Source organism: Chrysemys picta, chromosome 9 (genome assembly GCF_011386835.1).
Source record: "Chrysemys picta bellii isolate R12L10 chromosome 9, ASM1138683v2, whole genome shotgun sequence".
NCBI classification, from domain to species: domain Eukaryota; kingdom Metazoa; phylum Chordata; order Testudines; family Emydidae; genus Chrysemys; species Chrysemys picta.
In genome coordinates this window covers 8,016,800-8,084,448 of record NC_088799.1, presented here as the reverse complement: position 1 = coordinate 8,084,448, position 67,649 = coordinate 8,016,800, and the positions used below count along the sequence as shown (strand labels likewise).

Genomic DNA, 67,649 nt, shown 5'->3' with positions numbered 1-67,649 from the left:
TGGGGGCAGCAGCACTTGCAGCGAGGGCATGTTCCCAGGCTGCAGCTGTCATGGTGATTTGAGCTCGTTAGTCAATCAGCAGTAGGGTGAAGCCGAGACCCAGCAGCTCACCTGGCGCCCCTGCCATGGGCTGGGCTGGGCTGGCAGAGACAGGGACAGGTACCCAGGGATGGAGGGCAGACAGACAGGGACAGGGGTATGAGGGGACAGCATGGCAGAGAGATGGGGATAGGGATACGTGGGGCTCAACTGGCAGAGAGTTGGGGGTGGGGGTACCCAAGGCTGGAGTGGCAGAGACTAGGATGGGGAACCCAGGGACAGATTGGCAGAGAGACAAGGCTGGGGACTTCCCTGGCTCACAAGTTCTGTTCTGCCTTTGCCCTCAAGGCAGCGGGTCTGAGCCCCAGCAGGGCCTGGGGCTGAGACTGGAGCCCCTCCCTGCCGGGGCACCAGCCAGAATTTGGAGCAGGGTGACGATCGAGGGCGAGGGGGGCGGTTGGCCACTGAGGCAGTCAAAGACCAGGAGATTGGCTTAGAAATCCTGAGCTTTTAACCACAAACCTCCGGGCCGTGGGGGTCACATTTTCATGCTTTTTCTTGGCGGCCCCCAAGGGCCAGAATCCGCCCGACGTGTAAGGTGAAAGCTGCGAGTCTCCCCTGATCCCGTGACTCCGGGCGCTGGGGCTTCCTGGGAAACACCAAATGTGGGGAGAGATGGTGATGGCGGGATGGTGGCAGGTGGGGGTGGTGGGTGCTGGGGACTCTCCTACGCTCCTGGCACAACCCTGTCCGACTCCCTACGCTGTCCACCGTGCCCATCTCCCTGCGGGCACCCTGGACCCTACGGCTCTGTAGCCACCACCCAGAGCCAGCAGGGAGTCAGTGAACACCCCAGGGCAGGGGCCCACACTCCCACCAGGCAGGGCTGTGTCACACTCCGCTGTGGGGCTTTGTGCCAGGCCTGTGAGGCTGAGGGGGGCATGGGGCCAGCTCACATGCTGCCCCCCCGACCCTGCTGGTGGCCTCAGGCAGCTTTGCCCCCCTGCAACTGTGAGGAGGGTCACTGGGGGCCCCATTAGCCATGGGCCTAGTTTGGGGGGATGGGGGGCCGTTGGCCTGACATCAAACTATGCCTTTGCCATTAACAAGGCTCAGGACTGAATGATGGGGGCATGGGAGGGGCTGGGCTAAGGTCCTCTGTCCTGTGGGGCCATTGCCCCTCCTGAGGTGGCAGGGGCTATGCTCTGGCAACCCCGGATGTGCCTGGGGTGCCATGGCCCTGGGCCCCGTGACTGGACTGAACTTGTTAGCATCTAACCGCGGGGCTGGGCTCACACTCCCCCCTCACTTTGTTGTGTTTCCCAGCCAGCAGATCCAGGGAGCAGCGGGCACCGGAGCCAGCCCTGCGTTAGCTGAAGGACGGGACATGCCCGCTGCTCAGCACAGGGAGCGGGGCCCTGACACGGGCGTGGAGGGCAGCACCACAGCAGGGAGTACACTGGCACCACTAGGCCATCCTGCCCCCTTCGTGGAGTGTGCCTGCACCGCACACCCCAGCTTTACCCCAGGGCGACGGTGCTGGGCATCGAGGCCCAGCGAGTGGCTAGTGGCAGCTCCCTCCGCGCTTGCCCTGGCAGCCCAGGGCCTCCTGCCCGCACTGTCTATCCGAGTGGAGCCAAGGCTGTACTGTCTCTCCCCCGCCAGCTCCTAGGGCAGGGAGGCCCCAACTTCTACTGCTCTGGAGGGGCTGGGCCGAGCCGGGCCGGGCCAGGCCAGGAGAGGGGAGGAGGGATAGCTCAGTGGTTTGAGCATTGGCCTGCTAAACCCAGGGTTGTGAGTTCAATCCTTGAGGGGGTCATTTAGGGATCTGGGGCAAAAATCTGTCTGGAGATTGGTCCTGCTTTGAGCAGGGGGTTGGTCTAGATGACCTCCTGAGGTCCCTTCCAACCCTGATATTCTATGAGGGAGCTAGAGATGGGCAGGCAGGTCTGGGGGCTGCCCTGGGGGGAGCCTGGCGTGGGGGTGCAGGGGATGACAGGTGTGCCCATGGGGATGAGTAGCATGGGGGATGCGGCTGAGCAGACCCCATTGGGGAGCGGGGAGCTGTGAGTGGCACTGGGGCACATACCCCCGGTGAGGTTCTGACCCTGTCACTCCCCCGCCTGATGCAGCCCTGGTGAGGGCCCTGCTTTGTGGGGGGTGCAGCACCCCCAGCAGGATCCTTGCCCCCTCCCCAAGGGAAGCCCCAGCTCCAGGCCCTGCAGTGCCCATTTCCCACTAGAGGGACCATTCTTGGTGCAATGCTGCCACCTGCTGGGGAGGTTCAGAGCAACCGGATCCCACAAGCTGCAAGGGCCCCAGACTCAGACCTGGGACAAGAAAGGGAGACACCTCCCCTCACTGCCCGGGGATGCAGGGGCTCAGACCCCCTCTCCTGTGAGACCTGGAGCAGGCCCTCAGCAGCAGAAAGGTATGGGAGAAGCACCCCACCCCCATGTTCATCAACTCTCTGCACTGACCCCGAAACCCTGCGCCCAATTTATCCCCCATCCCTACACTGCAGCTCCAGCACATGCACCCCATCCCCTGCACTGCCCCCATGCACCCCTTCAACCTTCACAGCCCCTATGCACCCCCATCCCCATGAACCCCTTCACCCTGCACTATCCCCATGCACCCCCATCCCCTGCACTTCCCCCATGCACCCCTTCACCCTGCACTGCCCCATGCGCCCCCATCCCCCTTCACCCTGCACTGTCCCCATGCACCCCTTCAGCCTTCACAGCCCCTATGCACCCCCATCCCCTGCACTGTCACCATGCACCCCATCCCCATGAACCCCTTCAACCTGCACTGCCCCCATCATGCACCCCATCCCCTGCACTGCCCCAGTTCACCCCATCCCCTGCACTGTCCCCATGCCCCCCCATCCCCTGCACTGCCCCCATCATGCACCCCATCCCCTGCACTGCCCCCATGCACTCCTGTTCCCCCACTGCCTTTCCCCTGCACTCATTTCCCCTTGCCATGGTTGCTAGCCTAGAAGCCATCAGCCCTGGCCCTTGGTCGTGTCCCATCGCTCCCCCGGGGCTTGGCTCCTCCCCACCTATGCCCCCCTCTTTACCCATTGCAGGGTCATGGGCTCTGAGTTCACTCGGCGAACGAAGCGCCTGCTGCTCCCCCACCCCATGGGACCCCCCCCCACTGACATCAATGGCAACTTCCCCCTTAGATGCAGCCTGTGCTGCAGGGCTGGGGAAGGCGGGGACAAGGGGGAGCTGGCTCTGGGCATGGCCTCGGCTGCCACCTGTTCCCCGGGGTACCCAGCTGAATGAAACTGCGTCTGCCGAGGGGGACGGGGACGCTGATGAGGACGGACGGGGCCTTCCTGGGGGCGACAGGGAGCGGCCACGGCTCATCTCAGAAGGGGCCCTGGGGAAGCCCATGACCTCTTAGCTCCTGCCCAGAGACACCGCCAGGGTGAACCAGCGGACACGGCTCCGCTCCCCTCCCCCACCGTGCTCATCTCTAGCCATCTCCAGGCTGCACAGAGCGCCCGTTGCTGCAGCACCTAGTGTCCCGGGCACAGGAGAGGGCATGGGCATGGGCAGGTGCCCTCTCCACCTGGCAAACAGCCTCCAACAGCTCCCCCTTGTATGACTCACACAGGGCGCCCTCCGAGCCCGATGGGGTTGGGGGGGATTTGTGCCAGGAGAGAAGGGGTAATGCAGTACCTGGCATCTCCACCCCCCTCCCCAATTCACACCTGATCCAGCCCCGCATCTCCTGGCATTGCAAAGCACAGGACTCACTGCAGAGCGCCCACCTCTGGGGAGGAGGCCGGGAGCCAGGCCCACAGCATGCCGCCAGGGCACTGTAAGGAAAGGGGCGTCTCTGCCCCACAAGGGGCTTCCCGCCCCCATGGCCAGGCACTCCAGTGACCAGAGCCAGCTGGGCTCAGGGTAGTTGGGTTTACTGCCAGTTTGGGGCGAAGGAAACTCATCTGGGGTCTGCGAACCGGGCCGAGGGAAGCAAAGTTGCAGCCATGTGGGCCAAAGGCCCTGTCCTGTCGAAGCGCCCGGCCCTGCCAGCCAAGTGAGACTGGAGTCGCTCCCAACCATGGAGTGGGCCACGGCCATGGCCAGATAGAGCATCCAGGCTGGAAAGTAGCATGCCCAGGCTGGGAGGGAGCCGGGCACTGGGCCGGGAGGGAGCCGGCAGGGAGCCGGCAGGGAGCCGGGCACTGGGCCGGGAAGGAGCCGGGCACTGGGCCAGGAGGGAGCTGGGCAGGGGGCCGGGAGGGAGCCGGGCAGGGGGCCGGGCACTGGGCCGGGAGGGAGCCGGGCACTGGGCCGGGAGGGAGCCGGGCACTGGCCCAGGTTGGGATGTCGCTCTGCACTGTGCGGACGGAAGCAGCCTCTGGAAGCCGGCAGAGAGAGCAGAGCGCATTTGCGGGGGACACGGTTTTGGTTTTGGAGTCCTGTCAGCCACCTGCACGACGGGACACAGGGGGTCACACAGACTCTGCCCACAACCCACAGCCCCTGGGCTAAGCATGGCCCATAACACCCCCAGGAAGCAGGTGGGAGCTCAGCCCTGACAGAGCCAGGCATCTTCCCCTCCTGACCACTCCCCCTTTCCCTAGGGGCTCGCTGCCCTCAGTCTGCTCCGGGCAGGCGCTGGCAGTAGCCCGGTCCCTGGCCCCACCAGAGGGGGCCTGTGGGGGCAAAGGAGGAGGGAAAGGGCTTGGCTGGGGGAGGGGGGGCGGAAGGACAGGAAGGGGCTGGTCTAACCACCGAGATGGTGATTGAAACGAACGGAAAGTGCAGTTTACGTCCAAATGAATTAAGCGCGAGTGGATGGGAGCTGGGCTGAGCCGTCCCTGCGTTCGGCAGCCGAGCCGCAGGGTGACCCCGCTGTGAACCTAACTCCTTAACTCCTGCACGCTGGGAATCCTCCCATGCCACCCGGCCGGCTTCCAGCGCCGGACACCGATCTGCCCCCTGCGTGGGACGCCCCGGCTTCCAGCGCCAGACACCGATCTGCCCCCAAGGTGGGACGCCCCGGCTTCCAGCGCCGGACACCGATCTGCCCCCAAAGTGGGGCGCCCTGGCTTCCAGCGCCAGACACCGATCTGCCCCCCACGTGGGACGCCCCGGCTTCCAGCGCCAGACACCGATCTGCCCCCTGCATGGGACGCCCCGGCTTCCAGCGCCAGACACCAATCTGCCCCTCGTGTGGGACGCCCCGGCTCCTGGCCCTTGCCCGGTTCCCTCCGCTCCCCGCGTGGGACGCCCCAGCTCCCAGCGCCACACACCGATCCGCCTGCGTGGGACATCCCGGCTCCCGGCGCCGGACACCGATCCGCCGCCCGCGTGGGACGTCCCGGCTCTCAGCGCCGGACACCAATCCGCCCACGTGGGACGTCCCGGCTCTCGGCACCAGACACTGATCCCCCCGCGTGGGACGGTAGACAGACTGCAGAGGTGCCTTGGATGCACCATCCATTTGCGAAGAGGAGTCCTGCAGCAGGCCCCGACTCACCTACATCACTGCGCTCTTAGCTCATCTCTGCCCCTCGGGAGGCACATTAGCCACAGCCATTGGCGAATCTCTGAACTCCCGCATTGGCATCTCCAGCTCAGATGCACCAGCACGGGGGGAGCGAGGCCGGTTTGCCCTGGAATCCAGGCTGCTCCCGCCCCTGCACCTCTGGCTCTGCCCCCTGTGCCCCCATCACCGCACCGGGGCTACTGTGCCCAGGCAGACCCCAGATCCCTGACCCACTGGCCCCCAGCAGTCACCCAGGCTCCCTGCCATGAAGGCATCAAGCCACCTGCGTGAGGCTCAGGAGGGAGCCCCTGCCCCTTCCTGCCCCAGGGCCAGGAGTCGAGGGGCTAGCCACGCAGCGCCCCCTATCCCAGCAGAGCAGCACGTTCATCCTGCACTTCCCTGCCCTCACAAGGGAGCCGGTTCCCTGGCTGGGTGGGGAGCTCCTCCGGCCCCTTCTCTGATCCCTCCAGGTGCAGCTCTCAGCCCTGCAGGCCGGGCTGGCAGGATCCGGGGTTGCTGGGCGCGGGGGCTCCGCTGTGCCAGCCGGGGAAGAACGGGTTAAACCGACTCATGCTCCTTTTGGGAATTAAGGGGGGGGGAGGAGCAAGTGCCACAGCTGAACTTTTGACCCCCCCCCCGACCAGATGCCAAGTGCTCGGGCGCCTGCAGCACTGCCACTAGGCCCCGATCTGTGCACGTAACCCCCAGTCAGCCGCCCCCCGCCCGCTCAGCCACCCTTCCGGTTCACTGCCTGGCCACCGGGTGAGCCGACATGGCACTTGCTTCACGCCCCCCGCCCGCCATCAGGGCTATTTTTAGCAACTGCTCGGGTTGGATGCCAGGTCAGAGTCTCAGTCGAGGGTGAGCGGCAGGGCACGGGGAGGGGCATGGCAGACGGGAGAGCAGCCCCCTGGCTGGGGTTAACCTTTGTGCAGCTGGCTGCTTCGCCTCCCCTCCCCCTCACTCTCCCTGCCTCCTCCCGTGCCCCCCACCGCCACAGTGCACCTGGGCCCATCTGCCCAGCTCCCCCCACCCCCACTGTCCAGGACGGGGGCTGCAGGCACAGGGCACGTACATCAGCAAAGCACCCGCTCCGTGCTGCCGTGGGCTGGGCAGGGCTGCCTGACAGCCGCCCTACTCCCTAGGTAGGGGCCCATCCCCACGGTATCTGGCCCCAGAGACAGCCACACTCCTTTGGTGAGTCACAGGAAGGACCCATGAGCGCCTAGCTGGCCTGGTCTGGACCCCAGCATCCAGGGGCAAGGGGGAAGATCAGCTCCCAGCCAGCTTCCTCTTGGGAGCAGGGGCCTCCAAGGGACACCACCTGCGCCAGGAGCCCTGGAACCTCCAGCCGGGGCTGCCCCAGGCCTGACGCGGGAGGCAGCAGCCGCTGGGGGAGCTGGCCAGCCCTGGGGCCAGACTGTTGTGGGAGATTCATGGAGCAAGAGATTAGGGGTGAAGATCAGGGGGAAGGCGGGAGGGGAGCAGGGGCTGGCTTTGCGGCTGGAGTTGCAGTCAAATTCCTCTCCCCCTGCTGCCAGGCAGCCCCTCCTCCCTTGGGGGGGCAGCGCTGTGGGGAGAGGAGGGAGCAGCCCACCCCACAACACACTGTGCTCTGGGGAAGGAGAGAAAGTCACTTGTTCATGTGGGGCTGGGGGGGAATCTTCAAAGAGCCCTGTCAAGCTTCCTCACTCCCAATCCTGCCCTATCCCAGCCCTGGGCTTCCCCCCCCAGCTCTGCTGATACCCTTCAATCCTGCCCCACAGCCCCCTGCTATCCCAGCCCTGGGTTCCCAGCTCTCCTGCAGCCCCCCTGCTAGTCCATCCATCTGTTAGCAGCTGCCTCTGCCCCATGCCCATGGCGACGTAACTCAATGGCTGGGCGTGGCAGGCGCCAGGATCCTGGGCTACAGAAATGCGAGACACTTATGGGGCCCAGACCCCAGCTGAGACCCATAAACTCACATCACTTGTGTCTAAACCCCTGTGAGCTCACAGCAGGATTGCCCCAGAGGGACAGGACCGGCCTGGGCTGCTTAACCCTTCCCATGCCTCTGGGCTGAGCCGGAAACACCTCCCTCTGAGCTGCATCAACAAACAGGAGTAAAACTGGGCCCCCACCAGCCCCAGTCACCAAGTGTGGGGACCACAGCCGTGACACGCATTGGGGAGGAGAGACCCCAACCCAGGGGCAGACAGACACAGCCGGGGGGGACTGGCCACAGCGCCCCAGGGACAGACAGACCCAGCATGGGGGGGAACTGGTCACAGCACCCCAGGGACAGACAGACCCAGCGTGAGGGGGGCGGGGGGGGACTGGCCACAGCACCCCAGGGAAAGACAGACACAGCGTGGGGGGGCAGGGGGGAACTGGTCACAGCGCCCCACGGACAGACAGACCCAGGGGGAGGGGGGGACTGGTCCCAGCGCCCCAGTAAATGAAAATGGACCAGTGCACACTCTTGTCCCTTCTGCCCCCAGCACTGCCCCGGGACCCACTGCTGGCGCTCACGGACGGCACTTGGATGCCACAAGTCGAGAAGACTGTCACATGGGAGTCGCGCACGCACAGCTCCAGCTGCCTGGTTCCAAAGCCACTCCAATACGGCCCGGCCGCCCCTCTGCCTGGCAGGCCGCGGGGCAGCTGGCCAAGTCTGAACAGCATTCCGAGCCCGTGGCCAGCTCAGCTTGCCAATCCGGCAGCGGCTCTATGCAAAGCAAAGTGCCAGAGCGCCACTCCCTGGCCTGGTTGCAATACAGGAGTCAAGGCGCCCTGTGCTGATGTAATACAGGCCAGGCCATTTTTTATTTCAATCAGGGATGTCCCTTAGAAAATGGGACGGTTGGCAACTCTTAGTGCCCAGCGCCCACCTGCCAGTGCGAAGCACAGGGACGCCTCTCCCTGGCAGAGTCAGCTGTGTCCGGGAGCTGGTCCTCCCTCCAGTGCCACGCTGCCCGGGCCCTTCCCAGCACAAGGGCAGGTGCTCCTCTCACACCAGTCCGGATCACTACTGCCGGGCCCAGCCACACAGAGCAGCACTTACCCGGCCCTCCCAGCACCCCTGCTCCTTCAACGACGGACTCCAGCCCCCCGCCCTCAACCCCTCCCCCCCAAATACCCCCATCCCCCAGCTCAAAACACCCCGCCCTGCCCCTGGTATGCACCCCACGCCTGCTAGCCTCAGCCAACCCAGCCCCTCCCTGCTCCTTCAACGACGGACTCCAGCCCCCCGCCTTCAACCCCTCCCAGCTCAGACCTCCCCCCTGAAATACCCCCATCCCCCAGCTCAGAACACCCCGCCCTGCCCCTGGTATGCACCCCACGCCTGCTAGCCTCAGCCAACCCAGCCCCTCCCTGCTCCTTCCCCCTCCTGCTGCTCGGTCTGGGAAGGCAGGAGCTGCGCAGCAGGGAGTGCGCACACAGCCCTACTTTCTGCCTCCATGGGGCTGGCCCCACTGCAACCCCCCTCCCCCCACTGCCTCCTGGGCTAGAAGTCCCCTAGTGGCAGCTAGGGTTGCCAGTTTTGGCTGGACGCATTCCTGGAGATTTAACCACACGACAATCTTCCATTCCTGGAGACTCCAGGCCCATCCTGGAAGGTTGGCAACTCTAGCGGCAGCCAGGTACTGCAGCTTCCAGAGAGGGGAGCCCCCTGTGGTGGCAGGCGGTACTGCAGCAGTCCCGTTACCAGCTCTGAGCTCTCTGCCAGCTGGTGGGGCTTGGCCCCTCCTGGCCAGGGCGCTGGCAGAGAATGAGAGAGGAGTTGGTGGGCGGTGGGTATTATTAGTGCTGCTGATGGCCCCCTCTGGTCCAGCCTGGCAGTGCCTGTGCCCATGTGGTGCCCATGGGATGGCACAGGTCTCTCAGACTCTCCCCCAGTGCAGCAATGCCCTGAGCCCCCTGCCTGGCAGGATGAATCTGCCCATCAGCCTCCGCCCCTCGCCCGGGTTTAGTCTTTCTTCACACACACGTTACAGAGACGGGGAGAGCCCTGCCCAGCCCCTGCCCCCAGCAGGCCTGGAGTGAGGGGGGCCGGGCCGCCCTTGCCCTGAGCCTGCGGGAAGAGGCCAGCAGTTTTGTGGCTCTTCCACCTGGGCTGGCGGCCCCCTGCCTTCTCCAGCGAGGAGCACCCAGCCACACACCCACCCCAATACCAGGCCCACAACTCAGCCCCCCGCCCCCAGCAAGGTGGTATCAACACCACTCTGTGTCTAGGAGAGATCCAGCCTCCCGCCCCCTCAGCAGGCCAGGAGCACCCCCACCCCCCAGGACTTCACCTCTCCCCTTGCTCCTCTGTCCAGAGAGACAGCAGCCACCTGGAGCATAGCAGGGCACAGGGGTGGGAAAGGAAGGCTGGTCAATCTGGGGGCAGCAGGCCAGCAGCACAGGAAGGCCAGTCCTTGGGGGGAGGGGCAGGGCAAGGGCCAGCCCAGGGTGGTGGGGAGTGCCCAGGAGGGGAAGGATGGATGGCTGTGGAAGGAGTGCCAATGCAGCACGGCAGGGGTGTGGGCTCGTCCACTGACAGCCCTGTGTGCTGAACACTGTCCCGTGCAAGGCTGTGAGCTCAGGTCCCACTCCCCATGGCCCTGCCCAGAATGGGGGCAGCCAGATGGTGACAGGCTGTGTCGCATGAGCCCTCGGTGCCAGCCAGGGCAATACCTGCATGGGAGAGAAGTGGGGAGAGTGTCAGGGGACTGCGCCCTCCCACACACCCGGAGATCCTGAGTGCTCTGAGGGGGGGCCTGCAGAATGCCTCCCAGCACGAGGCAGACGCCAGGCTGGACAGGGCCCAGGGGGGCATTTACTAGTGACGTTGTCCAGGCTCGCAGGGGAGCGGTGTGCAGAAGGGAAGATGGTCACTCACGGGGAGTGGGGCCTGTATACGAAGCATAAAGGCAAACATAGGACTTGCCAGGCTGGGGCAGACCCAAGGTCCAGCATCCTGTCTACACCAGCTGCTCCAGAGGTAGGTGGAAGAGCGCTGCAGTAGGAGATACGGGATAACCTGCCCCACACAGTGACTGAATTAATCCCCACTGCCCAGCTACCACCACCATCCAGCCCTCTAATACTCTCTGTTAGTATAACTAGATTCTTGGGGTCCCTACAAGCATCTTGCTAAACGCTGGGTCTCACCAACTTCCTGTGGCAGGGCATTCCACAGGCTCATCCAGCCACGTTATAGCCTTTCGTCACAGCCCCTTTTCGAAGGTAACAATCCCCCTGTTTCCATTCTCCTCCCCCGCACCGCTCACTCTCCTTTCTGGGATGGGGTGACCAGCACTGCAGCCAGGAGCCAGATGAAGCCAGACCCCTCATCTCTATACCACTCTATTCTCCGGGTTATTCACTAGCCCGTTCCTTACGCAGCCTAGTAGCGGGATTGCTTTTTTCACCACAGCTGCACGTTGAGCAGTGCTCGCCTTTGAGCTGGCCACGGCGCTGCCCAGGACCCGTACCCGAGTCAATGCAGTTAAGCGGGAACTGGCTGGGTAGCTGAGTTTTCCCCCTCCAGCGCACAGTCCTTTGTATTGATCGTTCAGCCCCTCAGGTGGCCCTTTCGTCGGGCTGGGTTAGGACTCCCTGAAGTTCTGCACACTCGGCTCTGGCCGTGACTAACCTAAATACACGTGTGGCCGCTGCAAGTCTCACCACCTCCCACCCCGCCCCTTTGCGGGTGGTTAATGAATAGACCAACCACCACGGCACTAATACAGAGCGCGGAGGCACCCTACTATGCACCTCGACCTAGATTCTCACACGTATTTAGGCTCCTAACTCCCACTGGTTTCAAGGGAAGCCTAAGCGCCTTTGAGGACCTGGGCCCTTCTGCCGTGATGAAAATTCCCTGTTTATTCCTGTTCTTTCAGCTCTCTCACTGAGCCTGTTTTTGATCCATAACAGTACCTGGTCATGCACCTTCTGAGGTTTAGCTTTTATCATAGCCTTGTGTGCGGGGCCTCATCAAAGGTCTTTTGGAAGTCTAAATATATCATGTTAGCCGCTTCGCCTTCAGTCGCTATTTTACTGCCACATACAAAGAATTCTAATGGATTACGGAGCCAACCCTTTCCGCCACAGGATCGGTGCGGGCTACACCCTCTCAGATCACGATCTTCCAGCGGGTTTATTCTTCTACCTTTAAATTATTGTTGAAACCATGTTCCCAAAGGCCATAATTCTTCAGACCACCTCTAGAGCCTTTTCTAAATATAGGAACAATATACGCTGCCCTCCAGCCCTCTGTAACAGCAGCTGGTTTTAATGAGCGGGCAGGTTTTAGTTAGCAGCTCGGCCGCTTCTTCTCAGAGCTCCTTCAGCAATGGTGGATATACGCACCAGGATGCGAAGGGGCTTGGAAAGGGAAGGGGAGCTGGAGTAGTGGCTGGGGCTCATGGCTAGTGGCTGGGTGGTTTGCAGGTTAACGACATGGGTCCCAGTGGAAGTGGGGACAAGGTGTAGAGGATGGGTATCTCAGGGACAGAGATACAGGATGGACGGTGGAGGGCAGAGTTAAGGGTGTTTGGGGCAAGTGCAGCTACATTGCATGAAGGTATTTACTAAAAAGAACCAGCTCCTCAAACCATCACACTGACTTTTTTATTGGGGAATTTCCTTCGTTTCCCCCCATATTTTTGCCACCAAGAGATTTTTGACACGACATGTGACACCCTGGGAAGGTGTTTGTTTCCTACTGTACAAACTGACAAGAGCCCAGGCCGGGAGGGTCAAATGCTCTCCTGCAGGTTCCCCGGTACCTCGCTGTGGCTCTGCAGACCTCCGAGGGTCAAACCGTTCTCTGTAAAATGTCTTCCCCCATAAAACAGCCTGTGCAGATTCCCCGGCAGTTAAACAGCTCCGAGCGCCCCCCAGCACCAAGCAGCAGGACTGCACAGCCCCTCAGGCAGGAACTGCTGGCCTCACCCAGGCATCTCGGTGCACTTGACCCAGGACTGTTTGGCCACCGGGGCAGAGGAGGCACCCTGAGCCCAGGGGCTCTGATGCTCTCACCTTGGTGGCTTTAACCCGTGCAATGCCTCTGGGTGCGCGGAGGAGGGGTGGGAGGTCACGAGTGCCGCTCCTCCGGGGACGGTCCCGGCACGTAGCTCCTGGGCGGCTCCACCAGGTAAGAGTACGAGAGCCCAACCATGACCTATGGGAGCAGAAGAGCCATCAGCATGCGGCCCGCGGGGCTGGAGCCCTGGCTCCCCCAGGGGCAGGATGGGGAGGGGCAGGCGACCGTCCCCGGGGTGCTCACCATCAGCAGGCCCAGCAGGCCCATCATCACCCCCAGCATGATGTAGAGGTTTTCGGTCAGGCCTCCAGCCCACAGGGGCCCCAGAATGGTGGCGATTCCCCCCACTGACCGTCGCAGGCCCTGGCTGAAACCTACAGCACAGGAAGAACACAAAGGGTTAACGCTGCCTGCCGTCCCCAGCTCCTACCACCAGGGGGCACCACGCCACCGAGGGCACTGGCCGGCCTGGGGTGTGACCGGAGGCAGCCATGCTCCATTCCCGCTGGCAGCCTCTCCGCGGGTGGGGGTAGGGTGACCGGATAGCAAGTGTGAAAAATCAGGACAGGAGGTGGGGGGTAATAGGTGCTTATGTAAGAAAAAGCTCCAAAAATCAGGACTGTCCCTATAAAATCAGGACATCTGGTCACCCTAGGTGGGGGCCTTGCCTTTCTCTTGGTGGGGAAGCCTGAGCGATCGCGTGGCACTACACAAGCAGATAATGGCCATCTGGGAGCCAACGAGACTGCCTCAGTGTTGGGCCGTATCCCCCCCCAACCAAAGGAGCGAGGCCGCGGGACTGGTGGGCCATCCCAGCACAGAGAAAGACAGGATGGGAGAGGGGAGGTCGGCGACAGAGAGAGAAGCAGCGCCCCCCACCCCCCGTCCCCAAAAAGAAAGTCCCACGGGACGTGGGGCCCACACACTTTTCTGCACTGGCCCGAGAAGCAGAGCGGTGGTCTCTGTACTGCGTCCTTGCCTTCCCGTCCCGCTGGATCAGAGCGCCGGTCTGCCAACGGTACCAGCTGCTTTGAAGACCGTTCCATCCCTAAGCTCCGCCCAGTCCCCCTCCTCCCCACTGCTCACACCACGGGGTGGCGGAAAATACTCCACCAAAACTCTCAGACGGCCCTGGGAGTCGAGGCCTCGGTTCCGGGTCAAATCCAGGGTGGGGTGGGGCCGGAGAGAAACGGTTTAGAGAACATGACTGATGAGGGAAGGTTATAAAACTAGGCATGTTTAGTCTAGAGAAAAAGGGGGGACCTGATAACAGACTTCAAATGTGTTCAGGGCTGGTACAAAGAGGACGAAGACCAACCGTTCCCCATGTCCACCGGAGGTCGGACAAGAAGTAATGCGGGTGATCGGCAGCAAGGGAGATTTAGGTTAGAATCAGGAAAGGGTAGTTAAGCTCTGAGCCGGGCGAACAAGAGAGGCTGTGGGGTCCCCATCGTGTTTTAACCGGTGGTCTAGGTATATCTGGCCCTGCCTCAGGCTTGAACTCGATGAGCTCTCGAGGTCCCGTCCAGCTCTACATTTCTGCCAGGCCGGGAAGGTCGGTGGCCCCCGGTCACAGCAGTAGGCAGAGCCACGCTGGGTTCCCTGGCTGCTTCGCCCTCCCACCTGTGCCACCCCAGCTCTTCCACCCTCCCCTGTAAATTCATTCAGCCCAGTCATTCAGGGAGGCCTGCCAAGGAGAAGGGTGTCCCCATTCAACTCTTTGAAATGGGCTACCCTCATTACCACTACAAAAGTGATTTCTCCTCCCTTGGTATCCTACTGTTAATTCAATTGTCTCGTTAGCACTCACCCCCACTTGGTAAGGCAACTCCCATCTTTTCACGTGCTGTATGTTTATACCTGCTACTGTATTTTCCACTCCATGCATCTGATGAAGTAGGTTACAGCCCACGAAAGCTTATGCCCAAATACATTTGTTAGTCTCTAAGGTGCCACAAGGACTCCTCGTTGTTTTTGCTGATCCAGACTAACACGGCTACCCCTCTGAAACCCATTCATCGGGGGCAGGAGTGGCTCAGATCACCCCGGCAAACCAGTCACTGAGCTGAGAGGGACCCAGCCAGCTCCGTCAACACAGAGCGGATGCAGGACTCAGCAGCTGGAGTGGGATCGAAATTGGACCCTGGGAATCGGTGTTTGATCAGAAACCCAACACAGCCATGCGAAATGGAAACCCGTCTTGGAAAGGGGGCCCGGTGCCACGGTTTAACAGCCCCCTCCTGGGACAGAGCTATCTGCTCGGACACCAAGATCCCGACAGACGGGCCAGACTCAGCCCCGGGGGAACTCAGCTCCGCCAGGGCCAGGGAGGAGACAGGCCCAGCTTGTGTGGGGGGAAGCGAATGGTTCCATGCTCTTAAGAGCAGCTGCCCCGAGCTGCTGCCCTGGTGTCCCTACAAGGCGGGAGGGGTGGGAGAGGCTGACCGCACAGAGGTCATGTGTGTGTTTTAGGACACCCATCTCTAGGGTGACCTTCATTGTGGTATCTGGGCTTGGAGCGAGGAGGGGCAGGCAGGCATCTGCATTTGGGGCATGGCTCAGCTGGTCCCAGGGCAGACTGTGCTCTGAAGGGGAGTTTGGGGCTCTGAGTGCCGCTGATCTCTCTCAGGGCAGGTAGGAAGTGGGCGCCAGGCCCCAGCCCGGGCACCGACCCCTCCCTGAGGCTCACCTTGTGTTCTCTCTGCTGTGACCTTGGAGAAGAGCGAGACCTGGGAGACAGCCACGAAGGGGAGCCCCAGCACCTGCAGGAACACGCCGACCACCAGCTCAGACAGCAGGACGGGAAAGCTTCCTGTGGGCAGCAAAGCAGACATGGCAGGGGGGTGGATGGGCCCGGCGTGCAAAGAGCCCCAGACACTGGCAGACTCGACTCAGGGCCTATGCTTGTTCTTGCCCGGTAGATGGGCAAGCCCCTGGCATGCTCTGCCCGGCCCCAGTATGCTCCAGGCTAAGTTGCTAGCATTCCGAATCAGCAGAGGCCCAGATGTTCATGACTCTGGGCGCGCATGAGAGCGCCCCCTGCTCCCTTCCCCGGGCACTGAGCAGGGAGAGGGGCCGGGGAACTGCAGCGCCAGCCCATGCTGCCTACAGCGGCTGAGCATCGCCACCACTCATCCAGGCAAGGGGTCTCCTCTCCACCACACAGCCCCTGCTGGGCCACCACAGGGCACTGCTGGGCCAGCCTGCGCCATGCAAGGTGCCACGCAGCCCAGGGGAGCACTCCAGAGCCATGCCAGGGTCCTGTCCCCCAATCATCCCTAGCCAGCGAACCCAACCCCCTGCCAAGCGATTCCCCAGGGAGAGAGGAACCGGAGAGCCCAGAAGGGGAGGGGGCAGTCAGTTACCTTGGGGCCTTGCCAGGAAGAGCAGGCACCAGACACAAGCCACGTTGCAGATGACCAGCCCGAGCACCAGGATCACGCGGTCGGGGAGGCGGCTGCTGAGGCAACGCACCAGGAAGAAGCCGCAGATCACCTGTGGGGGGTGGGGGAGACGAGTTATTCCACAACCCCCGGGCCGGGTGCAAAGACCAGTCAGAAGTGGGGCCCTTCTGCTGCTGGGGGGAGCCAATCAGAGTCGGGGGGGCGGGGTGACCCAGGGTGGGGGCCTGAAGGGAAGGAGGGCAGAGCAAGCCCCGCATAGGGCCTCTTGCAGGCTAGCAGCGCCTGAGAGCCAGCCAGCACCAGGCCCCCAGCGCTGGGCACACGAGCACATGCTCTGTATTCCCTTATCAGAGGAGTCACTGCTTGCCAGCGCCCTGCCTTCCCCCCTCACGGCCTCAGCACCACCGCTCGCCCTTCCCCTGGCTAACAGGCCGGCCATGCCCGGGCACAGGTGCCAGCCAGCACAGCCAGGCTCCAGGAAACGGCCTGCGCCATGCAGGTTGGCAGGGCCAGGCCATAGGCTCTCTGCCAGCAGGGCACGAGGTTTCCCCAGCCTGCAGCCCACCCTGCCCTAGCTGCAAACGGAGACCACTGGCAAGGACGCCCCGCTCCGCACGCTGCCGGAGCAAGGGCAGAGGAGAGGTCCCACACCAGTTCTGTCTGGCACTCTCCCCTCCCTGCACTCACACCGGGCCAGCCCCACCCGTGGGAACAGCGAGAGAGCCGGGGTAGCCGGGCAAAGACATTTCATCCCCGTCCATGCCGGTGAAGGAGCATGAGACCCTGTCTGCACCAACGCTCCCAGAGGGGCTGGAACAGGGCCACAGCTACGGGCTACGCAGGAGAGGCCTGGCTGGACGGGACCCCAGCATCACTAGCCTCTCTCGCTGCCTGGGCTGGACAGAGGAGATCGGGGCTGGAGGGCTGGCTCAGAGGACCGCTTGGCTTAGTGATGAGGACAGGGGGCCTAGACCTCCTTCCACCCCATCCCCAGTCTGGCTGTACACACAGCTAGAGCATGGGGTAGAGAACAAGCAGCACCTGCAAATATCTGAAGGATCCCAAAGGGGGGAGGGGGGCAGGTCACCAGGAAGGCCGGGGCACGTGCTGAGAAATAGGGTCAGACATTCATAGGTCGCGAGCGCTCTCGGCAGGGTCCAGATCATGCGTGTGCACACGCACCGTGGGACGGGAGCCGGTCACCTGCCCCAGGCCATGTCTGCCAGGACCCCCACCTTTACAGACCCCCAGGGCTGGGGTATCACCTACCTCGATGCCGCACAGGAAGTACATGATGCTGTTCTCGAGCTCCCCGAAGCTCAGGTAGCGCTGGGTGATGGGAGTCACCATGGTCTAGAGACAGATACAGACAGGCAGAGAAAGCAACCTAGAGAGTCACACATCTGCCCACCCTCCATTCATGGCTGTGAGGAGCCCCCTCTGTGTGGGATGGGCAGGTACAGACCCTCGCCCACAAGGTGCCCCTCCCCTGCTCTGCCCCAGAGGGAGGGTTCTCCTGACCAGCGCGTTGGGTCTCTGCTCCCGCTTGTCTTCCCTGAGACAGGAGGTAAGCCTGGGTCATGCGCAAAGTTCACCCAAATTCTGGGCTTCACAAGGAGACCTTGGGCCAGGGAGAGATGCCCACTCTCTGGGCGCCTGGTGCAGGTGAAAGGTGAACCTCACCAGGGGTCTGGGAGAGGCCGGAGTACCACATGGAGCAGAGAGGAGATCCCCTGTCCCCCTCACCCCCATACACATATCCAGAACCTGGGAAGGGCTGGACAAGAGACGCTCCCTGGACCCAGTCTGGTTGTGAGACGAGCTGTAGCTCCCACCACCACCATGGAGAAGAACCCCAACCCCCCAATCTCGGTGGGAGTGGAACAGAGTGACCTGCCCATCAAGCCCCCAGGTACTCACTTCCAGGGCTGTTTGGTTGAAGAGGGTGATGAACTGGGCAGTGAGCAGAACCACCACTTCCTCCCGCAGGTACTCTGCAATGACACCATGGGGACGTCACGGGACTATGGCGCTGGGAAGGAGAGTGTCCAGGCCCGCAGGGAAGGAGAGCAGGGGTGGAGGCGGGAGAGACATCGCCCAGTGGAACAGGTCAGTGGGCCAACCAGGCGACAGGGAAGGGTGGGGGGGTGACACAAGCAAAGTGCCGGACACTCCTCAGGGCGGGGAACGTGATGCCGCTGTAACCAGACACGCTGGGCAAGGGAGCCAGCCGGGAGAGTCTGATCCTTTTCTGGCCCTGAACTCCATCCGCAGCAGCCCCGCACTCTCCTGCATGCCAGTTTCTTCACTCATTGGCTCCCAATGTACATGGGTGTGAGCAAGAGGCAGCGCTGCCCTCCTCCACCGTCCTCCGGCCCCCAGAGCCCAGCCTTTCTGGAGCACCAGCTGGAGAGTCCAGGCCGCCTTTCCCACCAGGCTGGCATGACACCCAACTCCCTCTCATGCAAACCCTTCCACAGCGCCGTCCTGCCGGCTCACACCACGGCTTGCTGGCTGACCTTGCGCCACTTCCTTGCCCTCTCTGGGCCTCAGTTTCCCCTATTGCAACCCAGGGATAACAGCCCTGGGGGAGGGGCAAAGGCTCAGTGCCCAGAGAAGGGAAGGGACCATCAGGGTCTCCTACAGCTGGGCTTGCACTCCCCGTTCTGTGCCCAGGTCTGCTCCCTGCTCACCAGGGTGCCCGCGTGATGCTGGGTCCAGGCGGACGAGTATGTGACCCTTGGGTGTTGACCCATCTGCTTGCTCTGGGGCAGGGCATGGGACTCTGGGGACAAGCAGGAAGGCCCCACGGTGCCCACAGGCCCTCTTGCCACTCAGCACCCAAACAGCTCGCTGTCCGTTCCCATGTAGCTGTCCAGAGCAGCGGGAGACCCCCACCCCAGCAACAGCCCCACAGCGTCACGACCCTTTGTCCACAGCTTGGGGGCTTATGCAGCTGCCAGGCTGGTGCGACGGGACACGGAGGGTTCGTCAGCAACACTCCAAGCAGCCGCCGTGCCGGGTCTGCGGAGCGTGTGGTTCACCTTTCCCCTAGAAGCTCAGACCCCCTGAGCGGGGGCGCACGGCTGGCCTTGTGACTAGGCTGTCAGCGGCGTGGGTTCGATTCCAGCTCTGCCACGCTCCCGGGAGGGTAGGATCCTGGTTCGACTGAAACCCGTGACAAATCCCCCCCACGTACTGATCAAAATGGGGGCATGCCAGGCTGCCTGCCTCTAGGGCCCCCAGCTGGATCCCCGCAAAACGCTGGGCTGCAGGGGCGCTCACCTCGCATGGCGCTGAAGTTCCGAAACGGGCTCTTCTCCTTTACTCTGCCCTCCTCCTCGGCCAGGTGCCCGTTGGGCACGTAGCGGGACTCGTCCCCCACGGGGGGCTCGGCGGGCACCCGCTGGACGGTGCCGCCATAGCTCCGGTGCTCAGCGGGCTCCTCCTGGCCAGCGTCGTGCTGCACCAAGGGCTCCCGCTCCTCCTCCTGCGGCGCTGCCAGCGCCGCTCGCTGTGGGTGGGGCACGGGCTGCAGGTCGTAGTACATCGCCGCGACCACGAACTGGAGCAGGAGCCAGAGCAGGCACATGAAGAGCTGCACAGACAGACGGACACCTGAGAGCCCGGAACCGCAGCCCCCCCACCCAGGGAACTCAGGGCCGACTCCCGCGGGCAGCTCTCGCCGGCTGCGCGCAGCGCCCTGGGATACTCACCCCCGGCGAGGTGAACTTGTTGACCTCAAAGGGCCCCAGCCGGAAGTTACAGAGCCGCAGGAAGAGGTTACAGGCAGGTCCTGAGCACAAAGAGACGGCAGGTCACACGCGGGCACTGGGAGGAAAACCCAGAGTGCGAGGAGGGTGGGACTGGCAAGAACGGGCACCATCAAGGAGATGGTGGGTCTCTCACACCCTCGCCACCCCCATTCACTGCCTCTGGCAACAGCCTCTCTGCCATGGAACCGGAGATCCTTTGTCACATGCCCCCCGGTCCCCGAGAGGCAGCGCCACCATGGTCTGGCACCGCACTGCCATACCCTGGCCCCGTACCCTTCCCTGAGAAACACCAGCCCCCGCGGCATCCGCCCTCAGTTACCACAGCTTGCTTTCAAGGGCACAGGGCAGCCAGAGCCGAGCCTGCTCCCTGCAGTGGCCCCTCTCCACAGCCACTGGGGCAAGGGCCTGGTGTGTGGGGCAGACGCCTCCTGAACACGGACAGGGCGTGGGGGCACCCAGGGGTACCTTACCGATCAGCAGCCCGACCTGCCGGCACGCCATCACTGCAGCAAACACCGTGGCGCGCTCCTGCGAGGTGGTGGAGCGGGTGAGATAGCCAAAGATGGAGGCACCCGCTCCCGTCCCAACACCTGCCAGAAACAAGGACAGTCAGGGGCAAGAGACGGGGCAGGTGCCCAAAGCCCCCGGCACAAGCACCTGGATCTGGAGACCCACATGGCCCCCGGCTTCCCCACCAGCAGCTCTTACCTGCCACCAGCCGGCTGCCCAGGAGGAGCCACTTGGAGACGCCCATAAAGTACATGAAATTCCCTGCAATTGGGGGGATAAAAAGCAACAGGTAACGCCGGGAGGAACATGCAAGCCAGGAACGGGGTGCAGGCGCATCCCTGGAGCCAGCGGGGCTAGCCAAGAGGCAAGCCTCATGTGGGGGGTGGGGGGCAGGCACTGATGTCCCCTGCTGGCTATAATCAACCCCACGTACACCTGTGGGGGGTCTCATCCCATGGGGCTGGAGCAGGGGTAGGGTCCTTCCGATCTCCTAGCTTCGGCACCCCAGTGTTGCAGGCAGGCAGGCAATCCGCGATCCTGCCCTGAAAGGAGCCTCCATGTTAAAATGGCATCGCAGGCTCCACACTCGTCGTCCTGCACCACCACCCACCTGTGCAGCGGAGCACATGGGCTGACGTAAATGGGTACTTTGCTAGCTGCCAGCGCGGCACGCTCAGAGCTGGGTTCTATCCGGCTGATGGGTCAGCACCAGCAACAGAGGGTCTGCAGGCTGGATTCTGCCCCACAGGGATCCCCCAGCGCCTCGTAACTGAGGGTACGGTTGGGCCCTGCAACTGGACCTTGGTTAACAATGAATTCATCTGATGCCCGAGCCGGACTAGAACCTAGCTCCCTGCTGCAGCTGGCTGGCTCTGCGCCTAGGAGTAGCAGGTGCTCGGGATCTCTGTAAATCAGGGCCTCAGGTGCCTGCATTTAGAGTTTGGTGTTGCACGTTTACACCCTTGTGATAAGTGGGGCTAATCCTGCCTTCCCGCGGGCCAGTGCCCGGGACACGGGCTCACCCTGGACTGCTCCCACCAGCGAAGCAGCCCAGCCGGCGGCCCCCAGACGGCCTTCGCTTGCTCACTCACCCACTATCTCAAACATGTTGGCGAAGAGGATGATGGCTTTGGTGCGCTGGCTCCGGTCAGACCAGTGCCCGAAGAGGGGTCCCGTGAGCAGGCCGGTGAGGCTGAAGGCAGAGATGCCCAGGCCCAGGAAGTACGGCTCAGCATGGAGCGTCTGCAGGTAGGCCCAGATCGTGGGCAGAATCACCGCTAAGTGGGAGCAGAGACAGACAGACAGTCAGGGGCCCACGCCACAGCGCTAGAATAGGTCCTGCCAGACCACCTCAAATGGGTGCTCAGCCCAGCCCTGAATCCAGGCTCCTGCCTCCCTGGGGCAAATGGACAGCCCCCTTGGGAGCAGCATGAGACCCGTCCTGGCTGGCCTTGGACTAAGAGGGCAGAGGTCTCTGGGTCCCCTAGTCCTGCCAGCCGGGCCTCTGATCCCTGCCCATGGCGACCGCCGACTATGCAGCCGGATCACCAGCACTGATGCATTGCTCAGGAAGGGGGAGATGCCAACCACGCAATGGCTCAGATCGCCCCCCTCTGGGCCCTGGGAGCTCCCCAGTGACTGCCGGGCATGTCACCCTCCCTGGGACAGAAGGTGCTAGGTGCTGCAGCAGCTCCCCAGACCCAGGTGGACCCCAGCAGCACCCCATGGCCTCGGACCCCTGCCCTCCTTGCTAAGAGGGCACACCCAAGCCTGTTTTGTCTCAGCCTGCCAGAACCTCCCTCCCTCAGTCAGGGGCCCTCACCCACTACCCTAGAGCTCCTGCAAGGCCTTACTGCGAGGTGTTTACGCAGTAGCCGAGCCCCTCAGCCGGGCGAGTGGGCCGTGCGCCTCACCCAGTCACTGCTGTCTTACGTTGCACTTAACAGGCATTGCAGGAGGGAGACAGAGAAACTCCATGAAGCTCACCAGAGGCCAGAACCAAAGTCCTCACACACCTTCCCCGCACCACCAGCCTCCTACCATCACCTTCTTTAAGCAGAGCTTAGTTGCTCTATCTGTGGCAAGAAGCCCGGGACCCTTTCCCATAGCTACCTGCCTGCCACAGCTTCTACCACGTCGGTCGTCTCTGCCCGTTGGCCTGCGTAGGCGTCTATAACGCACCCACCACAAACAGTGTTTGAGTGCTGTCAGAATGAGAAACACCAGGCCACCAGTGCCAGGCTGCCCACCGCCCTCCGTGCCCCAGGTCTCACTATTCGCCCTCGCTGGGCAGTCACAGTAGGATGGCCAATGAGAAGACATCCCCCGCTTTGCTTACGGGCACCCCCCACTACCCTGCAGCCTGCACCAGGGAGTCACAGCACTGCTGCCCCTGCATCTCCCCGCTCTCACCTTCCCTCCCTAGTTAATGATTTCCACCGGCTGCCCCAGGAAAAGAGAACCAGCCTCAAGGTTCAGCTGCTGCCCTTTGAGACCTCACTGACATCTGCCCTTAGGGAGCTGATGCTTGTAGCATCCCACGTACGGAGAGCGCCCACCCTGCTGCCCTTTGGTGGGATTCAATCGCCCACCCCCGCCAGCCAGGGAGCCTTGCTCAGTCATTGTCCCCAGGTCTGGACTTGCCCTTCTCATGGACGGGAAGGGGGAAGGAGGAGGAGAACAGGAAGGCCCCAGAGTGGAGAGTTTTCCCTGGGAAAAGGAAAGAAGAGCCCTTGGGTAATGAAGGAAGAGAGGCAGGACTGGGATATGCTAGCCAAGAGAGGGAGGAGTCGGATATGAATACCCCCCACCCCTGTTTATACTCTGATGGAGCTAGCATGCTTAATAGAGCAGCTCCGGTGCAGACAAACCCTGAGTGACAGGGACGAGGGTGGTGTGGTGAACAGCGCCAGAATGGGGGGCAGGACAGCAAGGAGCTCCGCTTGGGTTTAGAGTAGCAATAAGCCAGCAGGATATGCTGGAGAGAGGGGCTGAGAGGTGGGGTTTACGGAGGGGACAGGGAGCGCCACGAGTCATCAGCCTAGATGGTCAGGGCGAGCGTGCGCAGAGCCCCAGAGAGGCTGTGAAGGGAGAAGCGGAGCAGGCCGAGGACAAGGCCTGTGTGACCCCAGTGTTAGCAGCAGCAGAGGTCAAGGAGGACAGAGTGGAGGCCCCAAGGTCTGGTGAGGCCACTGGTGAGATGGTTTCAGTGGAGGGCAGCAGGCGGGAGGTGGGTTGAATCCAGCGGGGAGCTCAGAACAGTGGAGGTGGTGGCTGTAACTGGCACAGATGAAGGGGAGCAGTGAGCAGGGGGGCCTGGAGAGGAAAGCTAGGTTCAGGGAAAGCTTGGAGAATGGGGAATTGTTTAACTCGTGTATTTTCCCCATCTGTAACTGGGTTGCATATCATCTCTATGTACCTGGGGCCTTCTCCTTCTTGCGTAAGTTCCAGGCACTAACCAGCTCGAGCACACGCTGCGGTCAGTGCCGTCATCTCAGGTCACGTTCCCACTGGGACGGCGAACCCCGGCCAGCGCCATCACTCGGTTATCACCAGAACTGAAGGAACGTTGGCTCGGCCAAGGGGAGCAGCAAATCAGCTCCTGGCAGGCTCAGTTCTCCCTTCCTCTTCCCATAGGCTGTGCTCTACAACGGCCATCCCAACAGCAGGGCAGCGCCTTGCCCGGGGAGGTGGCCTCCAGCTGGGCAACCCATGCCCAGGGAAGAGGCCAGGGATCTGGATGAAGCTGCAGGTGCTAGGAGACTGGGTCTCTCAAAGGCAGAGGAGATGTACTCAGCAATACATGTCAGATTCCCCATGCTGGGGCATGGATGGAAAGTCACCGACAAGGGGGCTGGAGACGAAGCGGCTGCTGTGGGGACAGGCCCCTCTTCCCTCCCCTGGTCTGCAGTATTCACCTGGAGTGCCAGTTCTGTGCACAGCGATGAGGCTTGTATCACCAGGGCGAGGTCTCGTGCCCCTCTGTGGACGGGCGATTGAGAAAGCCAGGCAGATAAGGGTGTTAAGGTGGCTCTGGATTGCTGTCTGAGCCGCCAGGAGAGACGGGATGGCACGGAGAGACTTAGGGCATGACATGCCTCTAGTGAGCCACAAATCAGGAGGGGGGGGGGGGAAACAAGAGCCCCAGTTTCTGCTGGAAGCTGACAAAAGAGGAGACTAAATACTTACCAAAAACAGGTGTGGGGGGGAGGGGGGAAGAGACCTGTGGATTCGAACAGGAGGAGGGACGGACAGGAAGGACCCTTTCATGATGTCCCACCCGGACTGCAGAACGCTGTGTGTCCGGGCGACGTTTGTGGATCCAGAGCTCAGCTGGGACCAGAATGACCTGGGGCACCTGAAGAGAAGCACCGCGGCCCAGGGCACAGAGGGAGCCCGGAGACCTAGGTTCTAGCCTTGGCTCTGCCACTGACCTTGGGCAAATGCTCCTTTTCCCCGCCCCCCTCTGTCTGTCCTGGCTAGACAGACGGTGAGCTCTTCAGAGCAGGGGCCGTCTCCTTGATCCCGGCTGCAGATCTCAACACCCGACCACAGGAAGGCCTGGTGATCGCTCACCCTGAGGGGGAAGCTCCCTGTGCTGCATCAGGGAATGCAGAGAGCTGGCTGCCAGTCTCAGTGGAGACCCCTCATGGGACAGGCCACATGCTGCGTGCCCAAGAGCCTGGGATATGCACAGTGGCGAATGTTCCTCAATCAAACCTTCAGTGTTTCAACACAAACACTTCATTACGGACACTTCTCGGGATGCCAGCGACTCAGACCCTTGAATTGTGCAGCCCAGCTTTGAGCACGGGGATATCCAGGAAACCTGCTCGACGGGTAATTAATAGAATCCACCGGCCACCAGAGCAGAGCCCCGGCCCCTCTAGTCCAGCAGCCTTCTTCATCACAACAGGCCGATGGCTCATCCAGGCTGGCAGCCTCCCTGCAACGGTGGCCACCCCAGGGCTCGGATTATGTCGTATCAGCTCATGGAAGGAGTGGGAGATGCTTCTGCTCCGGCATGGGGATCAGTTTAGCCCCTGAAGCAGGAGGAGCGATAGCGCTTGCAATCTTATCCTGGGTAGTGAAATAGCAGCGGGGAAAGGGTAGAGTATCAAAACCCAGCTCCACACGGTCTGGATCCATCCTTGGTCCCTTCCTGCAATAAAATCACTGACCCCTTAGGGGCTCTCGGATAAGGGAAAACCAAACAAGGGTACCAAGAGAGGGGAGGGAAACTGGAGCTGATGGACCCAAGGAGTCAGAAAACTCCAATCAGTCTTGGAGACCATCTGCAGCCAACACAGCCCCCTCTACTGAAAGAAGGGGGAGAAGGGAGTAGCTGCGAGCTCACCTATAACCAGTGCCCCTGCCCTGCTCCCTGGCGGGCTGGGAATTCTCAGCACACTTGACAGACTGTTGGCAGATGTAAGTCAGCTGGGGGTGCCGAAGGCTGGCACCCAGCAGCAGTGTCTCCTCCAGTCCCACCCTTCAGCTGACCCTGGAGGATGAGTTACAGACTCAGATTCCAGCTTGTAAAATATTAACAGAGGAAACTGGGAGGCCAGCTCTGCTTCAGCAGGGGCCCTCCGGACCCCGCCCCCCCACACACACCACCAGGCTGTGTGGAGGAGCTGGGGGGCCTGCGAGACCCACTCCAGGCCTAGCAATGCCCAGCACCTTGGGGAGCACTGGGGAACGTCCCACCAAGGGGTAAATGTATCTAAAAATCCATATAGAAACAAACCCACATACCCAGCCAGCCCCACTGCAGGGCCTGCCGGGCTCCCCAAACCCCTCCATGGCTCTCATCCACCAATCGCTCCACTAGAGTTGCAGGAGACGCCCCACAACTGATCTAGATGCCCATGTCTCCTTCTAAACTGCTACTGCAATGTACCAATCCCTTTGCTACCCCACCAGCTTGTGAGGGGAGGAGGGGCACAAGCATCTGGTCCAAGGCATCGCCGTTAAAATATTAATATTAATTAATGGCGATAACCCATCTCCTAGAACTAGAAGGGACCTTGAAAGGTCATCAAGTCCAGCCCCCTGCCTTCACTAGCAGGACCAAGTGTAGATCAATCTCTGATAATTTTCACATAACTCTACATTGTGCCTCCTCATATAACCTTGTGGTGGATCTACCCACGTGTGACCTCTGTTTTCATGGGACTTTGTATCAAAGCCTCATTTAGAAACTTTGCATTGCCCTTGGTATAATATTATAGCCCCTAAGGATAGAATAATATAGAAGAAAAATTTCTTTTTGCTAGCAGTAGAACAAGAGCTCTCTCCCCCCCCCCCCCTTAATCAATTGCCCTGTTGAATGATTTCAGAGTAGCAGCCGTGTTAGTCTGTATCCGCAAAAAGAAGAACCGACGGCCTCGGGGGTTAGAAGCAAGCACCTTCTTTTGGAAACACCCTCTTTGCAGCATTGGGACAAAACTCAAAAGAAAGCAGCACAAAGGACCAATGGACACAGACACAGATTTTGAATCTGGTATAGATTTGCATAAGAGGAAAGCTGCTATAAAAGTGAGGTGTCTTGCAGAGGACCCCGGGTCTCGTCTTGTCAACATGGGAGCATCGATCCGGATCGGCAGAAGCCCAGCTCCACCCCCTCCCCCATCTAACTCACCTGGCCAGTGAAGTTAAGGGGAGCAACTAATTGGTAACAACAAGACGGAGTGTGTTTGTGTGTGTGTGTGTGAGTGTAAGTGTAATATATTATATGCATATAATACAGTATTAATGAATACATGTATTACTAATAAATGTGGCGTTCTGCCTTATTCCCCCTAAAAAGATCCTGTGCAGTACTTTAAGTACAACACAAGTACTGATTTTACCCCAGATCCCTAAGTGGCCCCCTCAAGGATGGAACTCACAACCCTGGGTTTAGCAGGCCAATGCTCAAACCACTGAGCTATCCCTCCCCCTCAGTCTCCAGTCCTGGGGTTTCGGACAAGGGCTCGCTGCCTCCGGCTGCTGCTCTCACATGGGATTGCTCGACCCAGCCAGAAAAACAAGGCAGCACAGGGTCGCATGCCAGAGGCAGGGCACAGGCAGTTCAGGTGTGCTGGCAAGAGACAGGATCAGCCCCACTGCAGGGTCACACGGCAAATGCACAAGGGGGGCTCTTGAGGTAGGGTGGAGGGGGGACCAGCATGATTCCAAAGGCAATCTGCTTTGTTCTCTAGTAGAATGATGACAATGCCTGTAGCCTTCACCTCTCCCCCCACCCCCTCCCTCCCCCATTCAGAGATTCAAGAAGGCCTCTTCCTTCCTCTCATGCTATCCTGGCCTGACTATTGCTGGGCCCCGAGTCTGAGCCACCTTTCCACCTCCCCAGTTCCAGGCTCAGCTGGGGGCCTGCTCTAACTGGGTGAAATCCGATGGCCTGCACTATGGCCCCTTCCAGCCTTCACATCTATTAACCCAACCTGTGACCATCTATAATAGCTAGAGTGCAGAGTGGGGCAGCCGTATCCATTGTGCCAGCCCTATCCACAGAACCTACCTGACTGGGGGGACTCCATTGCAGCCCAAAGGGTCCAGAATGCAGGCCAGAATCAGAGCCTAGCTCTGCCACCAACTTGCTGCCTGACTTCAGGCAAGTCATTTCCCCCCCCCAGTGCCTCAGTTTCCCCATCTGTGACATGTCGAGACAGAGACTCACCCTGTCCACCAGGTCCATTAACATCCACAAGGCTCAGTCACTACAGTGATGGGATCAGAGCAGACTCGCAAACCCACCCCTAGGGACAGAGCTTCTACCTATGGGACCTAAACCAGCGGGTTTGTCATTCATGGAGGAAGCAGGACGAGGCGTGTGGGTGCCCCCTATTGGCACAGCAGCTCTGCAGGGCCCATGGGGGGGCCCCAAAGGGAGTGAAGGTGTCTGGAGTCACCCTCCGGGTGACGGCTCTACCACTCAGTGCCCAGCCCTGGCTGGCAGGGCATCACCCCCTGCCCATCGCCCCCTACCCCCAGTGCTCACCGTACTCAATCCCTCCCGAGAGGAAGAGGAGCCCAATGGTGAAGTTGGTCAGTTTCTTCTTCCTCTGATACTCCATAGACCCTGCCGCTTTCCTCCCCGTGGCCGTGGAGGTGCCGGTTCCCTGCAGGACTCAGAGCCCGGCTGCGACGTCTCTGCTACCAGGGGCCATCGCTGCTGTTGCTGCTACGTACCGCCTCGGTGCCTAGCCGGGCAGCCCTGGCCTCTCGCCAGCCCTTCCTAGGTGCACATCGCTAGAGGCCCCGGCTCGCCCCAGCGGCCTCCACCAGGATCCACCGAGCGAGCCCGCAGCTGAGAGCAACCAGGGCAAAGCGCCGGCTCCTCCCCCAGCGCGCCTCGGCTCCCAGGTGTGCCGGGCTTGTGGGCAGGCGCCTCTCAAGGAGAAGCAGCAGCTGTGTGTCCCCCCCCGGGAATGCGGGCGGCTCAGCACCGCCTCCTGCGATCCCCGTGGCTGGGGGCTAGCGGCTCGCCGCGCAGGGGGCTGACGTTGGCCCCAGTGCAGGGGAGGGACTGGAGGGAGGGGGATCCGGAGTCTCAGGGACAGGAGGGCAGAGACATCTGTTTAAGGATTTAATTGCAATTTGTTAATGACAAAGCCCAGGCACTTGGGCAGCATCTGCTCCGCGGCAAGTCGGGCCCCCCCCGCCCCTTCCCCACCCAGCAGGGGCTCACGCACGAGGCGGGGGTGGTGGTCAGGCAGGAATCGGCCAGGGGCCTTGGCTTGCCCCCCTGGGCAGGGAGCGAGAGCTCAGCGAACAACCCAGCTCGGGGGGAACCGCAGGGCGTTTTGAGACAATAGCCGCCCGCAGCCGGGCGTTGAAAGGGCGGCCCCGCCCCCCCGACACACCCCTGGGCCGGAGAGATCAGGAGACCCCTCCCCCGCCTGAGTTATCACAACAGTCCCGCTGCGCCCCCCCCGTGAGATCGGCTGAGGCTCCCACCCCTGCAGCCAGGTGGCTCCCCCCTGGGGTTTGTGCGGAGCGAGGGTCGCTGCTGCCGCCCTGGGTGTTTGTGTAGGGTCGCGGTGCCCCGGGGTTTGTCTGGGTCTCGCGGCTCAGGGGAGTGGGAGGGGTTTGTGGGGGGAGGCTGGTCTCTGGGGCGGGGCATCTAACGCCCCTACTGGCGCTGCCCGCAGGTGGAGCAGACAGGGACAGAACCCAGGCGTCCGGGGCGCCACAGGCAGAGGGGCGGAAGGGGAGGTGGGCGAGCCCTGGCTCCGCCTCTGAGGCAAGCCACGGGGAACCCTGTACGCACGCGCAGCACACTGCCGGGGGAAGTGCTTCCGCCCCGCACTGACATGGCGGCTCCGCATGGGCTCGAGCGGGCGCAGGTTGGCCGGAAGTGAGGCTCCGAGCCCCTGCGCCGGCCGCGCGCTCGCCGCCTCCCGCTCGCCATGGCCGGGATCCTCTTCGAGGACATCTTCGACGTGAAGGACATCGACCCCGAGGGCAAGAAATTCGACCGGGGTGAGCCAGGCCGGGGCCTCTCTCCCCAGGGGCACTTCCCGCCAGGGCGCGAGAGGGAACAGCCCCATAACCCCACCCCACCCCGGATCTGGATCCGGATCGGGACCCAAGCCCTAGGGGGGACAGCCCCTTAACCCCCCCCCCCCCCCGGATCTGGGGCTGGATTGGGACCCAAGCCCTAGGGGGGACAGCCCCATAACCCCCCCCGGATCTGGGTCCGGATCGGGACCAAGACCCTAAGGGGGGCAGGCCCCTTAAACCCCCCCCCCCCCCCGATCTGGTGCTGGATTGGGACCCAGGCCCTAGGGGGAGCAGCCCCATTACTCCCCTGGATCTGGGGCTGGATCGGGACCCAGGCCCTAGGGGGGAAAGGCCCATAACCCCCCTCCCCCAGATCTGGGGCTGGATTGGGACCCAGACCCTAAGGGGGGCAGGCCCCTTAATCCCTTCCCCCCCTTAATTCCTCCCCACGGGGACAGGTTCCATAACCCCCCGACCCCAGATCTGAGGCTCAATTGGGATTGAGGCCCTTGAGGGGACAGGCCCCATAATCCCCTTCCCCCAGAATCTGGGGCTGTATCTGGACCAAGGCCCTAGAGGTGAAAGGCCCCATATCTCATGTGTCACTGGTTCGGCTCCTTCCCTTCCAGTTTCCCGCCTGCATTGTGAAAGTGAGTCTTTCAAGATGGACCTAATCCTGGATGTGAATATACAGATCTACCCCGTGGACCTGGGTACGTATGTAGGGTGCTCGCAGGCTGGCAACTGATCATCCCTGTGACAGGCAGCACCTGCTGAGCGAGAGCCAGTTGCTGGCAGAGGTGCCCATAACACTGAGGGCTTGTCTAGCCAGGATACAAATTCAAATTAAGGAGAGGTGTGCATCTGAAGTGTATGATTTAAAGTGCATGAAGCCCTCATGTGCATGCTGCCATTCTGAAGGAAAGAGGCCTTCGATGCATTCAGTGCATTTAATTAATTAGGTCCAGTGGCCACAAACAGCTGTGATGTGAGGAGATCTGCTCTTCACCTGCCTGACAGCTCCATGACGTCTGGGGTCAGAGCGCATCACCTGGCACCTGGATGTGCTGCTGCGTGTCCCTGATCACCCGTCTCTGGAACTGGGCGCCCTGAATATTGTGTGCCCTGGTGACTGGCCGCATCGGGCTAGGAGCCAGTTCACATGTGGCTCGCTCATCTTTGCCTTCGAGCACCTTTGGATTAACATATAGCTAGGAGTCCTCGTTGCTCCCTTTCCCCTGCCCTTGTGTGCATGGGATCATGTGGCCTGTGACAGGTGTGGCGGTGAGCAGCTGGCCTCCGTGGAGGCTTGCCTTTTAGCTCCTGCTCTCTGCTGTGTGTTTCAGGGGACAAATTCCGCCTGGTCATCGCCAGCACCTTGTATGAAGATGGGACCCTGGATGATGGGGAGTATAACCCCACTGACGACAGGCCGTCCAGGTAATGGGGCAGGGAGCTGTAACACGGCAGGAAGTAGCCAAGAATGCAGTAGTGTCTGGTGCAGTCCTCCGTATGAATTCCCCGTGGGGTGGGTATGGTTCGCTCTCGTGGGGATCCGAACTGGCTGAGGACAGTGAACAAAGCGGTGGGGAAAGTGTGGCGTTGGGGAGCTGCCCTGGGTCAGAGTCACTGCCTGATCGCTTTGGCCTGTAAACACCTGGGAGAAGGGGCTAACGAGTTCCCAGCCTTTGTCTGGTGGAGTTCCCTTGTGGGCAGTTGGGCACTGCCGTCTCTCCTGGTGCGGGTGCTTGGTGCCCGCTCTCTTGTCCTGCCCCCGTTCACTTTTCCTCTCTCTCTCTCTCTGTTTTCCTTCTCATCTTTCACTTTTATCCATCCTCTGTTTATTTTTTGGTTTCTAAATTCTCATGTCCGTGACTATTTCTACATCATCGCTGTTGTATCCAAGCAGCCCCTACCTGTTCTTGGCGGCCCTGGTTCTCTAGCTCCCTCTCCCTATTCGCCAGGGGGTTACTTGCTGCTTGGGCTGGCGGTGGCCACTGGTGGCTCCATAGGGCTGATCGCACGTGCGCCATGTGTGCTGTGGGGGCAGAGGCCAGACTGTGCTTATGTGGCTGGCTACATTCAGGGCCATTGCAGGAGTGCAGAGGGCGCCAGGTGGCTTTCCAGGAACCATCTGGTGCTTTACCCTGATGGATGTTTGCTTTGGGCAGAAGGGTCAGGTCCGTGGGTGTGCGCCTCTCTCCACCCCCGCTCTCTTGTTGCATGCAGGGCCGACCAGTTTGAGTATGTGATGTATGGGAAGGTGTACAGGATTGAGGGAGATGAAACATCCACGGAGGCAGCCACACGCCTGTAAGTGTCCTGCTTGCCCCTACCCCCCGTGACACTCCCCTGTTGTCCACGAGAGGTGGTGCAGTTCTGTGCCCCTCCAGAGCGCGGTGCCCTGAGCCTGGGGTAGTCAAGGGAGGGGGCAGCATGGTCCTACACAGAGTCGCTAGTGGATCCCTAAGGGGAACACCGGGACGCTGAGCTCTGCCCATCGCACTCCTCTCACCTAGCAGGCTCCTAATTCCCAGAGGTGAGTAGCCAGGGGCTCCCTTTAGCCACGAGGGGGCCCTCTGACACCGGGGAGGTGAGCAACAATGGCTGCCTCTTGGCTGCTAAGGCTTCTGGAGCCTGGGTGTGATGCCCCCTCCCTGATCTGTGGGATCCTGTTCTCACCTCTGCCCCTCTCCTGCCCTAGTTCTGCCTACGTGTCCTACGGGGGGCTGCTCATGAGACTCCAGGGAGACGCCAACAACCTGCACGGCTTCGAAGTGGATTCCAGGGTTTACCTCCTGATGAAGAAACTGGCCTTCTAACCGCAGGGGGCCGAGCCGCTGGGGACTGCGGCTGCACCTGGGACCCCACCTCACACGCAGGCTTTGCAAATAGACACGGCCTTGCTGGCCGGGACTGGGACCCTTGTAGGCAACGGCCGCTGGATTTCAGCTCCTTTGGCCCATCTGGACCCTCTGAAGGGATGCATGGCAAAAGCCAGCCCCATTTCCAGCAGGCTCTGTATTTTGTGGCCTCTGTGTTGGCCGGGCGCAGGACAGGGAGCCGTTACTGAGCCAGCCCTACCTGGTTCTGTACTAAAGTGGGTGCTTCGGATTTGTCTCTGCTTAGATCACGCTAGCAAGTGTGAGACCGTAATATACAGTGACACAGCTAAAACCGCTGGTGTTTAAGACGGGGAGTTCACCCCTGTCCGCACTCTGGCTTCTTGGTGCGCAGACATGACTGTTTCAGACATCGCTGCACTAGTTACACTGGAAGGTTTCCTTTGCGACTCTAAGGGCTAGCCACTTCATTTTGTCTCCGAGTTGACTCTGCTCTTGTCCTCCATTACCCACGCCGGTCATTTCTGGCTAGATCCAGACCGTCACCCTGGGTTACGACTGTTCAAAGTTTTGGGGCCCGCTGCTTGTCCAGCCTCAATAAAAAGGGGAGAGGGCTCCCCCTGCTGGAGAACTTGTGATCCAAGTCTTCTAACACATGGGGTGGCCCTTAGCGACCAGCCACCGGTAGAGTTTGGCCAATGTAGCTATGGCAGTAAAGGGCCTCGGCGCCGGCAAAAAAGGGCTTTTGCCAATAGAGTTTTTTGTTTGAGGGACTGGGACGAGCTCTGCCGGCCCAGGAGCTCGTGCCCTTTCTGATGGAGGGAAGGCCTAGAAGCCAGATGCAGAGCCGGTGTAACCAGACACAGCTCTGTTGAGCATACTCCTGGCCCCTAGATCCCTCTCTGCTGCCTGGAGTTTGAGGTGTGAATGGCCCTGAAACGCCAGTGGCCAAGGAGAGCTGTCGCCTGTAGCGTAGACGTGGCCTTAGTCTCCTTAATGCTGTCTCCTTCCATTTAATTCAGCCTAGAAATTGCTGCAGGGTAGGGGTGAGAGGGGAGATGGCTGCGAGATGCGCTAGCCTTGGAAGCGGGCCAGGCTAGGAGAAGGGGTGAGAGCCAGCTCTGTTTCTGGGAAAGGCACCTGTCTGTCTGCTGTTCCTGCAGCGGCCACAGGAGGGCGCTGGATACCTCCTTCTCAGGGGAGGGTGCAGCACTGCCTGAGCAGGGCCCTGCCCCCAATGCCCCACACACACACTCCTCCCTCCCCCGAGTGGGACGGGGAGGTGAGTGGAAGAGAGTCTGTTTCTCACTGAAGTCCCCAGAATAAGGCTGGCGCACCCCTGTGCATGGGCCCCCAGTGAGCAGGCCCGTGTCCCCGCACTAACCCCGATCAGTGAGCTTTGCCCCCTGCTAAGCAAGATCACAGGGCTCTTTAGAAAAATAAGCTCTTTAATCGTAAGACGTTTTCCCGGTAAAAGACGCCCGCCCCCTCCCTGATCCTTAACTCTAGCAAGCAGCCCGAATCCGTCTCCTTTCCACTGCCACAGTTGTGATAAACAGCGAGTGCTGCATTACCCTCTGTGCAGGGAGGCTGGGCTGGGGTGACGCAGGGAGACCTGGGGGCATGGGCCGCAGGGGCGTGTACCCGCAAGTGCATAAGTCCACAGCTGCGTTCTGCCAGCTGGTCCCCTGGCACAGCAAGTCCCCCACCCCTGGATTACGCAGTGGTCGACTGGAGACGGGGCTGGTGGATGAGCAGTGAGTTTTCTCACCTGTGCCCTGGGGCAGGGACGAGTCCACGCGTGTTGCATGTGTGTTGGCTGGATTCAGAGGCCCTATGCCAATGAGTCCTGCCTCGCCGTGCGCCCACAGGAGCTCCTCCTCGGAGGGCAGAGTCCTCTCCCTTTCCTGGGATGTGCAGAGCTGAGAACCGCATCCTTTGGCCCCTCCCAGTCTCAGGGCCAGGCCCCTTTTTGCTCAGCTCTCAAGTCTTCGCTGTGGGTCGACATTCACCGACCCAGTAGTGGGGGGCCTCTCTAGGGCTGAAGGAGCCCCCTTTCTTGTCCTCTGCCAGCTGTTAATGTCCTTGGGCGTGATCTCTCCTCTGCTCCAGCAAGGCCCACTCTGCCCTGCTCTTCCTCCCCCATCTCTGGAGAGTGGGGGGCCAGGATCTGCTTCCTTCCCACCCTGTCTCCACCTGTGGTCTGGTGGACACCCCCATCAGCAGGCAGGGCTTTCACTGTCCCCTTGAGGCAGGCGGGGACATGGGGTGCTTGGGGGCTCTGGCACCCCCCGGCTTCCTTCCCGGCAGAAATCCTTTGCCAGGTCATGGAACAGGAAGCGCAGTTTGCCTTGCACGAGCTGCCGGTAGACCAGAAATATCACACTGGGGTGGCTCTGCAGCGTTGTCCGGGAGGCGCGGTCCGGCTGCCAGGCGCTGACCTGTCCCAAGACAGAGAACGGGCCCTCAAACAGAGTGCTTCCCCCGCCCTGAGCAATCCCCGGCGGCATCCCCATCGCCACCCGGGGCCAAAGCTGCAGCTGGGACTCCAGGCTTAGAGAGGAGCAAGGTGAGCTCTTCACCCTGCTGGGCTGGGCAGGGCTGATGGGGACAGAGGGCCGGGGGCCAGGCTGGGCTGGGCAGAAGGGGTCTCACCTGCCAGCTGAAGGTCTGCAGGAGCAGGAGGAAGGAGTTGGCTTTCTTGTAGAGCTGCCCCAGGAGGGCAGCCGCACACTCCTGCCTCACGTGGCCCTGCGCAGCGCTCACCGCGTCCACCAGCAGCGCCAGGTCACAGAGGATTTCCTGCCTTTTCGTCTCATTCTGACGGGGACAGAGAAGGGGGGGGCGGTGAGTGCCTGAGCCCGCAGGCAGGGACTAAGGGGTGAGAGCCCTCAGCCCTTCCCATGTCTCTTAACCCAGCAGCGTGACGGGAACGTGGATGCTGGCATCACCCCACCAGCAGGGGGCGAGGGAGCAGGACTGCCCTCTGCTGAGCCCATGGGCAGCAGCCAGCAGAGGGACAAATATTCCCCTCCCCTCCAGGACTCCTCTCTGGGTCTGCTGCCCCCTCGAAGGTGGGCTGAGTGATCATCTTCCCCTTCGTGGCCAGGGAAGAGCTGGAACTCCTGGGCTGCAGCTGCTAGAGATGCTCCCCACCCCACACCTGTCCCCAGGTGCCCCCGGCCTCACTCACTGTCTTCGTTTTCCATTCCCGGAGGCTGAAGTCCACCATGGGCAGAGGAAGGGGCTGCGTTAGTGAGGGGAGCTCCTGGCACTGGCTCTATGGGGAGAGGAAGTGGAAAACACTGAGACAGACGTGGACAGGCCTAGGAGAGCCCAGCCCGTGAGGTGGGCTCTAGGGGCAAGAGAAGGAATTAGCACCGACTCCGTTAGGAGGAGCGGAGGCAGCGCTGGGGCTGTGCCGCATACATGGCCAGGCAAGATGTTTGCCTGCCTTCCTTCCTCTGAAGCTTGTGTGATCCCAGCCTCTCCCAGCAGGGGGCAGGGCAGGCACTGGCTGTGGGGGAGCTGCCAGCTACTCCAGTCCCAGCCTCTTCCAGTAGGGGGCGCTGTTGGGCACAGGTAGAAGCACTGGCTGAGGGGAAGTGCCCACCCTCTCCCAACAGGGGGCGCCATAGGGCACAGGGTATGAGCGCTGGCTGTGGGGGAGCTCCCAGTTACTCCAGTCCCAGCCTCTCCCAGCAGGGGGCGCTGTAGGGGGCAGGGCAGGAGCGCTGGTTGTGGGGGAGCTCCCAGTTACTCCAGTCCCAGCCTCTCCCAGCAAGGGGCGCTGTAGGGGGCAGGGCAGGAGCGCTGGTTGTGGGGGAGCTCCCAGTTACTCCAGTCCCAGCCTCTCCCAGCAAGGGGCGCTGTAGGGGGCAGGGCAGGAGCGCTGGTTGTGGGGGAGCTCCCAGTTACTCCAGTCCCAGCCTCTCCCAGCAGGGGGTGCTGTAGGGGGCAGGGCAGGAGCGCTGGTTGTGGGGGAGCTCCCAGTTACTCCAGTCCCAGCCTCTCCCAGCAGGGGGCGCTGTAGGGCAAGGGTAGGAGCACTGGCTGTGGGGGAGCTCCCAGCCTCTCCCAGCAGGGGGTGCTGCAAGGGTAGGGCAGGGGCGCTGGCTGTGGGGGAGCTCCTGGTTAGCCGGGCTGGAGCGTGTCTCCTTACCACTCTCTTCTCCATGTCCTTGGCTTCGCTGATGTATTTCTGGATCAGCCGGTTGTCGCAGACCAGCCGGGCCGGGCTCATCCTGGACAGCTTGATGTGGAGGAGGAACGCTGTGAGGAGCAGCAGCCCTGAGAGCAATCAAAGGGAAAGACAGCATGGGCCAGACTTTCCTGCGGGCAGAGCCCAGCCAGGAGACCGGCGCGCCCACTCCATGGAGAAAAGCTCAAGAATATCCCGTAGCTTGCCTTCCCCCACCCCATCCCGTCCAAGGAGAGCTGTCCCCACATGTCATCCCCACAGGTCTGTTCTTGGGCCATTCTCCGGGGCTAGCACAGGACAATTGTCACATCTCTAGTCTCCTGGGGCTCTTACCTGACCACTCGCTGGCCCTGTCTCAGTTGCCCTCTCCTGTTTCTCGTGGCTCACCTGCCCCCTCCCTGCAGCCTGTGGGCGCCCCATTGACAAGTCTCATGCTGGGCCACGTGCTTCTCCAGCTGTTTCTCCTGCCATCTCCTCCTTCCTTCGGGGTAGTCACACACCCCACCCACGACCTGCCGGCAGGACATCGATTCACTTGTCAGCCCTGAGGCCGGCGCTTTAAGTCAAACCAAGCTGAGCTCCAAAACTGAGCCAGTCACCCCTGGCCCACTGCTGGGCACCAGCCTAGCTCCCTGCCCCACTGGGAGTGGGACCACCTCCATCCCCAGCCCCTCCTACCCTGCTCTGGAGCATAGTCTAACGTGTGAAAAGTCTAATGCAGCCCATGCACTCGGCCTTTAACACGTGTGAAACTGTTCACGTTCAAACTCGGGCCTAAACTTTAACGCCACCAGCCTAGCTCACGTTAAAGCCCACACTGTCTTGTCTACACAGCTTTGATCCCTGTCTAGCCAAGACCAGGGCAAAGGAGGGGCTGGGCCTGACCGCCCCTGTGTGGGCCCCCCATCTCCATTCACCGCTGTGCACGGTGGCCGTAAAATGCCATCAAACCCAAATTCTCCGATACCCCCACCTACACGGGTGTAAATGACCCACGGTGCCAAGCTGGGCGAAGTGGGTCCTGTGGGAAAGCTGTCTCTTTCCAAAGCAAGTCGGGTCTGGGGAGGGGGGAGGGGATCTGCCAGGCAAAGGGGTGGCAGAAAGGCAAGGAGTAGAAACCGAGCAAGAGGGAAACAGTTTTAAGGTTAGGGGAGTGGGAGTGGGACCACCCCCCTCCTCCATCCCCAGCCCCTCTGACACCAGCAAGGGGGCCGGCAGGCTGCATGGATGGATTAACATGTGCGTTGCACCACAGGTGGCTAGGGCATCTCCGGACAGAAAGCTCCTTAGTGGTGGTGACTGGTGTGTTGAACTGGTCTAGAGTGGCGTCTACAACCCTCTACCAAATCAGGCCCTGCTGCGCTCGGCGCTGTACAAACACACTGACAGTCCCTGCCCTGATTAGCTCACAGTCCAAGCAGACAAAGGGTTGGGAGCAGAACAGAGAGGAGAGGTGACTGGCCCCAGGCCCTGCAGCAGGTCCATGGCAGGACCAGAACCCAGGTCTCCTAGCCCAGGGCCCTACCCACCAGGCCACATTGCCGATACTGGCTAAGGGGCTTTGGAAGGGCAGTGCAGGCTGAAAGTCAGCGTGTTTCCAAACAAAAGCCATTCCCTGCACTGCTAACTCCTGGAGAGTAAGCAGTTCATTTCCCTCCCATGCGCAACCGCTTCACCTTGGGCAAGGCAGTGTCCCCCTGCTATCCCTGCGCTGTTTCACTTTCTGTTTCTCAGGTGTGGGAAGGCGGCAGGGGAAGGCGGAGGCCAACTGAGACGATAGTGGAACAAATGTGAATATTACAGCCAAAAAAATATGGTAAAAGCCTAAAGGGACGTTACAGTTGCAAAGTCAAGCCCTGCAGCCTTCTGTCACGGAGTCCCCGGGCGATGCTCTGGAGCTGCTCCCCACAAAGCCAGTCAGGACTTTGGGGAGCCTCCTCTCCCTCGGAGCAGACCGTCTTCAGGGCAAGAAGCTCACACGGCTTTGCCTCCTGGGTCTCTCCTGGGAGCATTCAGCATATGCCCCTCCGTGCGCTTCCCACGGCGAGTCCGCCCCGGCGGGGTCCTGGGGAAGCCAGAGGGTTCTGCACCCCCACTTCACAGTCAGACGTGACTCTCAGCCAGCCAGTAAAACAGAGGTTTATTAGATGACAGGAACACGGTCTAAAACGGAGCTTGTAGGTACAGCGGCGAACGGGACCCCTCGGCCGGGTCCATTATGGGGTTCAGAGAGTCAGACACCCACGTCTGCCCTCACTCCTAGTCCCCAGGTAGCTCCAACTCTGAAACCCCCTCCAGCCCCTCCTTCTCTCGGCTTTGTCTCTTTCCTGGGCCAGGAGGTCACCTCATTTCTTTGTTCACCTTTAGCTATTTCCTTGCAGGGGGGGAAGGGGCCCTGGCCATTTGTTGCCAGGGAGACAGAGTGTCAGTGATTTATGCACACGGGCCTTTACACACCACCTAGAGACTTAAGAAATGCATAGGGGAAACTGAGGCACCCACACAGTATTCAGAGGAAACATTAAGAACAGTCCCACTTCGTCACACCTTCCCTTGGCCGTATGCGCTGCGAGCGTCACAGCTGCTTGCTGACAACAGGGGAATGGTGAGACGCAAGACTGCTGGGATCAATTCCAGAGGGGAGTGTGATCTAGTGGTTAGAACCCCTTCTTTAACAGTCCACCCAGCATATACCCACTGCAGCCTGTCTCTGCCACCATCTATCTATATCCCCCCCACACACACAGTCGATCTCTGTCCCCCACTCCTTGCCCGTCCCCTCTCTAACAGATTCTCTGCCCCCTGTCTCCCTGCACCCCCAATCCTCCCTCCTCTGCATCTGTCTAGTTCCCCCGCTGGCAGAGCACCGAGAGCGTCTCCTTAGAATATCAGGATTGGAAGAGACCTCAGGAGGTCATTCTAGTCCAACTCCCTGCTCAAAGCAGGACCAATCCCCAGACAGATTTTTGCCCCAGATCCCTAAATGCCCCCCTCAAGGATTGAACTCCCACCCCTGGTTTAGCAGGTCAATGAGCTATCCCTCCTAGTTCTCAGGCCACAGCTGTGGATGTCATAGCAGCCGCTAGGGTGACCAGACAGCAAATGCGAAAAATCGGGACGGGGCTGGGGGGTAATAGGAGCCTATATAAAACAAAGCCCCAAATATTGGGACTGTCCCTATAAAATTGGGACATCTGGTCACCCTAGCGGCTGCTGATGTCCAGAGCAACAACTGCAGGGAAAGGCCAGCCGAGGGCGGCAGCATGCTCATTTGCCCTCTGGGGATGGGGTCTGGCTGCAGCCTGGGCACTGGGTAGGAGCTGCGAGGGTTGGAGCATGCTTAGTGCAGATGGAATCTTTGGGGAATTCAGCTGCCAAACTCGAACAAAATCTCTTTTGCAAACTGAGATTTTTCAGAGGCTTATAATGTGGCCGAATTGGGGTTGGTCTTCACGGGGTCAGCAAAAGGCAAATCATTCCCACCAGGGCAACCTCTCTGCCAAATCTCAAAGCCCTACTCCAAAGCTTGGGGGCGCAAAAGCTTCCCAGCCAAACACTTGCAGGCATTTTTTTAACCTGGGCAAAACGACATCTTTTCCTCTAATCTAACCACAGAATCATTTTAGCTGAAACTTTCCCAAAAGATTCAGCCGGAGGCAGACTCTGGGCATGGAAAATTTCATCCCGAGTGGTTAAAGTGTGGCTTGGGAGACCATGAGTGATAGGCCACCAGCTCCCTCTAGAATGAGGGGTTCTACGCCCTGAAACGTTGGACCCAACCTACTTGACAGTGTCCCATGGCAGGAGAACTGCAAGTATCCACCGCCGAAGTGAAATGGGGCCATGTTTCCTGCTGGGCTCCATCCCCAGGAAGCAGGGCAGTGATAAGGGAGGATAAATGGCTTCCTTTGCTGGCCGTGTGCGTCGCACTCCCATCCCGCTGATAAGGAGTGTTTGCACCGCGAGCGACTCTGGACACAGGTTCCTCTTGGGTGGCCTCAGTGCAGACGCGGACCAGCTCTACGTCGAGGGCGGCGTCACATATGGCTCAGAGCATTTCGGGGAATGCCAGTGTCCTCTGTACACTGCGTCCTGGGAACCCCCGCCCCGCCCCAGGCAGCCCCAGCTGCAGGATTCCCCCAGGCAGCCACCAGAGGCAGCGACGGCTCCGACACCGCTCTGCTGGGGGCCGATTCCCCGCACTCGGAGCCCTGGGTCTCTAACAGAGACACACTCGTTCCAGCGGGAGTCCTGGGCTCGGGACAGGGGTTCTCTGGCCTGGGGTGAGTTCGCTCCGCTCGGCCAGTGAGTCTGGGAGCTCAGGAGCCTGGTGCCTCCCCTTGAGTCCCCTGGGAGAGGCTCCCCGCTACGCAGCTGCTTTGAGCATCCCAGGCCTTTGCTCTGGTGGCCCTGCCCTGCCCATCACCCCCTGTGACGGAGTGGGAATGTTCTTAATGTTTTCTTTGAATACTGGTGCGTGCCTGTGACGCAGCAGGGAGTGGGGAGTGTTGGCCTGGGAAGGTTGCAGGGGAGTTGTGCTGGGACTGTCTACATTGGGGATGGGAGACTTTCCTGGAGGGAAGGTACCTGAGCAGGTAACATGAGAACCCAGGAGGGGGCTTGGAGATCAGGTGACCTCCTGGTCCGGGAAAGAGACAAAGGGAGAGGAGGGGCTGGAGAGTTTCAGTTTGGAGCCAGCTGGAAAAATGGAGGGGAGGCTAGACAGACCTCCTGGCCCCCCCCAGAAGGACCTGACTAAGGGGTCCTGTTTATGCCTACAAGGTCTGGTTTGGACTGTGTTCTTATCTATAATAAACCTTCTGTTTTACTGGCTGGCTAAGAGTCCGTCCCCATCACCCCCACCAGCCCTGCCCTACCCCTCCGTCCCCATCACCCCCACCAGCCCTGCCCTGCCCTACCCCTCCGTCCCCATCACCCCCACCAGCCCGGCCCTGCCCTACCCCTCCGTCCCCATCACCCCCACCAGCCCGGCCCTGCCCCTCCGTCCCCATCACCCCCATCAGCCCTGCCCTGTCCCTCATTCCCCATCACCCCCATCCAGCCCTGCCCTACCCCTCCGTCCCCATCACCCCCACCAGCCCTGCCCTGCCCTACCCCTCCGTCCCCATCACCCCCACCAGCCCGACCCTGCCCCTCCGTCCCCATCACCCCCACCAGCCCTGCCCTGTCCCTCATTCCCCATCACCCCCATCCAGCCCTGCCCTGACCCTCCATCCCCATCACCCCCCGTCCGGCCCTGCCCTGCCCCTCTGTCCCCGTCCATTCCCTGGCCACTGCCCCTTCATTGCCACCAGACCCACTTGGCCTCTGACCCTCCCTCCCCATCAGCCCAGTCCTGCCCTCCTGTCCCTGTCAACCCCACCAGTCCCATTCCCAGTGCCCTGGAGCGTGAAAGCCTCCGACACACGGACAGGTTGATCCCACTCGCCTCGCGTCTGGTCCGTGTGACGGGAACAAAGTTGTGAGCCCAGCAGGGCCTGGCCTGCCCCCTCTGCCCACTGTTGGCCCTCGGTGCTGAGGCTGTTTGAGGCAGGGGCGGGCAGGTTGGGGATCCCATTTCCTGAAGGACTGCGAGTGGGTGAAGCAGTGAGAGACGCCCCATCCCGTCAGCCCGTGGGAACTGGGTGCTCTGTGTGACCCTGGGGCTGGAGGGCAGTCTGTGGCACCCAGGGGCATGCTACCTAAGCCCTGCCCCCGGGGGTTGTGCTCCGCGACCGGGGGCACTTGGGATGTCTCGGGCCAGCACAGTCACTGAGGGGCCCAGCCAATAGCTCTGAGCCCTACATCCCCACGCGGGAGAGGCCAGCAAGGGCTGCGGCCTCATCCCCGCAGTCACGGGCACAGCCCTGGACCCCAAACCTCACAGGGCCCCCTCTGGGGCGTTGTCTCTCCCTGCCCAGGCGTGCGACTCCACCCCCCTCGCCGTGCCCAGGCTTGGGGAGTGTCGCGTCCCAGCCCAGCACTCACTGTTCAACTCCATGCTAAGCTGGCCGTCTCTGCACTGCATCTTCCTCCCCGGGGCCAGCGGCTGCTCTCCTGCTCCCGGCCGGCTTCCATTTAGGGCAGCTTTCGCCCAGGCTCTTGGCGGGGCACGAGGACCGGACCGCGGGACAGGGGACGGGAGAGCCCCCGGGTGACGCCGCACGGCTCCCACTGCCGAGTGACCACACCAAGGCTTCCTGTTGTGCTGCTCGACCTCCGAGGAAAAGCACTGGGGCCCAGAGCACGAGCCCTTGGGAAGGCTTCCTGCTTCCCGCGGCTTCCTCCTTGGCTCGCCGCGCTGTAGTCCTGCACACGGGCTGGGATCCCGGAGGCAGCCACCTCGCTGCGCTCACCCGCTGGCGCGCGATACGGCTCGTGCCGTGAACCGGCCCCACCAGCTCCCCCGCTGCACGAGCCGGGCGAGGAGCCGGGCGAGCCTCACTTCCCGCTGGGACTGCGTCTCCTGCCCACCGGCTCTCGCACCACGGACTGTGGAAAGCTCGGTGCCCCAGAGCGTGAGCGGCATGCAAGTTGGGGGCCCGGCGCTGGCTCCCCACGGCTGGCGGCCCGGAAGGATGTCTGCTTTGGGCTGCACAGCTGGCTGGTTCCCCCAGAAAGCCCCAGCGATCCAGCCAGGAGGTCAGGGTTCAAGGGCTGCTCTCGGTACACCTGGAATGGAGACGGTGCAGTCAGTGAGCAGAGGAGGGAAATTCCAGCTCTCTGGCGGACCTGCTCCCAGCACCCCCTTCACTCCCCCTGGCACCGGAGTCCTGCCTGTGGGCTCAGGGCTGCAAACCCCATCCCCACCCCTGCAAGGTCCCCTAAGTGACACACAGAGATGCTGATGATCCCGCCCCAGACCCCCAGCATCCACCATCCACAGGAACACACATGCATCTGCCCTGGGAGCTCTAAGGGGCCCGTTACCCTCATGTCCGTGTGAGCCATGTCGGGTTCACACTAATGCAAAAAATGGGCAGCCCCATTTCCAGCATCCGCAGAGCTACCCCCAGCCTTGTCCCTGGGCTTTCTCACCTGCTCGGCTCCTGCTGCCCCATAGCCCTGCACCCGAGCACCATCAAAGTGCCTCCAGGCACTGTCCTCTGCACTGGGCCCCTGGGGCATCTCTGGGGTCACCCTTGGACTCAGTCATCTGCCCCAGTGGGGGCGCCGGGCAGAGCTGAGAAGATTCACGGGAAGGAATCGGATTCTAGGCACCAGACCTGTGCTCAGCCAGCCAGGGAACTGAGCAGATACCATGTGACCGGCACGTCCCATCCAAACTAGCCAGACTCCCCACCACGAGCGGCTGCTGGAAAATCCTGTGCTGTGTCCAGACCAGGCGCAAAGTGCCAAGTAGTCCGTGCAGTGGGGAGGGGGCACACAGCTCTGGGGCGGGGCTGGGAGGTGTGAGCTTTGGGGGCAGGACCTACTGGGGCTGGGAGCCCAGAGCAGATTACAGGTCAGGAAGGGGCAGGGGAGGAATCTGGAGCAGGCACAGAGCCCCCAGCCCAGGCCCAGGGAGCAGCTGGTGGAATCCTTAGGGCCTGGGGAAGGGGCAACTGTGGGGCAGGGGCCCAGCCCAGGGAAGGGGCAGCCGTGGAAGACGGGCATGAGCCCAGTCCCGGGGAAAGGGTGACCACAGGAGCTGGACAGGGCCCAGGCCTGGGGAAGGTTGGCTGTGGAAGCCAGGCAGGGGCCCAGGCCCAGGGAAGGGGCAGCCTGGGAGCCGGGCGGAGCCCAGGGAAGGGGTGGCCGTGGGAACCAAGTAGGGGCCCAGCCCAGGGAAGGGGCAGCCCGCAGGAGCCAGGCCAGGGCCCAGCCCGGGGAAGTGGTCGCCTGCAGGAGCCAGGCAGGAGCCCAGCAGGCAGGACGGCCTGCAGGGAAGTGACTTTTGAGCTATTTGCGCAATGTTAATTGTTAACGAAAGTCCCCCAGGGTTGGTTTAACCGTGGAAAGCCCAGGCCGCCCCCTGCTTGGTAAGAACACAGCTGGCCTGGAGCTCCGAACCCTCAGCTCCCCTGCCCAGGTGGGGGGCAGTTCTGTCTGGTGAGTGCCAGGATGCCAGCGTGGAATGGGGAGGGGCAGACCCCCTTCCCCAGCACATTCACCCCCAGTGAAGAGCTGCTCCTGCATGGGCAGAAGCTGGCTATGCCCCAGTGTCCCCCAGGAGGGCCCGATGTGTGCCCCCCAGCATCCTCAAGGTGCCTCTTGGGACGGGGTGAGGCTCTTCCTTGACAGCACTGTAGGGCCTGTTTCAACACTGGCATGGCTAGTCGGGTGCTGCCCTGATGCCCATACACCCCAACCCCTTCCCCAGGGGAGCTGTCTGCTGGGTAATGACCCATCCGGGGAGGAAAACGAACCCCCGCAGCTGTGCCAATAGCCCTGATACCCCTCGGCTGTACGCTGCCCCCACCCCTCGGAGCGGGCACCCAGCCTTCCTCTGCTTGGCAGCTCCCTGCACATGGGGCATGCTGCCGGAGATCCCCAGGGCCACCTCTCGTGCTGGCACTGGGGGTGCCCAAGCGGGGTCAGGGCCCATTGTGCTGGGTGCCCCTCCCACAGAGAGCACAATGCGCTCTGGGGCCTGAGGGGCTCAGTCGGAACAGATCTGCAAATCTCTGCCCGCGTGCACAAATCTCCCTGCAGCTCAGAGCACCAGCTGCTCCTGGGAGCTGGGCGGAGGGAGGCCGTTTGTGGGTTGGGGACTCCGGGTTCCTAGCATGCATCTTCTCGGGGTCTGGCCGTCCGACCAGCATCAGAACCCACCCCGGCCGCATGTCGGCTCCTCCACCCAGGGCTGCAGGAGGAAACTGTTTGCAGGGCAAGCGCCTAGGGGCAGGGACCCGGCGCTACCAGCATCTGCAAAGAGCCTGACCACCAACCACTGACTCACGTCTGTTGCCCCCCAGCTGCCCTGCGTCTGGGAAGCTCAGGGCTGGGTTCGCTGTTGTTTCCTTCCTTTCCTCTCAGACTAGTCCAGCCCACGCTCAGGCACACGCATGCACGCACCCAAAACACACACCCAGCCTTACACACCTGCACATGCTCACACGCCAGCCACGTGGGCCATTGTTCCTGGCAGAGGAGTGGTCTCCCGGGGAAGTTGGATGTGAGACAGACCAGGCAAAAACAAACACCGCTGCTCTCCCATGACCTCCCTCCCTCCCCAGGCCCTGCTGTGCCCACCTGGAGAGTTGCAGAGGAGCTCGGCAGGCAGCCTGGGATATGGAGGGGAAGCAGGAGGGCAGAGAGTGCGCCAGCAGGAGCTCCGGCCTGGTCCCGAGCAGCCGCAGCAGTGGGCCGGCAGGCGAGTGAAGCGCACCGGGGTCAAACACCCCCGGCTTCCCACACACCTGGCCTTGCCCAATGCAAACATTAGCCCAGCTGCGGTGGGCGTCCTTGCCCGGCCTCCTTGCCTGCTGCGGACGTGACGCGCTGCAGGCGCCCTGGCATCAGGGAGTCTGAGCCAGGAGCAGAAGCGCCAGGTCTAACCAGGGCACAGCAATACCGCCCCAGTCCTCCACGGGCTGTATTCTGTATCTCCGTAGCGCCAACAGCAAGTGGGCACAGAGCCTCGGACCCCGCCTCCAAGGGCACCCAGCTGCCACGGGGAGGGCATGGCCTCCACACTGAACTGGCTTCCTCGTCCTCTTGCTTGAACCCGAAAGTGGAGTCTCTTTAAAACTGGAGTTTAGCAGCGGGTCATAAATCTGCCCTCTGCCCTCCCACACCCCGTCTTGGGCCTGGACGGAGCTGCCGCCGGTGCCCATGCCTCTGGGGGATTCCTCTGCCCAGCCCATGGGCTGCCAGCAGGGAATAAACCCACAGCAAAGAGCATGGACCGGAGAGGTAACTGCCAATCTGTTGGGACCAAATCCACTGAGCGGCCCAGGGGGCAGAGTGCTGATGCTTTAAATAGGGCGACATTTTCCTTTGTAATTAGGGAAACTACATTCACTGGGATATGGTTCGACCCAGCCCCAGAACAGCAGTAACAACAGTAATAACTAACACAGCAGCCCAAAGTGTGTGTGCCGAGCAACCCCCTATACAAATAAGCCAGGCTCTCCCCGAAGAGCTCACAACCTCCTTCCAGATAGCGACGGAAGAAGTGGGGGGGGGGGGGATTTCAATACCATGGAAGGGAGGGGGGTTGTTGCTTTTGTGGGTATAAATTCGAAGCAGGAGCTCCGCACCTGAACAAGTGATTCAAGGCCCCAGTCCTGCAACGGGATCTGTGTGGCTGGGCCCCTGTAACAACCAGGCGTTAGTGGGGAGTCGGGAACGATAGAAAGCATTTCTCCAAGATCTACCTGCCCATATGGTCAGTTAAAGAGCAGACAGGTGGCCACCCGGTGAGTGCCAGAGGGGAGACAGGGCAGTGGGGAGACAGGGCTGGTGCAGGGAGTGGTTGAAGATTTACGGCCGGCCTGATGGAGCAGGGGAGTTATTTCTGAACTGTCGCTGTCTTTGGGGACGCCCGTCTCAGTTTCCCAGTGGGAGTCGGGGCTGAGGCATCTCAGAAGAAATTGAGCTTCGAAAGGACAAAGCGAAGGGCCGGGCGGGAGCGGGGGGTTGCTGTACAGTTCCGGCTGACACTGGGAACAGCCCTCGAGGGCAGGATCCCAAAGGCCATGATCCCAACAGCAAGGGCCAGATCCGAGCACCAGGGCTCCTAACCAGACCCAGCCTGATTTAACAGTCTCAGCAGCGAGGCTAACGGGGACGCACCATGCAGCGTCTCCAGCCTGCGACCCTTCTCGCATCCGGCCCCAGAAGCAGACTCCAGGAAGACTCCAGGCTGCTGCAGGTGGGGTTAAGGCCGGGGAGTGCGTGGGCTGAGAGGTCTGTTGTTGGATCCTGCCTGGCCAATTGGCGCGTTGATCCGCTTCGGGAAGCCCGGTGTTTCGCAGCTCTTCAGGAGTAACGGTCCCTAAGCTCTCTGGCTGCCGGGGCCGTCCCTGCAGAATGTGACGTCTGCATAGTGCAAAGAGCTGCATTGTCAGGAGCACTTGGTGTCGCCCACCCACGCAAGCCGCTTAATTGGGAGCGAACTGCACTCCGCGGAGTCTCTCTCTCAACTCAGGGGTAGGGGCAGGCTGACCCCACGCTCCGGCTCCGATCGCAGACCTCTCCCCAGGGCCTAGACTGAGCATCGCCCGCTCCCGGGATATCAGATCCCCGTAGTGGGCAGTGGAGGGTGTCTGGGCCAAACCCCTGCATGCAGCATTGTGGGGCTGAATCAGCATGTGCCCAACAGAGACCCCCTCCCAGATCTATCCCAGCATTCAGTAAGTGCTCACGCAGGGCTGGGCATGAGGCAGTGGCTGGCGGGGAGGAGGTGGGGGGCTGGGCTGGGTGACACAGGGGCATTCAGAATAAAAGCTGCCCAGATCCCAAAGGGGATCATCCTTGGGGATAGCGTCAGGGGAGGAGGTGGATGAAATCCCAATCCGTCCCATGCCGAGAAGGGGCAAAGGATGCCAACAGTGTCACTAGCTTGCCACTAGGTGGCAGCAGGTAGCTTCATCTGAAACCATGGGAGTTGGGAGGTCACCTGTGCCTTGCAGTCTTGGTCCTAGGCATCCCCTTGGCCTGTCTGCCAGCCCCATCAGAGTCCAGCGACGCGTGTCCCTCTGGCTCCCCGTATCCCTGACACAGGAACTGGCGGCTAGAAGTCACGGTGTCCTACCGCAGCCTCAGCTGGATGGGGACAGTTCACGCTGGGCTCTTACAGGGCAAAAACTCCTCAGCGGTACCCAGCACCGGCCTGCCCCGTCTCTGAGCCGGGGGAGAGCGACTGGGTGCTGGGCTCCCACCGGCTCGGCCCTGTGAGAGTGGGGAACGCACATTCCAAGCACTGCCTCCTTGGAGCTGGAGGAAGGACCCAGCCGCAGGGAGTGGGGTAGGGGGCATTGCCCTCTCGATTCCAATGCCCCTTTGTGGCACTTGGGAGCACACTGCGCTGCAGGGAGCCAGGTGGGGGAGCCAGCCGGGGTTCTCTCCTAGCAGTTGGTGCTGACCCCAATGCCCCAGCGCAGCACTTGGGGGCGCTGTGTGGCTGCAGGTGCTGCCTTTGGAATGAGACGTGAAACCCATGTCCTGAACCGTCACAGAATCAGAGCAATGGGAATTGGTCCTGCTTTGAGCAGGGGGGTTGGACTAGATGACCTCTTGAGGTCCCTTCCAACTCTGATATTCTATGATTCTATGAATGCCGGGCTGGACCGGCCCTCAAGAGGTCATCAAGTCCAGCCCCCTGCACTGAGGCAGGACCAAGTAAACTTAGAAGACCACCCCGGACAGGTATTTGTCCAACCTATTTTTATACCCTCCAATGTCAAGGATTCTACAACTTCCCTTGGAAGCCCGTTCCAGAGCTTAACTACCTGGAGTTAGAAAGTTTTTCCTAATGTCTAACTTAAATCTCCCTTGCTGCAGATGACGTCCATTCCTGCTTGTCCTACCTCCAGAAGACAAGGAGAACAGTTGATCACACAGTCCTTATTATAACAGCCCCTAACATATTTGAAGATTGTGGTCAGGTCCCCAAACAGGCCCAGTTTATCTAAACCTTTTCTCATTTTTGTTGCTGTCTTCTGGACTCACTCCAATTTACCCACCTCTTTCCTAAAGTGGGGCCCAGAATGGAGTACTCCAGCCGAGGTCTCCCCCGTGCCGAGTAGAGCACTCCTCAGTGTCTTACATATGACACTCCTATTCCTATGCCCCAGAAGGATCTTAGCCTTGTTTGCAAATGTGTCACGCTGGTGACTCATATTCAATTTGTGATCCGCTCTAACCCCTGATCCTTTCCAGCAGCACGACCGCCTAACCAGTTATTCCTCACTTTGTAACTGTGCGTTTGATTTTTCCTTCCTAAGCAAAGGACTTTGCACTTGTCTTCACTGAATTTCATCTTCTTGACTTCAGACCGATTCTCCAGTTTGTCAAGGTCATTCTGAATTCTAATCCTGGACTCCAAAGTGCTCACAACCCCTCCCAGCTTGGTGTCATCGGCACATTTTATAAGCATACTCTCCACTCCATCATCCAAGTTATTAATGACAAAGTTGACTGGACAGACCCTTTCGGGAGCCCACTAGATACATCCTCCCAGTTTGACAGCAAACCACTGATAACTACTCGCTGAGGACGGTGTTTCAACCAGTTATGCGCCCACCTTACAGTAATTTCATCTAGGCCACAGTTAACTGGAAGCTGATTCTTCCTACCCAGGGTGAACAGAGCTGCCGCAGGGGAGGGGGCTGGGAAGCTATGATACCATAGGGCTTTGGGTGGGCTTGGTAAGAGGCGAAGGAGGGCTACCTGGTATGAATGAAGGCTCGTGCTGTCTCTCCCCTTCCTTGCAGGCCTCGTCTCCTGCCTTCTCTTTCTTCCGAGTCTCCCAGGTGACGGGGGTCCCGGGTGCCATTACTCTGTCATATGCAGGGACGACCAGAAGGGTTTGCGCTTGCGAGGACGGCCTCCTAAAAGCAGGGGCTTTCGGAGATCCCGAGCTGAGGGCTCAGAGCAGGGGTTGTCACTTGGAGTAGGCTACACTAGTGTGCCTGTTTCTTTAAGGAAGCTAGGCCTGATGGGAAATAAGGTGCCCCTATAAAGCCGGCTATTTCTACCCCAGCCCCAGCTGTGGTGTAGGCTGCAGGCCTGGTGGGAGCAGGATGACCAGCTCTGCCTGTGTATTAGCTGGATGGGCACACCTCCAGCAGAGCTGCTGCTGGGATCCGCTGGTCTGGCTCTCCCCTCTTGCTGCTCCCCCCCATCCTCAGGGCGGATCCTGTAGTGGTCAGGCTAGCGCCCACCTCTCCCCAAGAGCACCCCCCGCTCTTCAGACCCCCCCATGGATCCTGGCTCCCCAGCCCCCACTCATCCTAGATGCACTCCTCCCCAGCTACAGCTGCCAGCTCCATGTTTGCAGCTCCGTGTCCTACCCGTGCCACGGCTTGGGGCAGGGTGTACTGACCATAAGCGGAAGTCAATTGAGATATGCAAATTAGCATATGGAATAATTTACATAAAAGGCCACACCCAGAGCTGCATTAATCTTGGCGCTAGGGGCAAGGGCTGTTTGCAGAACAGGCTGATCGTGCTTCATGCAGCCCCTCCTATGATTCTGGGACCCTTTTCTGAGAATCAGGGGGCTTAACCCCCCCGTCCTGGCTAAACTCCAGCTCTGGGAGATCCTTCTGATCCCAGGACTCGCCCCTGCCTTTCAGAGGGACTGTTCCTCCCTTCCTAGCCCAAAGCAATGCCCGGGGTTGCTATTAGACAGCTGCAGGGGTGCCCCTCAGAGCGGGCTGCAGGTCAGTGGTGCGTGAAGTGCTGTCTAGAAGGATGATTTGCAAAGTGTCTTGGCTGCTCTGGGTACCTCTGGGGGCATCGGCTATTGGGATCTGAGCCACCACAGGTGGGCAGATCACATGGGCCCAACAGAGAAGTATGTCTGGGGACCAGTGTTTGTCACCCTGCTTTGAGTGACTTCCTCCTCCTGGCTACGTCTCAGGCCCTTTGCTCCGTACTCCCCCGCCCCTCCCTCCTGGAGCTCTCAAGGCCCACGCTCTTGCTAGCCCCCCCTTCAGCATCATCTCTCCCCTGCTCCGCTGCTGCACCTCAGGGTGCTGGGCTTGGTCCCCTGTGCTAGACTTTTAAGTGGGTGACCTCATCTGCTGCCTTCTCTACATCTAGGGCTCCCAGACCTCCCTCTCTGCCCTGCTCTCCTCCCAGGCGGCCTCGTTTGCTTATGAGAATGTCCCGTGGGGACAGTGTGAAAATCAAGATCTCTCACGCCGGCTGCTTCTAGGCCAGTAGAAGGAAATGAGGTTGGTTTGCCATGGCTTGTTCTTGACACGTCCCTGTTTGCTATTGCTTACAACCCCGACACCCTCTAGGGGCTTACAAATGGAGTGTGTAATCAGTATCTCTCCAGGTCTTGAAGGTCGGCTGGGTGATCTGGAATTCCCTGGGTCTTCTTTGGCCTCCTTTTTAATGACAGGTCCTATGTTTGCCCATCTCCAGGCCTCTGGCTCCCCACCCGTCCTCCAGGAGTTCTCCAAGATAATTGCTAACGGAGCTGAGATGCAGGGCCGGCTCCAGGGTTTTGGCCACCCCAGGCAGCCAAAAAAAAAAAAAAAAAAAAGCCGCGCTCGCGATCTGCGGCGGCAATTCGGCGGAAGGTCCTTCGCTCTGAGCGGGAGTGAGAGACCGACCGTCCGTCCCGCCGAATAGCTGGACCTGCCGCCCCTCTCTGGTGTGGCCGCTGCCAAGCTGGTGCCTGGAGCCGGCCCTGCTGAGATGGCTCCCGCTTGTTTCATACGTGCCCTATGGAATTTCATCAGGCCCTGCCGACTTGAATGCATCTAACTTAGCTACATAGTCTCGAACCTGTTCTATCCCTGGCCTTTCTTCCCCTTGTCGGAAGCTTTAGCAGAGCTCAAGGAGCGAATGGGCCGCAGGGACCAAGCGCCCGCGGACTGGGCCAGTGCCTCTGTGCTCGGAACATGAGTGCCCATCTTCCAGCTGCTATGGAGACGGGGCTCAGGGGTGTCACCTTGCTCCGAGGCCCTGCCCTGCCAGCACTTGCCCGGTCACAGCTGCTGGAATAGGGGGACCAATTGTTCCAGGTAAGAGGAGCGCTCAAAGCAAGGGGCAGAGGGGGTCTTGGTGCAGGTGGGCAGGAGGGGCCCATTGCATGGCTGCTGCATTGGTGATAGAGGGATGGGCGCCACCCTCTGGCACCTGGCATGGTCATTTACACCTGGGCAGAGTGGGTGACAATTGCTCCCAGGCCAGGATTCTCCTCTTCCCCCGTGGTGGGAGCCATTTGCACGCAGTTTGCACGGGTGTGAACGGCTGTGCCAGGGGCCAGGAAGGGGGAGCTGGATCTGGGGGATTCCTTCCGCAACTTCACTCAAGCTCTTTCCGGTGCAGTCAGGTGCCATCTCCACTGATCCCTTCCCTGTCCTACGCCCCCCAGCGGTGCCTGCCTTCCCCCTCCCAGAGGCAGCTGGAAGGCCACCCACAGCTGCAGCCCTGGTGCGTTCCCACACTGGCATTCAGGCCAGGATGTTAGCACTAGCTGCAGGGGGAGCTGGGACACTACAAGCCACTTTCAGGTGCCTGGGGTGGGGGGCGCTGAGGGGAAGCCCCCAGGCCCTTTGAAGCCCCTGCTGCCATAAAGATCCCATCATAAAAGAGAAAGTCGAGCGGACAAAGGGGATTGACTGGGGGCTGCTAATCTGGCAGCAAAGCAAACAGCTCTGTTTGCTCGTGGGCCAGCTGCGCTCAGGGCAGTGCGGGGAGCTGGGCAAAGGGGGCTCACACAGGGGTCGGGGCTCCCTGCCGTGGGGGAGATCAGCACCAGGAGACGGGCAGGGAGTGCAGAATGCCACTGCACGAATCTGGAGCCCAGCGCAGGCAACAGGCCGGAGACAGGATGCACCCCTCTGGCCCCCTGGGACGTGCCAATGGGGCTGTTCAAATGGGGGTGCAGCTCTCAGGATTCTGTCCCTAGGGCGAACAGGGCCTGTGCGCGTGTGTGTGTGTGGGGGGGTGTTCAGCACGTAGGGGGGGTGCAGACAGAGCCAATCTAAGCACGCTCCCCACTCGCAGGCTGACCGGCTTCCACATCACACTGTTCTGCCCTGGAGTCTTTGCACGGGGCCGCTGGAGGGTCCATCACCCCGGGGAACCCGGCCGGGCGGGGAGCTCAGCGGGGCCCCTCTCTCGGGTCACAGCCATGGAGCCCATCAGCACCTCATCGGCCCTGCGAGCTCTCACCCTGACGAGCTGCCACCTCCTCCTCACAACGATTTTACATTTGCAAATTGATAATAAACATTCCCTTGGAGGACAAACACAGCCGCCGGCACCTCATTCACGGCCCTACGCCTCTCAGGCTCCCTGAGGACCCAGCTCCAATCCCTTCCAACCTCCCCCAGCACCTCCCCGCTCTGCCCCCTTCTCTCAGCACCGGAGATGTGGGGGGCAGTTTGAAAGCAATGTCCCCACAGAGAGGGGACCTGCTGCCCGAGGGTGATGCAGCTTCCCCGGAGCCAGGTCTGGTGCTCAGGGGTTTGACCACTGTGCTGCCCGCTCTGTGCAACATGGGGGCTGAGATGCGAGGGGCCCCCTTGGCCATGCGAATGCTGCCGCGGGTGCAGCCCCAGGCTGCTAGCGAGTGGGGGAAGCGCTGGGCGGGCTCCACAGGGCCCATAGTACATTGGACTGCCCCCAGAGGCACCCAGGTCTATCCCCAGAGCAGATACGGATCATTGGGAGCCCAGGGAAGTGGCCGCTGCTGGGTTCCACCTGCCTCCGTTAGCCAGGGCTGGGGAACGGCACGGCACAGGGGTAAAGAATAGAGAGGAATAAAGCACATGGGGCAATCCTGGGCCCAATGTGGGGCTTGCACCCTAGCCCCTGCCCCAGGGAGTGGGGCTAGGCAGTAGCACCCTCCCACAGCCCAACATTGACCAGGCTGGGCTCCGGATGAAACCGAACTGGAGCAGCTCAACTCCCCGGCCCATTCGAGAGAGCTGGAGAGCGACACAGCGAGCACCTGCTCACTGCTCTGTGGGGAAGGGCATCCTTCATTTGATGCTGCTGGGGGGCTGCAGCCTCCCACCCATCTCAGTAGGTTCCCAGCCCGAGGCCTGGGCTAGGGGGTGTTTGGGGGGGATTGGGACGCTGTCTGTCCCAACACAGTTCTGTCAGACCATGAGCTGCATCAGGACTCTCTGTCCTGCCACGGTCTGTCAGACCCTGAGCCACCCCAGGGCTCTCTGTCCTGCCACGTTCTGTTGGACCCCAAGCTGCCCTTGGGCTCTCTGTCCTGCTATGGTCTGTCGGACCACGAGTCACCCCAGGGTTCTCTGTCCTGCCACGTTCTGTTGGACCCCAAGCTGCCCTTGGGCTCTCTGTCCTGCTATGGTCTGTCGGACCACGAGCCGCCCCAGGGTTCTCTGTCCTGCCACGTTCTGTTGGACCCTGAGCTGCCCTTGGGCTCTCTGTCCTGCCACAGTCTGTCGGACTGCGAGCCGCCCCAGGGTTCTCCGTCTCACCACGGTTCTGTCAGACCCTGAGCCGCCCCAGGGCTCTCTGCCCTGCCACAGTTCTGTCAGACCGCGAGCCACCCCGGGGCTCTCTGTCCTGCCACGTTCTGTCAGACCGCGAGCCACCCCAGGGCTCTCTGTCCTGCCACGGTCTGTCGGACCCTGAGCCGCCCCAGGGCTCTCCGTCTCACCACGGTTCTGTCAGACCCTGAGCCGCCCCAGGGCTCTCCGTCTCACCACGGTTCTGTCAGACCGCAAGCCACCCCGGGGCTCTCTGTCCTGCCACGGTTCTGTCAGACCGCGAGCCACCCCGGGGTTCTCTGTCCTGCCACGTTCTGTCGGACCCTGAGCCGTCCCAGGGCTCTCCGTCTCACCACGGTTCTGTCAGACCCTGAGCCGCCCCAGGGCTCTCCGTCTCACCACGGTTCTGTCAGACCGCGAGCCGCCCCAGGGCTCTCTGTCCCGCCATGGTCTGTCTTCTGGTAAGTCTGAGCAAGGCCCGAGCTCCTTCTTGAGCTCATGAGCCTTAAGCTGAGCCTGCCCCTGGGTGAGCTGGTCGTGAAGGGTTAATGCTGTCCTGTGGGAGGAGCAGGTGGGTGCAGGAATGAAATTCCTTCTCACTGTCCTGTGAAGTCTGGGCACAAATATTTGCCTGTGCGTCCTGGCTCTGCTTGTGTGGCAGGGCTCCTGGGGGGGGATGCTGGGAACCCACCGCCACCCATCCCCTGGCAAACACAATTCCCCGGCACAACTGGTGTCATTAAGTCTTCCCTTTCTAATGCTGCTAATCCTGACTCCAAACAAGAGCCCCTCCCCTCCAGCGAGAATGCCCCTTGCTGGGCACAGGAAAGGAAAGGGACTCCAAGGGCTTTGATCCCCTCCGGCCTCTCTAGCTCAGCGGAGAGCCACCAGGGCAGCAGGCAGATGGGAGACCGCTGCTGACAATTCAGGGAGCGGTGTGAGCCCCTCCGTTGGGGGTGCTCTGCACCCAGCCAGGACTGACCCCAGGCGGGTGCTACAGGGGCGCTGTGCTGCGGGGAGCGGTGGGAAGGATCAGCAGAGGGGGACTGACCTCAGGGAGGTGGTGTGATGGGAAAGATCCCACAACACGCTTCACAAAAACACAGGCCGTAACCCTGGTGTCCCAGCCAGACACAGCTCTGCCATTGCTGGTTGTCTCTCCAAACCCTTCTCTTCCTCTGAGTGCCGTCAGCCTGCTCCACCCCGCACCGAACCCGGGGTGGGGGTGCAGGGCCGAGGACGGTGGGCTAGGCTCGAAGCTATACTGTTGTGTACGTTTGGTGGCAATCTCCTTCCTTCGGGGGATTCACAGGGCCAGACTTTCCAAGGAGGGATTTGAGTGAAGACAGCGCGGTGGGGGGAATACGTCCCAGCATTGCTGTGAGCTGTTAAACAGCTGCCGTGTCCTACCCCAGAGGTGGCTGAGCATCAGTGCCAGATGCAGCAGTTCCTGGAGGCAGCTAATGGCCTGGGGACTCTTTGGATGAAAGATGTTCTCTGAAGCTCAGGTGTTATTGAATCCACCCCCAGGGGCTCTGTTCTGGACCAATTTGCCCCCTGTGCCGGGGACGGGGAAGCCCTCTGCTGATGCTGTGGAACTTTTATAGATCCCTGTTGTTCCCCGGCTCCCCGGGGGCCTGTGCTGCCCCACGGAGAGCGTGTGCAGGTCGGCTCGGGGCAGCTGGAGGGTTACATGACAGAGCAAGTCCCAGCTCCAGGGGGTTGGATGAGAGTGGGGAGAGATGCAGAGCTGCCGGTCACTGAGACGTCCCTTCGCGCCCATTCAGAACGAAGAGTTGACATTTCAAAACGCCCCATGAAAGGACATTTCTGACAAAAGGTGTTTCGGGCCCGTCGGCCTGGACGTCATGGGCCTGGCCACCTTCAGAGGCCTGGAGCGCTCCGTGGCCTTCACACTAATGAATGCTGTTCTAGATGGAAGTATGCTGGCCCCAGCCACTGTCGGAGCCCGGGGAGTGGGCTAGCAGAACCGCTGGGCTGGCCCGGCCTGGCAGCTCTCACCTTCGTGGACTCTTCAAGTTCTGAGGCTTTTTCGACCCAAACGGGGACAAAGTGGCCAGGCTCCCATGCAGCGCGTGGCCGGTGCTGCCTCGGCACTTCCCGCCGGGAAACCTCCGAGCGAGGTTCACGGGAACTGGAGTCCCCAGAACTTGCCCCTCCCATGTGGTCCTCCCACCACCCTCTCCCTGCCAGGCTCTGCTCCAGCCCCACTGCCCCCCACACCCAGGCAGGGAGCCTCATTGCCTGGGATTTAGTCCCCCAGATTATGTAGCTTGATGCCCACTATCGAGAGCACCAAGGAACCATCCCCCACCCTAGCTGCCCAAGAGTCTGGCTAGGAGCAGGCCAGATGAGTCAGAGACTGCAGGCACAACAAGGCAGACAAAACATTGCCAAGGGAAAAGACAGGCCCCTCTGGTGTCTATCAGGTGTGGGTAGGCACGACCCACCCAGGACGGGTCGTAGGCTGTGTTTGGGGCCCAAGCCCCGGGGTCCCTTTGTGGTTCCTTTCCTGACCCAGTGGCAGGTCGCTGCATGGGGTGGGCTCCTCGCTGCTGTCTCTCCCCATCCCCCAGGCCCGGCCCAGTTTTTCCTTTCTGCATGTGGATGAGCCATCGGCTCTGGTTCCCGGCAGCCTGAAGAAATCCCTTCCTCCTGTTTGGGATGTAGGAGGAGACGTGCTTCTGCGGCCCAGACTCTCCTCTGGCCCACGGGCTCTGCTCAGCTTATGGGGCCTCACAAGTCCCACCTCTGGGGTGCAGACCCCACTCGCTCTTTGGCCAGAGTCTGCCTCCATAATGCGCATCTGACTGACAGCCAGCGTGTGCCCAGGGCTAGTGCTGGCGCAGGACAGACAGACAGTGTATGCCCTGCATGCCAGGGCTAATGCTGGCGCAGGACAGACAGCCTGACAGCCAGTGTGTGCCCTGCATGCCATGGTTAGCACTGGCACAGGGCAGACAGACAGAGAGCATGTGCCCTCTGTGCCGTGGCTAATGCTGGTACAGGACAGACAGACTGACAGCCAGCGTGTGCCCTGCGTGCCATGGTTGGCATTGGCACAGGACAGACAGACTGACAGCCAGTTTGTGCCCTGCATGCCATGGTTAGCACTGGCACAGGGCAGACAGACAGAGAGCATGTGCCCTCGGTGCCGTGGCTAATGCTGGTACAGGACAGACGGATTGACAGCCAGCGTGTGCCCTGCATGCCATGGTTGGCGTTGGCACAGGACAGACAGACTGACACCCAGTGTGTGCCCTGCATGCCGTGGTTAGAGCTGGCACAGGACAGACAGACTGACAGCCAGCATGTGCCCTGCATGCCGTGGTTAGCGTCGGTACAGGACAGACTGACAGCCAGTGTGTGCCCTGCATGCCGTGGTTGGCATTGGCACAGGACAGACAGGCTGACAGCCAGCATGTACCCTGCATGCCATGGTTAGCGTTGGTACAGGACAGACTGACAGCCAGTGTGTGCCCTGCATGCTGTGGTTAGCGCTGGCACAGGACAGACAGACTGATAGCCAGTGTGTGCCCTGCATGCCGTGGTTAGCGCTGGCACAGGTCAGACAGACTGACAGCCAGTGGATTTCTGGCACAGTAATGCTTGGCCTCTCTTGCATCCTGTTGCTCAGGCCTGACGCAAGCCTGCAGCACGGCTCTCGGTGCCCGGGCACGCCCTGGCCCATGTTTCCTAGCCCAGGGAGCCATGCAGGCATCCCAGCCTGACTTCCCCCGGCCTTCGCTCTCCCGGAGAACGGTTCCACGCAGAACAGCCAAGAAGCGAGCTCAGCTCGCCAGCCAGGGCTGCTCCGGAGCGAACATGAGAAAATAATAAAGTCCATGTGTTGCAGACGAAAGACAGCTGCTCCCCCCTCGCATCCCCCAGCCCGTACCTGAGAGTCCCCCCCTCCTCTCCGTCTTGGCTGGGCGAGCGCCAAGAGCCAGTTGTGCAAATATTGCTGGAATATTCGTAATCCCCGTGTCTAACGTGAATTATGAGATGTTTCCACAGATTACGAAAAGTAATTCCCCAGGGCCTACAGGCCTTAGCCAGAGCGCAGCACCGGCAGCCAGCCCAGCGCGGCTCCGCTGGAGGAGGTGCCGAGTGGGGGGATTAGTCATGGGAAAGTGTTCGGATCGTCACAAGACTTTGGGGAAAGCTTGGCTCTTTCTTCCCCCCCATGAGTCACTGGAGTCCACGCTGGAAGTTCCAAAGTCCTCCCAACTTTGGGCACCTCTTCGTCAGCCAGGAAATCATCCCACGTTGGCCACGAGGTGGAGGGGAAGCAGCCTAGGGCAGAGTGAGGAAATGGGACCCCGGCTGGGCCGGGCACTGTTCTCTTAGTGGCTCCTTCTTGCCACCCAGAGCCCTTTGCATGTTCCAAGCATGGCACAGACAGAAGCTAGATTCATAGATTCATAGATTCTAGGACTGGAAGGGACCTCGAGAGGTCATTGAGTCCAGTCCCCTGCCCGCATGGCAGGACCAAATACTGTCTAGACCATCCCGGATAGACATTTATCTAACCTACTCTTAAATATCTCCAGAGATGGAGATTCCACAACCTCCCTAGGCAATTTATTCCAGTGTTTAACCACCCTGACAGTTAGGAACTTTTTCCTAATGTCCAACCTAGACCTCCCTTGCTGCAGTTTAAGCCCATTGCTTCTTGTTCTATCCTTAGAGGCTAAGGTGAACAAATTTTCACCCTTCTCCTTATGACACCCTTTTAGATACCTGAAAACTGCTATCATGCCCCTCTCAGTCTTCTCTTTTCCAAACTAAACAAACCCAATTCTTTCAGCCTTCCTTCATAGGTCATGTTCTCAAGACCTTTAATCATTCTTGTTGCTCTTCTCTGGACCCTCTCCAATTTCTCCGCATCGTTCTTGAAATGCGGTGCCCAGAGCTGGACACACTAGGGAGCCCAGATGCTGGGGATCGGCGCAGAGCTGAGTGGAGAGCTCCACGGAGGGAGAGCAGAGAAACGCACGCGTCCGGAAACACAGAGCCTCGGTCCCAGGAAACACAGTCTAGGGACTGGAGCCCCTGGGGTTGGCTCCGGGATGCCCTGACCTCAGGGCCATGGAAGTCTCCAGCAATGTAGCTTTGAGCTGGGGAGCTTTCGTCACCGCGTCCGGCAGCCCCCATGGCGTTGTGGTTGCAGTGTTCATAGCAGGCTTGTATCGGGAGCTCTCCGAGGCGGGGACTGCTGTGTCCTGGGGGAGCAATGTGCAGCCCTGGGCCCAGTCACACTGCCCGGACACGGTGCTGGTTAGCTGCCTGTAACCCATACGCCAACCGTCCCAAATGGCTGGCAATAACGGGCACAGTAGAATACCCGCCTGTGCTGTGCCGCAGGGGGCGTGGCCATCTGGGAAATGGGCGGGGCCACTGGATCCCATCTAGCGTGGCGTGCTTCCTCTCCCCCCGCCCCCAGCAACGGGCAAGAAGGATGGACCCAAACGCAGCCATGAGCAGCTTAAAAGCGTGGGCTCCGCTGCAGGGTGAGGACACAAGGGCAGCGGGTAGAGAGCAGATAGACACCCCTTAACGCCAGCTCTACTCACAGGCACAATCACGCAGGGGGTGCAAACCACCCCCCTCCCAGCCCCCAGTGCCCCGCTCGCTGCTTGGTTAGCTGGTCTGGGCTACGTTCGGCATTCTCGTGGCCAGGGCTGGCTTTTCTGAGGGCCCAGGAGTGTACTGGCAGTATTGCACACCCGGCTATGGTCCCCTCAGCCTGGACTATTGCAATGTGCCCTCCAGGGCTCTCGTGCCAGGGCAGAAAGCAGCCACCTGCCTGCTGAGCGATGCTTCTCACCAGCAGCCTGGCACCAGGGCTCCGGGACCTGCGCCGGCTGCCTGGCTGTTCCCAGCAGGGCCGTCCTTACCCAGACGCAAAGTACGCAGCTGCGTGGGGCGCCAGGAAATTTGGGGAACTGCGTGCTGCTCCAGCCCCTGCTCCGTCTCTTCCCCAGGGCACCTGCCCTGCTCTGCCCCTGCCCCGCCTCCGCTCCCCTGAGCTCTGCAGCATGGCCAGATCTACTCTCACCGGTGGCGGGAAGTGCAGACCCGGCCCCAGGCGCACCGCCGGTGAGTGCTGGGGGGTGGTTCCCCTCTGCCCCCCAAGACAGCCCCACTCCCCCGCCATGGAGGCCTGGGGACAGCCCGCCCTTTCCCCCGCGGAGGCCTAGGGACAGCCCCCCCACTCTCCCCCATGGAGGCCTGGGGACAGCCCCCCCGCACCGCTGCCTGCAGAGGCCTGGGGCCCCACACACACACCCCACGGGGGAGCTGCGTAGAGCCCCAGAATAGCTAGGGACGGCCCTGGTTCTCAGATTGAATGGGAGGTGTTGGTTTGAGCTCTGAAGTGCTCTGTGAGCTGGGTTCTTGCCGCTTGAGAGCCCGTCGCTTTCCCCACGCCGCACTTCTGCCGTTGTGATCTTCGGGGGCATGTGAGCTGGCTTCCCCCTCACCCCAAAGAGAGGGGTAGCAGTAGAGCATTCCCGGTGAGGAGTAAATAACCCACGTCTATTGACCTTCAGACCATGCTGCAAGACACATTGATTTACAGGTGTCTCTGGGTGTGAGAGAGAAACTGGTTTGTAAGTCACACTTTCTGCGTTCCGGCTGGCTAGGAGACTCCGTCCCATCCTGCCAGCTGATGACCTGACCTCAGTTGTCCACCCCGTTGTCACTTCTTGGGTAGCTCCCAGCACTGCTGTATACCCGGGCGGGAAACCATCTGCATGAAGGAACACCAATTATACAGACCCCTGCAGCACATCACCAGCCACCGCGAGCCCATCCCACCTGTCCTCCGCGCCAGCTTCCCACAGAACAGAGTCAAGTTCAAGGCCATGGTCCTTACCTTCACAGCACTCCATGGGACACCTACAAGAGCCGAAAGCTCCCGGATGAAGACCGAGGCCGACCGCTCCCCCGCTCTGGCCCGGTGGAACTCTCTGCCACTGGGGTGAAGCTCATCTGAGCCTTCTCGGGGGCTGCTGAGATGGTGCTATGAACACCCCCAGAGCTAAGGACCATCCCACACCTCCAAGAGCAAGGTGCATTTCTATGACCTACCTTCTCTAACATACACCCAGAGCACCCTGTCTAGGTGTGGCTATTAAAAACCAAATCCCCACCCTGACACTCCACGGCACACACAGTTCTCCCCCCGGGGAGAGGCCAACACGTGACAGGCGTTAGCGAGGTCACTTCACGGAGGACCGGAAGGCGCTCAGATGCTGCGGGGATGAAAGCGGTCAACCCGCCGACATAGCCTGGGCTAGACGACCTGTGGGGGGCGAGGGAGGGGCGTTCTACCACCCATCTCATTTTGTTTCCGTCATTTTCAGCAGGGCCTCGGGAGCCTGGACTCGGGCCCTTTTCGTCGTTTGTATCAATCTAATCATAGCGGCAGCAATCCCCACCTGCCTCCCCGCCACCCCCATGGCCTAATTCTGGGATGGCCAGGTCCAAAGCCCAGCCAAGTCAGTGGAAGGACGCCACCTTCCTTCCATGGCGTTTGGATCAAGCTCTTGGTGAGGAGCAGGCTGCTTTGTGCCCGGACATGGCTCCTGAGATGACACTGGCGTTTGGAGCTGGCCCAACCTGGCCGCTGCATTGGGGTCCCGCTGGGCCAGGGGAGCAGGAAGCCAGCAGCATGGCGTGTACTCCTGCCACGGCTCAGTGCAGGGACCAGCACAACAGGGGACACCCGGAGCAGGTGCACGGCATCAGGGGGGCTCAAAGGCTTGATGGGCCTGAGGGCCTGGATCAGGACCACCAGGAAAGACCCGGGCTGCTACGGGACTGCTCCGAGCTCTCCGGTAACACCATGGCACGGGGCCGGCGCTGCTACGGGACTGCTCCGAGCTCTCCGGTAACAACAGGGCACGGGGCCGGCGCTGCTACGGGACTGCTCCGAGCTCTCCGGTAACACCAGGGCACGGGGCCGGCGCTACTACAGGATTGCTCCGTGCTCTCCGGTAACACCAGGGCACGGGGCCGGCGCTGCTACGGGACTGCTCCGTGCTCTCCAGTAACACCAGGGAACGGGGCCGGCGCTGCTACGGGACTGCTTCACGCTGTCTGGTAACACCAGGGAACGGGGCCGGCGCTGCTACAGGACTGCTCCGCGCTCTCCGGTAACACCAGGGCATGGGGCCGGTACTGCTACAGGACTGCTCCACACTCTCCGGTAACACCAGGGCACGGGGCCGGCGCCGCTACGGGACTGCTCCGTGCTCTCCGGTAACACCATGGCATGGGGCCGGCGCTGCTCCGGGACTGCTCCGTGCTCTCCAGTAACCTTCTGTGCATTCCCACCACATTCCACCCCTCGGTGGGCCTGGGGAGAGAAATCTGGCACCCACAGAACATGCATTTCATAGCCTGTGCTATCAAAAGCCCATTTTCCTTCAGCTGCGCTGCGTTTCCCTAGCTACTCGGTGCAGCTGGCCGGCATGTTTGTGTGTCTGAGCTTTTCGTTTGGCACGTTATCTCTGTGTAATGTGTACTGTATTCTACCAGCAATAAATCACCCCTCCAAAAGCCCCTCACCTTAACTCCGGCTGACATCTTGAGGAGACCCCGGGCGCACCTGCTTCCTGAGGAGAAAGCCACTGCCAACAGAGACAGCACTGGTATTTAGGAGCAACGGCTGCTCAGAGGGGCAGTGCTGCCTAGTGGATAGAGCACTGGGCTGGTTTCTGTTCCCTGCTCTGCCAGTGGCCTGCTACTACTTGAGCAAGTAACAGCCCAGCCTTGTGACTCAGTTTCCCCATCTATAAAACCAGGATAATGGTACTGACCTCCTCTGTAGAGCACTTTGAGATTGACTGACGAACCGTGCTAGATAGGAGCTAGGCATTCTAACGTTTAACACTGCATCAGCGCTCTGTGTTCGCTCCCAGAAACGTCCTCACTTTAACTCTGCATCTATAAAACCATGGCTCTGAAACGAAATTCATCCTGACTCCCGCAGCAAGAGAGCCAGCAGTGATAGTCCTTAGCCTCAGGTGCCCGCATACAGCCCCTGTTCTGCGTAATTCCCAGCCTCAGGGGACGCAGCTGGTCGGCCCGTGGTGTGTTCTCCAGGGGCGCTGGAACAATGTGTGTAGTGGGGGTGCTGAGAACCATTGAACCAAACTGTAAACCCTGCATATGATGGAACCACTTCAAGCCAGGGGTGCTCCCAGCACCGTGCGTTCCACAGCTGGGGAAATGCTCCGCTGGTCGTGCCACGGGAGCCTTGCACAGTCCTGCTGCTTGTGCCTTGCTGCAGGTCTGGGCTGCGTATTCCAGACTGAGCGCTGGGTCCGCACTAGGCGTGCGCACCGGTGTTTCAACAGCAAGGCCGCTACGTGGCTGCAAATTTCCCTAATGTAGACAAGGCCCCATCCTATCTGAGGAAGGAGCTCTCTGGGGAGGGGCTACTGCTTGGGGTTAGGATCTGAGCCCTTCCCATTGGTGGAAGGGGGCGGGGTTAATTCAGGCTGGGGTAGTTCCTGGTCCCCACACCTATCCTGTGGCTTTCCCGGTTAGCAAGGTCCCCCAGAGTTGGTGGCAGAGCCAGGACTAGAAACCCAGGGAAGCTGAGAAGAACCCAGGCCAGGGTGAAGGAAGCTGCAGAGCAAAGACCGTCTCTCCCTCCCCCAGGATCTGCCCTCCTCCTCTGGCCCAGATCCTCCGAGGGATTTAGGCACCTAGCTCCCATGGATTTCCATAGGCACCTAAATACCCTTGAGAGCCTGGGCCTCGGCCCCAGCCCACCCCTTCTCTGCACCTCCACCCCTGGAGCTCTGCAGGCACTTCGCTCTCTTTGCCGCTCTTGCTTCTGCCACCAGCCCTGTGGGGCAGTGCAGGGGTCCCGCCAGCCCCCAGGCCCCAACCCAGCCGCCCGCCCCTGGCTCGGCGAGGCTCCCTGTGGCAGCTGACCCTGCTGCAGAGCCAAGGCGGGAGTAGCAGCACCTGTCTCTGGGCCAGGGGGGGTCTCACACCAGGGCCCCAGCCCCTAGTGCTGCCCAGGGTCTGCTGCGCACGCCCCGTGGGCCTTAAACCTTCCCCGTGGCTCAGGGCAAACCCCAGGGGAGGTTGGAGTGAGCCTGGGGGGGACAGCAGGTGGGGAGATGTTAGGGCGGGGGGGGGCTATGGAGGAGGGAGGGAGGAGTTCCTGGTGGAGGGTTACAGGAAGGAGGGTGCTGGAGTGTGTGCAGGGGCAGGGGGTACGGGCGGTGTGGAGGGAAGGGGGATGAAGGGAGTACAGGCAGTAGGTTAGGGGGTGCGAGGGGCACAGGGAGTGGGGTGGGGGGGTGCAGGTGGTGGGGTGGGAGGTGCAGGGGTTACGGGCTGTGTGGTGGGCTGGAGCAGTGTGCAAGGTAAGGGTGGTGCTGGGGGTGCAGGGGGTATGCCTGGGGTAGGGAGTGCAGGGGGTACGGGCAGTAGGGTAGGGGTTGCAGGGGGTACAGGTGGGGTAGGGGGTGCAGGGGGTGCAGGGGTACAGGCTGTGCAGTGGGGTGGGGGTGCAGGGGATACAGGTGGGGTGTATTGGGATACAAGCTATGAGGTGGGGCAATGGGGGTCTGGGCGGGGCGAGGAGTACAGGGGGCATGGGCTATGAGGTGGGGTGGGGGGTCCGGGCGGGGCAGAGGGTGCAAGGGGATACGGGCGGGGTGTATTGGGATACAGGCTATGAGGTGGGGCTGTGGGGGTCTGGGCGGGGCAGGGGGTACAGGGGGTATGGGTGAGGTGCAGGGGGTACAGGCTATGAGGTGGGCCGTGGGAGTGTAGGGAGTATGGGCAGGGTAGGAGTAGCAGGGGGATACGGACGGGGTGTTGGGGGATACAGGCTATGAGGTGGGGTGGTGGGGGTCTGGGCGGGTAGAGGGTGCAGGGGGATACGGGTGGGGCAGGGTGTGGGGTGCAGGGGGTCTGGGTTATGAGGCAGGGCACGGGGTCCAGGTGGGGGGTGCAGAGGGTCCGGGGGGTGCAGGGGCTATGAGATGGGGCGGGGGGTTCAGGCGGGATAGGAGGTGCAGGGGGATACGGGCAGGGCCGGGAGGTGCAGGGGGTCTGGGCTATGAGGAGGGGTAGGGGGTGCAGCGCAATACAGGCTATGAGGTGGGGTGGGGGGTCTGGGCTGGGGGTGCAGAGGGTCCGGGGGTGGAGAGGTTCAGCGGATACAGGTTATGAGGTAGGGTGGGGGATACGGGTGGGGTGCAGGGGGTCCGACTGGGGTGGGGGGTTCAGGGGGATACGGGTGGGGCGGGGTGCAGGGAGTCCGGGGGCTGGGGAGTTGCATGGGGTCCAAGCGGGGGGTTCAGGGCATCCGGGCTATGAGGTGGGGTGGGGGGTGCAGGGGATACAGGTTATGATGTAGGGCGGGGGATATGGGAGGGGTGCAGGGGGTCCGAATGGGGTGGAGGGTTCAGGGGGATACGGGTGGGGCGGGGTGCAGGGAGTCTGGGGGCTGGGGAGTTGCAGGGGGTCCAGGCGAAGGGTTCAGGGGGTCCAGGCTATGAGGTGAGGTGGGGGGTTCAGGGGATACAGGTTATGAGGTGGGGAGGGTGATACAGGAGGGGTGCGGGGGGATATGGGCGGGGCAGGGTGTAGGGGGTCCGGGTTCGGGGAGTTGCAGGGGGTCCGCGCTATGAGGCGGGGTGGGGGGGTGCAGGGGATACAGGTTATGAGGTGGGGCGGGGGATATGGGCGGGGTAGCGGGTGCAGAGGGTCCGGGCGGGGGGTTCAGGGGGATACGGCCAGGCGGGGGGCGCAGAGGGTCCGGGCGGGGGGTTCAGGGGGACACGGGCCAGGCGGGGGGCGCAGAGGGTCCGGGCGGGGGGTGCAGGGGGACACGGGCCAGGCGGGGGGCGCAGAGGGTCCGGGCGGGGGGTGCAGGGGGACACGGGCCAGGCGGGGGGCGCAGAGGGTCCGGGCTGGAGGTTCAGGGGGACACGGACCAGGCGGGGGGCGCAGAGGGTCCGGGCGGGGGGTTCAGGGGGACACGGGCCAGGCGGGGGGCGCAGAGGGTCCGGGCGGGGGGTTCAGGGGGACACGGGCCAGGCGGGGGGCGCAGAGGGTCCGGGCGGGGGGTGCAGGGGGACACGGGCCAGGCGGGGGGCGCAGAGGGTCCGGGCTGGGGGTTCAGGGGGACACGGGCCAGGCGGGGGGCGCAGAGGGTCCGGGCGGGGGGTGCAGGGGGATACGGGCCAGGCGGGGGGCGCAGAGGGTCCGGGCGGGGGGTTCAGGGGGACACGGGCCAGGCGGGGGGCGCAGAGGGTCCGGGCGGGGAGTTCAGGGGAACACGGGCCAGGCGGGGGGCGCAGAGGGTCCGGGCGGGGGGTTCAGGGGGACACGGGCCAGGCGGGGGGCGCAGAGGGTCCGGGCGGGGGGTTCAGGGGGACACGGGCCAGGCGGGGGGCGCAGAGGGTCCGGGCGGGGGGTTCAGGGGATACGGGCCAGGCGGGGGGCGCAGAGGGTCCGGGCGGGGGGTTCAGGGGGACACGGGCCAGGCGGGGGGCGCAGAGGGTCCGGGCGGGGGGTTCAGGGGGACACGGGCCAGGCAGGGGGCGCAGAGGGTCCGGGCGGGGGCTGCAGGGGGATACGGGCCAGGCGGGGGGCGCAGAGGGTCCGGACGGGGGGTTCAGGGGGACACGGGCCAGGCGGGGGGCGCAGAGGGTCCGGGCGGGGGGTTCAGGGG

At 61.5% G+C, this 67,649-nt stretch overlaps 3 protein-coding genes across 9 annotated transcripts; 1 reads left to right on the top strand and 2 right to left on the bottom strand.

The window, feature by feature from the left end:
• Positions 1 to 8,887: 8,887 nt before the first annotated feature.
• Positions 8,888 to 29,134, bottom strand: LOC101947813 (major facilitator superfamily domain-containing protein 8-like). 2 transcript variants are annotated; one of them, XR_509096.4, is made up of 13 exons: positions 28,264 to 29,134; positions 21,350 to 21,535; positions 20,457 to 20,519; positions 20,219 to 20,338; positions 19,689 to 19,768; positions 19,258 to 19,570; positions 17,893 to 17,966; positions 17,242 to 17,325; positions 15,934 to 16,063; positions 15,258 to 15,380; positions 12,812 to 12,942; positions 12,565 to 12,706; positions 8,888 to 10,212 (listed from the first exon to the last, which is right to left on the bottom strand). XR_509096.4 is itself a non-coding variant. In XM_008170694.4 (12 exons), exons 1-12 carry the CDS (start codon positions 28,337 to 28,339, stop codon positions 12,620 to 12,622), a joined length of 1,467 nt encoding a protein of 488 aa, XP_008168916.2. In that variant the 5' UTR covers positions 28,340 to 29,134; the 3' UTR covers positions 12,140 to 12,619. The 2 variants fall into 2 exon arrangements, 1 of the variants encoding a protein (XP_008168916.2); XM_008170694.4 differs by lacking the exon at positions 8,888 to 10,212 and having other exon boundaries at positions 12,140 to 12,706.
• A 260-nt stretch (positions 29,135 to 29,394) lies between these two features.
• Positions 29,395 to 33,242, top strand: POLR2H (RNA polymerase II, I and III subunit H). Its single transcript, XM_005286008.4, has 5 exons — positions 29,395 to 29,747; positions 30,398 to 30,481; positions 31,115 to 31,208; positions 31,998 to 32,081; positions 32,473 to 33,242. The coding sequence occupies exons 1-5, from the start codon at positions 29,675 to 29,677 to the stop codon at positions 32,588 to 32,590; spliced, it is 453 nt and encodes a 150-aa protein (XP_005286065.1). The 5' UTR covers positions 29,395 to 29,674; the 3' UTR covers positions 32,591 to 33,242.
• A 799-nt stretch (positions 33,243 to 34,041) lies between these two features.
• THPO (thrombopoietin) lies at positions 34,042 to 46,155 on the bottom strand. Of its 6 annotated transcripts, none has more exons than XM_065557687.1 (7): positions 46,008 to 46,155; positions 42,801 to 43,484; positions 37,200 to 37,324; positions 36,774 to 36,901; positions 35,805 to 35,891; positions 35,267 to 35,431; positions 34,042 to 35,052 (listed from the first exon to the last, which is right to left on the bottom strand). In XM_065557687.1, exons 3-7 carry the CDS (start codon positions 37,243 to 37,245, stop codon positions 34,831 to 34,833), a joined length of 648 nt encoding a protein of 215 aa, XP_065413759.1. In that variant the 5' UTR covers positions 37,246 to 37,324; positions 42,801 to 43,484; positions 46,008 to 46,155; the 3' UTR covers positions 34,042 to 34,830. The 6 variants fall into 6 exon arrangements, with proteins under 6 accessions (XP_065413759.1, XP_065413758.1, XP_065413757.1 ...); XM_065557686.1 differs by lacking the exon at positions 46,008 to 46,155 and adding an exon at positions 45,715 to 45,970; XM_065557685.1 differs by lacking the exon at positions 46,008 to 46,155 and adding an exon at positions 43,851 to 44,770.
• Positions 46,156 to 67,649: the final 21,494 nt, after the last annotated feature.

Excerpts from the sequence above, each read along its gene's own strand:
- THPO (XM_065557687.1), bottom strand. The coding sequence starts at position 37,245 with ATGAGACTTGTCAATGGGGCGCCCACAGGCTGCAGGGAGGGGGCAG. Across the intron at positions 35,892-36,773 it reads AGGACATGGAGAAGAGAGTG|AGCCAGTGCCAGGAGCTCCC; the intron begins GTAAGGAGACAC and ends CTCTCCCCATAG. Across the intron at positions 35,432-35,804 it reads GGGAATGGAAAACGAAGACA|AATGAGACGAAAAGGCAGGA; the intron begins GTGAGTGAGGCC and ends TGTCCCCGTCAG.
- POLR2H (XM_005286008.4), top strand. The coding sequence starts at position 29,675 with ATGGCCGGGATCCTCTTCGAGGACATCTTCGACGTGAAGGACATCGAC. Across the intron at positions 30,482-31,114 it reads GATCTACCCCGTGGACCTGG|GGGACAAATTCCGCCTGGTC; the intron begins GTACGTATGTAG and ends TGTGTGTTTCAG. Across the intron at positions 32,082-32,472 it reads ACGGAGGCAGCCACACGCCT|TTCTGCCTACGTGTCCTACG; the intron begins GTAAGTGTCCTG and ends CTCCTGCCCTAG.
- LOC101947813 (XM_008170694.4), bottom strand. The coding sequence starts at position 28,339 with ATGGAGTATCAGAGGAAGAAGAAACTGACCAACTTCACCATTGGGCTC. Across the intron at positions 21,536-28,263 it reads CTCGGGAGGGATTGAGTACG|CGGTGATTCTGCCCACGATC; the intron begins GTGAGCACTGGG and ends GCTCCCACTTAG. Across the intron at positions 16,064-17,241 it reads ACTTCCTGTGCGGCATCGAG|GTGATCTGCGGCTTCTTCCT; the intron begins GTAGGTGATACC and ends CACCCCCCACAG.